Source organism: Aedes aegypti, chromosome 3 (assembly GCF_002204515.2).
Source record: "Aedes aegypti strain LVP_AGWG chromosome 3, AaegL5.0 Primary Assembly, whole genome shotgun sequence".
NCBI classification, from domain to species: Eukaryota; Metazoa; Arthropoda; class Insecta; order Diptera; family Culicidae; genus Aedes; species Aedes aegypti.
The window spans coordinates 183,674,754-183,746,842 of NC_035109.1; the positions used below are offsets into that span (position 1 = coordinate 183,674,754).

Consider the following 72,089-nt stretch of genomic DNA (forward strand, 5'->3'; position numbering starts at 1 on the left):
ATATTTTAGTTTTATTGGCCTACTATGTTCTACAAAGTTTTCATACTTATCATTCGCTACAACTTTACTGAACATACCAAAGTTGTATTTCTTACGGTTTTCATATTATTTGAGTTTTTCATCTTGAAATTAGTTATTTTGTATACCTTGTATCTCAACTATGAGCACCTCAAAAAATATGTCTTTCCACCAAATGATTTTGCAGTCTTTCGAGTACATGTGAGCAAAATTTGGAGAAGATGATATTTTTCTATCTCGTTTAAAATCGATTTTACTAATAGACGATATGAGATAAATCCATATTTATTGAATATTCATACATGTTCAACTCACAAAAGTCATGGCTACCTAAGCACATCAAACCAAAGGTAACACGTGTATTTATGTAGAAAGATAAAGTACATCATTTTTCAGTTGTTTTCGACTAACTTGGAAGCTTCTGCATGAAATTTATCGTCTTTTCCTCTACCAGTATTTAATCTATTCCTAAGCAAGATCATCCGGTTGGAAGTCAACATAAGCCGTATAAAATACATATACAAAATTTACAGTCCGATTGAATTCTGTGGCATGATTTTCCCAGAATCTACTGATGGATTTATTTCGCATTTTTTATGCTTCTTCGGCGGCTTGCCGGACAACATCACTCCATACGAAAGTAGTTTTTGCACCATTGGAGAGAGCACGTATCTATCGTGGAACTGGTGATACTAACACTACGTTTTTGACAAATACTGTTCAAAAGCCTCCTCGTTAATCTCCCGATTAAAGTTGGCTACTTTTAAAATGATTGTGATCCGAAAAATGAGGTGTTTGTCAAGTCCCATTGTTTCTGCTACTGTATTGCGCATTTTTTTCACCAGTGGACTATTGCAGAAGTTTTTACAGGTGCGAAAACGCTAACAAAAGTGCGCAATTGAATCAAATCGGGTAGGTGTCTTCGGGGGACTTATTCTTCGTAATTCGAAAAATAAGTGCTCTGAAGACACCAACAGGAGTCAATGCAATCCCGCACTTTTATTCACACTTTCGCACTTATGAGGCCGCACTTCGCAGTCCAGTAGTGAAAGAAATACACTATATCTACTTCCCGTAAAAAGCGGCGTGTCGTGTTACGATCATTTGAGTTCCTACCAGCTGGAAGAGGTTCGTTCAGTCTCAGCCCTAACCTTCTTTTGAGGGGTTTTCGTGTCGATCCTTTAGAATGCTGTTACACTTACTGATACGCCTACAACTATTGCACGCAAGTGGTGTTGTCCGGCGTGCCGCATTACCAAAGAAAAACATGAAACATGGAATCCATCAGAAGATTCTGGGAAAATCATGCCACAGAATTCAATCGGACTGTATATTTTGTATATGTATTTTATACGGCTTATGCTGACTTCCAACCGGATGATCTTGCTTAGGAATAGATTGAATACTGGTAGAGGAAAAGACAATAAACACAGAGAAACAGACGTAACACTTAGAACAAATTGCGATCAAAATCATAGTCGGAAAACATGTACGCCCAATGCTAAAAACACTGTAGTTGGCCGATGGACCAACAGGTGGCGGTAGTGTGTAAACGTCAAACACGAACAAAAACGATGCGAGCGCTGCGGGTGGTCGATTGACCACTAACCAGATATTCGAATCGATCGTTAAAAAGTTGGTCGATGGACAGCTATGAGAGTGTGACGTCTGTTTGTCTGTGCAATAAATTTCATGCAGAAGCTTCCAAGTTAGTCGAAAACAACTGAAAAACGATGTACTTTATCTTTCTACATAAATACACGTGTTACCTTTGGTTTGATGTGCTTAGTTAGCCATGACTTTTGTGAGTTGAACATGTATGAATATTCAATAAATATGGATTTATCTCATATCGTCTATTAGTAAAATCGATTTTAAACGAGATAGAAAAATATCATCTTCTCCAAGTTTTGCTCACATGTACTCGAAAGACTGCAAAATCATTTTGTGGAAAGACATATGTTTTTGAGGTGCTCAAAGTTGAGATACAAGGCATACAAAGTAACTAATTTAAAGATGAAAATTTCAAATAACATGAAAACCGTAAGAAATACAACTTTGGTATGTTCAGCAAAGTTGTAGAAAATAATAAATATGAAAACTTTGTAGAACATAGTTGGCCAATAAAACTAAAAAATAAAACACTTAAGAGCAAAAAACGATTTTTTATTAAAAATACTTAATTATCTCGGCTCTTAAGCAAAACCGAGAAAAAGTTTGTTCGGCAAAATTGTTTCTATGATCATTTGCTACAATTTTGCTGAACATACCAACTTACGATTCGTTAAAATAAAAAAAGTTGGCGTGTACGTGACTTTTGCGATCACCGTAAAACAATTTTTGATCCGTACATTTTGTAGTACTGAAAATTTTAAACATATTCTCAGAAGAAACTATGGCTCTAAAATCAATAAATCTTGACGAAAACCTCATGTCCGCCTAAATTAGCTTCCTGGACCAGTGTGCAATGAAACTTATGTTCTTGGCTAGTCGTATAGACCAATCCAGTTGCCTGCGTAGTAGTGCAATGTTGACAAACATTTCTTTGTTTGCTGTGAGAACTGTCACAACATTGCTTTTGTTTGCTGTGAGAATCCAAATATAAACAGAATTGCTGCAAAACAACCACTTCCTTGTTGGCCTGCAGTTGACCGAAAGCTCAATAACGTCAAACAAACATCGATACGTTTTCATTCTGAGGAAATCGACTTGTGTAAGATTGATTGTGCGTTGGTGTTCGTGGCAGTTTGCTTGGGGAACTCTATACAAAATATTGACTGCCGCCATCTGCCGCTTCATGAGTTATCCTGGATTTTGCAAAACACTATTTTTAGACTGTTTTTACCAAAAATATAATTAAATCTAAAAATTTCGCTAGTGGATGATGTAAATTTACTTTGTTATAGTTAAGCTTCTAATACTTGATGACAAAAAATGTTTTAATATTATTTTCATGAAAAAATGGTCAAAATCGATTTTTGGACTGTTTTTACTAAATTGTCATGTATCGTAATCCACGTCAGTGATAGAGTGTAAGTGTCTTCCGATGAAATGTCAAAAATGCCTCAATGAACAACTTTGCAGAAGAAAGTTTTTTGCTAGGACGCTCCTATCAAAAGATAAAACTGATCTAGATCAGTTTTCACTTATCTAGATCAAATCTGAATGTGTCAAAATATAGTACAAGTAATTCAAAAACACTTTGTCGAAGACACCAAACCTCTAGGGTGCATATCTAGAGTACTAGAGGTTTTGGCCGTCGAAAACAGCGATCTGCCCCAGTATGCGGCATCCCCACACTCTCTGATTAACATTTACATGGGTCTGAAATACATCAGTGGCCGCAGTAGTAACGATATACTAAGCTGCTTTCACCGCGCGTTCGAAGACATTCCAACGAAAATTATCTCGGATTAAACTTTTGTTGATTTTTTATGTATATTAACTTGTTCTTACAAGTTATAAAATAAAACTAAATGTTTTCTTCACATTGGCTAAACACTTTACTTTGTCACATTTGATTTACTTCGTAAATATCAACAATATTTAGTTTATAGACCCTTCTAGCAGTCGGTAGTTTTAGAAATGCTTCCGAAAGCATCACCTTCAAAAATCTTAAAGTGTGATACTCATATTGATAATATCAGAGATGTACCGAATATTCGGCCGGCCGAATATTCGGGTCGAATATCTCGATTATTTTGATTTTGCCGAATATTCGGTTGGCCGAATATTGAAATCCGTTATGTAATAAAACATTATTTTTCACACTAAAGGAAAGTTGCAGACGAAACTAACCGCACGGCTACGAAGGCCTCACGATCACGTTCGTTCTTCCTTTATTTTGCGAGTCAGTGGCACTTCCAGAAGTCGGATTAGAAATCAAGTATAGTATTAACCGAGTTTCCAAAAAAATGAAATGAATACAAAATACCATCATTTGTTAATTTTTATTAAAATACAACTCCCTAACTTCAGAAAAACAAATCCTCAGAACTTTCTTTCACCACTAGACTATCGCAAAAGTTTTTACAAATGCAGATACGCTAATAAAAGCGCAATGGCATCAAATCGGATAGGTGTCTTCGGGGGGCTTATTCCCGCACTTTTATTCACACTTTTCTTTCGTACTTATATATACACTACCCGCCATAAGTATGGAATCGCATCATCTAGTATTGCAACACCTCAATTGAATATTGCAGCACCCCCCAAAAAGTTTAGCATCACCCGTAAGCTATTACACTAATGACGCACTATCTTGGAAACCTTACTTTCTAGAAAGCTGCGGTCTTCAGCAAAGTTGTTCAGAAGCCTTACGGCGTTCATCAGCTGAAATTTTTAATGCGCCATTTTGCCGCTACGTGGCGCTAGTGTGCATGTAAATTGGTCATATTTTAGACGGCTCTGGCTCATGAACCTGACCACTTAGAATGTTCGTGTCTTCAGCAAAGTTGTTCAGAAGCTTAAAAGCAATGTGAAACAGCACTTATTGGTTAGCAATTTTGCCGCTACGTGGCGCTAGTGTGCATGTAAATTGGCCATATTTTAAACGGCTATAGCTCATGAACCTGACAACTTAGAATGTTCGTGCCTTCAGCAAAGTTGTTCAGAAGCTTAAAAGCAATGTGAAACAGCACTGATTGGTTAGCAATTTTGCCGCTACGTGGCGCTAGTGTGCGTGTAAATTGGTCATATTTTAGACGGCTCTAGCTCATGAACCTGACCACTTAGAATGTTCGTGTCTTCAGCAAAGTTGGTCAGAAGTTTAAAAGCAATCTAAGGCAGCACTGATTGGTTAGCAATTTTGCCGCTACGTGGCGCTAGTGTGCATGTAAATTGGTCATATTTTAGACGGCTCTGGCTCATGAACCTGACCACTTAGAATGTTCGTGTCTTCAGCAAAGTTGTTCAGAAGCTTAAAAGCAATGTGAAACAGCACTGATTGGTTAGCAATTTTGCCGCTACGTGGCGCTAGTGTGCATGTAAATTGGTCGTATTTCAGACGGCTCTAACTCATGAACCTGACCACTTAGAATGTTCGTGTCTTCAGCAAAGTTGTTCAGAAGCTTAAAAGCAATTTGAGGCAGCACTGATTGGTTAGCAATTTTGCCGCTACGTGGCGCTAGTGTGCATGTAAATTGGTCATATTTCAGACGGCTCTAACTCATGAACCTGACCACTTAGAATGTTCGTGTCTTCAGCAAAGTTGGTCAGAAGCTCAAAAGCAATCAGAGGCAGCACTGATATGTTAGCAATTTTGCCGCTACGTGGCGCTAGTGTGCATGTAAATTGGTCATATTTTAGACGGCTCGTGAATGAAATGTTAAGAATCGATCTTCTCAAGGCCCCCCCCCCCCCCTGATGAAAAAACCTGGCTACGCCAATGGTCATCGACCCCTTAGGGACCGTTCAAATATTACGTAACGCAACAGGGGAGGGAGGGTTTGTTACGGTGCAAAGAAAAATTAAAAATTTTCTATACATAAGTTGTTACGTGGAGGTGAAAGGGGGTCTAAAATTGACAAATTTTGCGTTACGCATTTTTTTAATGAACTCTTAAAAGTCCATGCAAGTTCTTGACGCGGTTCACAAGCAATCATTACCACGTAGAAATTTTTAAAAACAGGAACATAATAAAATGACCCGATTTTGTCAGGTTCCCCATTTTGTCAGCCTAAAATTCATCGAGGGGCTGACAAAATCGGGTCCTCACTGTATTATATTCCATAAGGTTTTGAATTTTGTCTAAGTAAACAGGTTCGTAAGAATGCCTTCTTCTAAATATTTGCTGGAGATACGAACATTTTAGGTGGTCAAGATCATGTGCTAGAGCCTGCGAAAATATAACCAATTCCACCTGCACATCTGAGAGAGAGGAAACAGATGGCTTAGATTGCGAGCTCCCAAAAGACAAGGGAACCTGTCATAAACTGACATTGGAAAACCACACATTTGAAGAGCAAAGCGTAAAATACCGTTAGAATTTAGGTAAAGGTAATTAAACTTTCTAGGTGTTTTTCGATGACTGCACATTTTAAAAAGTTGAATACTTAAATATAGTCGTGTGTTGGCAAACTGCTATTGATTTTTTTATTCATACCTTTTTCACGGTGAACAACAATGAGTGAATGATTTTAACCAAAATAAGATCATTAGACCGTTGTGCACAACCCAAGAACTAAAGAAAGAAGTCTAAGAGATCAAGAAAACATGCCAACTGTCAGTGAGCTGTCTCCTCTCTCAGCTGTACGCTAGCGCCACGTAGCGGCAAAATTGCTAACCAATCAGTGCTGTTTCACATTGCTTTTAAGCTTCTGAACAACTTTGCTGAAGACACGAACATTCTAAGTTGTCAGGTTCATGAGCTATAGCCGTTTAAAATATGGCCAATTTACATGCACACTAGCGCCACGTAGCGGCAAAATTGCTAACCAATAAGTGCTGTTTCACATTGCTTTTAAGCTTCTGAACAACTTTGCTGAAGACACGAACATTCTAAGTGGTCAGGTTCATGAGCCAGAGCCGTCTAAAATATGACCAATTTACATGCACACTAGCGCCACGTAGCGGCAAAATTGCTAACATATCAGTGCTGCCTCTGATTGCTTTTGAGCTTCTGACCAACTTTGCTGAAGACACGAACATTCTAAGTGGTCAGGTTCATGAGCTAGAGCCGTCTAAAAAAATGACCAATTTACATGCACACTAGCGCCACGTAGCGGCAAAATTGCTAACCAATCAGTGGTGCCTCAGATTGCTTTTAAGCTTCTGAACAACTTTGCTGAAGACACGAACATTCTAAATGGTCAGGTTCATGAGCTAGAGCCGTCTGAAATATGACCAATTTACATGCACACTTGCGCCACGTAGCGGCAAAATTGCTAACCAATCAGTGCTGTTTCACATTGCTTTTAAGCTTCTGAACAACTTTGTTGAAAACACGAGCATTCTAAGTTGTCAGGTTCATGAGCTAGAGCCTGCTAGAATATGATCAAATGACATGCACACTAGCGCCACGTAGCGGCAAAATTGCTAACCAATCAGTGCTGCCTCAGATTGCTTTTAAGCTTCTGACCAACTTTGCTGAAGACACGAACATTCTAAGTGGTCAGGTTTATGAGTTAGAGCCGTCTAAAATATGACCAATTTACATGCACACTAGCGCCACGTAGCGGCAAAATTGCTAACCAATCAGTGCTGTTTCACATTGCTTTTAAGCTTCTGAACAACTTTGCTGAAGACACGAACATTCTAAGTGGTCAGGTTCATGAGCTAGAGCCATCTAAAATATGACCAATTTACATGCACACTAGCGCAACGTAGTGGCAAAATTGCTAACCAATGAGTACTGCCTCACATTGCTTTTAAGCTTCTGACCAACTTTGCTGAAAACACGAACATTCTAAGTTGTCAGGTTCATGAGCTAGAGCCGTCTAAAATATGACCAAATTACATGCACACTAGCGCCACGTAGCGGCAAAATGGCGCATTAAAAATTTCAGCTGATGAACGCCGTAAGGCTTCTGAACAACTTTGCTGAAGACCGCAGCTTTCTAGAAAGTAAGGTTTCCAAGATATTGCGTCATTAGTGTAATAGCTTACGGGTGATGCTAAACTTTTTGGGGTGCTGCAATATTCAATTGAGGTGTTGCAATACTAGATGATGCGATTCCATACTTATGGCGGGTAGTGTAATTATTGTAATTTCTTCAAACGGTTTAAAAGCTCAATAAAACGATCATTCCGTTCAATTATTCACCTTGAAAGCTTTTCCAATTAAAAAAAGGGAAATTTGACAAATATATGGGTGTTATTCGGCCGCATTTTAAGGTTTTATTTGGCCGAAAATTGAGTCATTATTCGGCCGAATATTCGTTTGGCCGAATAATAATATTTCAACTATTCGGTATTCGGCCGAAAGCCGAGATGTTTCACCTTAAAAGGCCATTCTCATCTAAATACATAGCACAATCTTTTCAAAGAAGGGGTTTAATGTTACGTGGAACGAAAAGTGCTCCGTCAATCAAATGACTTGAAAGTCTCTCATTATAGCAGTTCGAAAACTCAATTTATGAAGCTATCAGTACACTATGGCGAACTTTATGGCTTGGGTTCATGCAGAGCCAAACAAATGTTTGGCATTGGGAAGATTTGGCCAGAGTTGAAACCGATGTTTGTATATTGATTCATGCCTAGTCAAATATTCATACTGATAGCCTAACAGAAAATCGCATATACCTACTGGTAAACCGAGTGAAGTCATAATATTTTCGTTCACAAATCGGAAGCTTTTCGCTGCAAACGTTAGGTTTTTGTTTTCGTACTTCGTCAATTTTTCACGTTTTCTAGTGTAGTTACGGATTTTTCTCATATCGAATGAAAAGAATCTAGCAACCGATCCATATCGACTAGAATGGTGTTGCACGGATTGTTAACGTTTGCATCTTCCCTGGCCATCGGAGTTGTTGCCGTAGTAGGAATATGCTACACTGTGAATTATCTCCACGGAATCATGCAAGAGGAAGAGCACAGACGACGGCCACCAACGGGAAGCTATCGCTCACACAAGCAATGGGAAGGCTATTCGGATGATTCGTAAGGCACCTTAGTTTCTCCTCTAGCAAATAAATAGTATCAGAAATTCGAATGAAACTGATCATCGTCACACGATTTTATTTCTTCCTACACCAATAACAAATGCAACCTGTAGTAAATGAGCTTTTTTTGTCATAACTATTGTCGACATTCAATGTGAAATTTTGGTGTAAAAGAATGTTCATTTCTATGAAAATAATGTAATTTGTTTTCCTCTTTCAATGCCGTATTGGCTTCTGAGGTTTTAGATAATTTCCAAACGGCTATAGAGCCAGGATTCAGTTGTGATATTTTATTTTCAAAATTTATTAATCGAGTAAAACGTTTTTTTATTTGTTTTTGCAGATCCTGCCATATAACTTTCATAGCAGGATTGCGAATGCGTTGAAATTGCTTCCTCCTCACGTTTTTAAGTCAGATCAAGAGTGTAAGGTCATCGTCCATAATCACGGATTCAAATTTTACATCACATTTTGGTTTTGCAATGCCCCTCAAATTTGTTAAAATTTCGAGAGCAATATCAAGTCTTATAAATGTTAACATCAAGATTACTATCGATGTATGGTTCATATGTATTCCAGACGACTTTTTGAAAATTGACAAACCTTTTTTAGTCCCGAAGTAGGCTATTCGAAAATGTGAAACAAAATCCTACTAAAAAGTGTCAGTTTCATATCCCTGTTTTCCTTCCTTCTTTAAGAAGTTCTCCGACTGTTTGTACACAGCTAAGATCTTAGGTACAAACATGCATTACTTTTGAAGTGTCCTCTATGCCTGGATTGGACTAAGCTCGTACAAGTGAACTAGCTGATAAAAAATCAAACCAATACCGCATAATGAAAATATAACATGTGCTTTCTATGCTCCATATCAATTGTAGTGTGGTTTATTCGTGATCAAACGTCAATATCCCACCGCAAAATCGCTAGTGTTTGGAGGTGATTTTAACCTCCAAATTGGGTCCTAAAGCCCTGTCCCAATTTTAGTGCCAAACGCTTAAGTTTAGGCCAAAAACACATGTTTACTCAATTTTCTAATGTTTTCCGTTGGTTTAAGCCCAAAAACATTTTTATTAGATTTTGTCACATCCTTTGGCTTAAACTCAAATTTTGGGTTTATTTTGTTTTCCGTGTCCCTTACGAAATGTCAGATAGGAACAACCCCAGTGGTCGAACTAAAACCCCTGTGGTGTTTTTGTCGACTAAGCGAACGTCAAACATGATCAAAAGTGTCAAGGTTCATTTATGGACCAAATTTTTAAATTAAAGTTTGAACATGATAAAGCCATTATTTGAGCGGGAAAAATTGCTTAAGTAATTACAGTAACATGCTTTTTCGTGTTATTAAATAAAAACAAGATTTCATTACAAATTTTAGGACCCAATTGCCAAATAACCTCCAAATCATCACCTCCAAGTTAGTTCTAATAACCTCCGCTATATGATATATGGTGGCGCGTCGATCGTCGCAAGTTTATCGTTAAACAGTCAATAGGGTCCAAAATCATGGTAAAAACCTCCATAAAAGTGTCTTAGCACATAGAGGACATGGCTCTAATTTCATAATCTATGGAGACAGAAACGTCATATTTTATGTAAACTAATAACTACTCAATAGGCATTGTGTTTAATTAAATTGATCTAATGTCCAGGCATAGGGGCTATCGGGCCATACAGGACTCTCCCTATAGAAAAATCGTGAAAAATGATCAATTTCATCCGGAATTACGGCACATATTTAAAAGCGCAATTTGCACTGTTTCTTTCCAGGGTCCACTGCACCATTTGTTTGAGTTCGATTCGAGAAGGCACCCCAAAAATGCTGCCTTGTGGTCATCTCTTCCACAACAATTGTATCAACGGCTGGATGCAAGAATCGAAAAAATGCCCGAACTGTAGAATGCCGTTGTAAACAGTAGACTAATGAGAACAATTTTTGTTACTATGGAACTGAATCTAGAAAATAGGAGCATATAAAAGCAATACAGTTAGATGTGTATAATTTGCTTCCTATTATTTTTTAGTTTTTTTTTCGCTAGACTTGTAATCCTTCACAATCGTGTTTAGTTATGTAATGATTCGAAAAATAAAATTTTAAAATTACGGTGAATAGTGAATTGCTGATACGATTATGAGAAAGGGTACGCACAGTAGAGTTTCCCAAAATTTCCTATAGCCACATAGTCCATTTTACGAAACGGCAACACTGATGATATTGCTGATACTTTCACACGTTACGACAACGCCTCCTGTCAAATTTTCATTCATAAAATGAGCGATCAGCTGTTCAAAAACGTCTCGTAATATGGACTATAGACTTGGGGGGGCTTACCCCCAAATAGTAGCTGATGATGTAACAGACAACACATTAGCTTTTGTATGGGAAAAGAAGGTAGTGCAGTGTCGATAACGATTAATCCGATAACATTGACAGTAGGATCCTAGAATGTTTGATGAATTCTTGTTTTTGTTCAATAACCTCTTATTCCTAAAGCATGATGAAATATGTCGATTGCCCTTAAAATTCATTGGCGCCATCAAAAAACAGCCCAAACAGATAAATAAGCACAATTCCTTTTGACCGAACCAATCATGACAGTTGCTCACAGTGCAGCGGAAACACTCTTTCACCTCAGTCCGCACTGATAAAAATCCACACGCTCGATCTGTGTGTTTAAAATTATGGATCGATTCATGAACGTCCATATCGATTTGCTAGGATTTTCTTGCAAACTTCGTGTGTGTTACACATTAAATTCCTGTGTTTTGCTTCATGGATTAATTCATCAACCGACAACAGGGATTCCATATTTTTTCCACATAAGTTCCCGAAGCTTTCTCTTCAGATTCGTATGTGTCAACCTATGGACGCATATATCATCACTCCAACACGGATTCAGTGTGTTTTGCTTATGGTTATCTTGTGTCATAATCATCATGTTCAAGTTGGTAGATTCATTGATTTGCGCAATGAGATTGTTATGATGAAATCCATGAGCTATGCTATCGATTTCCATGTTCAAAGCTTCTAAATTGTTTGTGATCAACCCTTGGGATGCATAGTGAACTGAATTGCGGTTGGACCTCGTGTCGAACGACAGTCATCATCATGCTTCCAAGGAGAAGAAGCAAATTTTGAAGCTGAAAGTGTTAGATGAAAATTTGTGAATTCGATTTTTCTTTTATTAGTGAAGTTGACCGATATACGAGAGTTCTACCTTTCTATAAGAAAACATTGATTATAATGTATAGTTCAGTAGAAAAATCGGATTCCACTAACAGATTTTCCTGGCTTTCAGTTTCGAAAAAAATGGAATATGCTTATCCCTGGCTTCCCAAATTATGGATTTGCGGCGCCCCGCTTGTTGCTGGCTCACGGGTTTGAAAAAAAAAATCAAGAGAGCTTGCGACAAGCAGAGGAGCCTCGGATCCATATTTTGGGGAGCAAAAGTTTTTCTACCAAATTTCTTCTTTCAGTCCCATGACATTTATGTTCTATCACACATGACTATCTAAAGCTACTACATTTCGAATTCAATAAGCATATCAGTTGGTTTTCATGATTTAATATTTGGAAATTCATGTTTGTTTCAAATGACAATCTAATGTTGATACACATGTTATTATACCGTGAAATCAATGATGAAATCCATATGGCTACCACACTCAAATCATGTGGTTTTCCTCATTGCGCAAATCTATAATTAAAACACACGACCTTGACGTGTAGATTTTTCTCAGTGCGGACGATGAAACCATGTGTTAGTTCTCAATAGGGTCCTAAAGCCCTGTCCCAATTTTAGTGCCTACCGCTGAAGTTTTGGTCAAAAACACATATTTACTCAATATTCTAATGTTTTCCATTGGTTTAAGTCCAAAAAACATGTTTTAAAGTTTTTTTTAGATTTTGTCACACTCCTTGACCTTAACTCAAATTTTGGGTGAATTTTGTTTTCCGTGTTCTTTCGAAATGTCAGATAGGAACAACCCCAGTGTTAAAACTAAAACTCCTGTGGTGTTTTTGTCGACTAAGCGAACGTCATGATAAACGATGTCAAGGTTCATTTATGGCCCCAATTTTTAAATTAATGTATCATGTTTATAAAGTCGTTATTTGGGCGGGAAAACTTGCCAAAGTAGTTGCAGTAACATGCTCTTTCGTGTTATTAAATAACAACAAGATTTCATTAAAAAAATTAGGACCCAATTATATGGGGTCATTAAGGGAATTTTTTAAAATTTCGTGAATTATAAAAGTATAACGTAGTGTGGTTGAAATGAAATCCTCCAGTAAAGATGTGCAAAGGTTTTCCATAATGTACCGTGTGGTACCGAAATCCGTACACCTAAGCAGTAAGCCAAATAAAAACCTCTGTTAAATATATTTGGAATTGTAAAAGGCCATTGATCACTCTTTTTCTATGACTTTCACATCTTTTAAGACATAATTAATCCCAAAATGAGCCTGAAGTTGAGTTTAAACTTAAAACAACAGGAATTAAAATCACTTGTCTTGGATCGAAATCCGTACACCTTAATAAGGTTGAATCAAAATCCGTACACTCGTGATTCGAAATCCGTACAGCTACCCAAATTTCAAAACTCAAATGCTATAGACGTCAATTTTATCTTAGTCTTTTTATTCCAAGTGAGCATCAAACGTCAAAATGATGCTTCCAGTAGCATATTCAGAACATTAGACGCACTGATCACTCTATAGTAGGTTCCAGGTGCCCTGGGGGAAGTGGCCAAATAGGAACATATTAGGAACCATATCAATATGGTGCAGGCTCGCTTTTGTAGCATTCCATTTTAAACTCCATCTAAAGCATCGCATGGTCCTTTGCTATGACATGTAGCACTCTGCAGTTACACCAACATCTTTTTGCATATGACATAAATTATAAAAAAATCATAAAATTGGAAAAAACCAGCAAGTCAAATTGTCCCATAATGAAAAGTAACCGCAGATCAGTCCTACTACAGATTTCTGCACCGTATCACACAAAAGTGAACCGAGTTTTGATCATCTTTATATTTTTCTCGGAAGGATATAGTAGTGAAAAGCAAATTGTGAAAGTTTCATTAGGATTTGAACATGTTCCAATCCTCTGGAATTTTTTGAATATTCGTATGAAAAACGAGTTTGGAAACTTCACAGTCCATTTTCTCAATGCCTACTTTTTACAGATGGGACTGACTTGCGATTCACGGCAGCATAAAACTTGTAAATTCTAATCCGGAAGATTTATCTTTGTAATAGATGGCAAACGGGTGGATTGTGCACTGTGCATTTGCCCAGTGAAAACCCTGAATGGCATCTTGTATAACAAAAGAAAAAAATCTGAAAAATCACATATTATTATGCACTTATTCAATTTTAAGTGGTTTTTCAATTTAAAAAAATATATATCAAAAACTAAAGAACATCTATCGCTGAAAATTAGAGGGAATACATTAAATTTTCTGAAGTTTCTTGAAAAAATTAGAATAGTAATACCCTCTTTGGTCCCAGAACTCGAAAGAAATTTTTATATTTTTTCATGTAATTTTTTTTTTCTGAAAAGTTGATATTTTAAGCTTTTATTCCATAAAAAAAGATTGGAAATCGGTTGAGCTGTTAAAAAGTTATGATTTCTTGAAAATAAAAATGTATGTATGTTCCGTTTTTATCAACACGATCGGAAATTTTCAGTTCACAAAAACGGAACCGTGACAAAAACGGAATAATTTTCTTAGACAAAATGTTTTACAATTTTGAAATGAAAATTGCAGTTTTGTCAGGATAATACACATTTTCATCATATAAATGTACAGTATTGATGTTTAGAAGCTTTGAGGAGCATTTAGATTATTCATTCATAAATCATTAATTGTTTTAGTTTTCTTGGCCATAATTTCAATAAATGGAATATGGAATATTGTTACGATTATGTGAATATGTGCTTTGCATCATAGGATGGGTCATATTTGTAAAAATAACTACAAGGAAGTGGGTCAAGCCAGTGAATAAATTGTCACCCAACACGCAGCAACAAAGACATTGTCACCTCCTATTCTTGTTGCAACAATTTTATTCCGCAACATGAGTTTGTCATCACCTGAACAGAATATGACAAAGATCGATCACCACGTGCGCGGCGATTTTCTGGGCTTCGCTTTGCAATTTTCGAGAACTTTCTCCGTGTAAACATTGACACATTATCAAACAGCATCCATAAAACAAATTTGGTTTTGTGTTTAAAATTACTGATTAATCGCGAGTTGAAAAGGTTGCAACAATATTGCGCTCTGTGATTGTCATGACAATTCTGCTTTAAATTGTGTCCTTATCCGCAACAGTTGTGACAAACGGTTGTAAGCGAGCTTGCTTTGTTGTTTGTTTTTCGTCTATTTTGATGATAATTTGATTCACTGGGTCAAGCTGATTATTGTTTTTTTTTTCAAGAAAGATTTCACATGAAACAACTTCATTTTCTTCTCATCGTCATCCTTCTGCTACTTCTTTTTTCTTAAGGTGAAGATGAATCGAAGCCAAACCTCAAATTTTCAAGAGCACAAATCTGGAGTAACGAACACCCGTTTGAGCTGAAAACTTAATCGAAACCACCAGCTAATGATCAATCAATTAAGTTTTCAGCTAAACCGGATTTTTGGTTCTCCAGATCCGTGCTCTTGAAAATTTGAGGTTTGGCTTCGATTTATTTTCACCTTAAGGCATTACACCCCAACTGAGAAACAGCCTTCTTCTCAGCATAGTGGTCTTGTAAACATTTCCGCTGTTATCAACTGAGATCTTTTTTGCCAAGCTACATTTTTTTGCATTTTTGACTACACCCGATTGGCGATTATATATGAGTTTTTGTTGCGCAAGTTTTGCGAACTCAAATGTACCTATTCACGGTTTCTTGTGCTTTGAATTGCCAAAACCAATCAGTAAAATTATTGTGGGGATTTTCCTTCTAAAGCTATTACTATAATCTTCGCCTGTGATTACTCGAAATGCCATTCTGGAACAGCGGCACCTTCGCTTTAAGCTTTGAGGTGCTGTGAGTTAGAGCACGAATGCTAGTTTATTGACTTAAGTTCTATTTTTTGTTAGGTAACACTAATATTAAGGCTAAGTAGCCCGTCATTCATTTTGGCAGCCATGTTGACATAGCAGCTCTCAATTTCAAAGTAAAAAATATCAGTCCTCATAAATCACTATGTGCGCTGACATGCAGAAAGTATACTGGTACATGTCCAGCTGCGTTAGTGTAATACCAACTGTTTTTCTATAATTCGAAAATTTGACATGATTTAGCAACAATATTCAACGACGCGTGCAAATTACAATGATGGCCTACTTCGCCTTAAGGCTAAGCAGCCCGTCATTCGTTTGATGCCACACAGCTTTACAGCTTGCATTTCAAAGTGATAAAACTCAGTCTTGATAGTTTATATTGACTTGAAAAAGTATCACTATACGCGCTAACGTTAGTGTTAGCGTTAGCGTAGTTGTATCACTATACGCGCTAACATGCATAAAGTATGCTGATACTTTTTCAGCTGTGTCAATGCAAAACCAACTACTTTTCTTTAATTCGAAATCGTGAGATGAATTAGCAACAATCATCAACGACGTGAACAAACTTCAATGACGGCCTACTTCGCCTTAAATATGTTCATAAAAGTGTACGCATTCAAGAACTAGCATCAATAAATTAGAACTTTTTGGTCAGAAACTCTTGTTAAGTTTCATGAACAAGCGTATGATAGTTAGTATAAGCCTCTTAATTAACCTTTTGGCCTGCATGGTCTGCATGACACGCACCCCGTGTCTGCTCAAAGATCAAAACTCCAGCAAATTTGGGATGGGAACGTGCGTGACGTGGGAACCTCCAGTATCAACAGTTTCTCGAATCGTCAGCTATTGCAATCCTCTTCTCGCTTTCTCGAACTTATTGTATGGAGGTTCCAAAATGTTCAGTAGATTACAAAGTTTTGCTGGACCTTTTCCCCTACCTCTTGGAACAGAACCTAATCAATAGCAGTTTGCAATAATCTGTACAATGCTATCGAGTTCCTATTCTTGTTTACGTTCGAATGCGCTTTGGATCGAAAACCGCTTTCCCGTTTACACCAGCAAAATCAAGTGGGCCATAGAGATGTACAAGCAAACTGACACGAACATCAATGCACGATCAGTCTTACACAAGTCAATTTCTTGGAAAGATTAGGATTCGATCGAAAGTTGGATCCGCCGTTAACAAAAATTAGGGTGATTGTCAGAAATAATGTGGGGTCAACATTCTTATAAAATATAAAATAAACTTGATCATGTCCCTTGCCGTTGCCAAAACATTCTTGAGTTAATTCCCAGGTGCATCCCTGTTACAAAGAACTTAACATATATGTCTATCACATTCATATCGAAAATTGTATGATGCCATGTGATATAAGACAAAGTAGAGTAGTCACAAATTCCAGTTGTTGCTAGGACGTGGCCAGAGCAACTCTCGACTGTAGGAGCATGCATCAGCTTTGTCCAACAGTCAATGTTAAGTTTGAAGACTCTAATTGATAAGCGGATAGGAAGGTGTCAAACCTTCTTGAATCGTATATATCTTGACACCTACCATGTATCGTTGTTGCTCAACACTAACATAATGTCGAAAATTCAATTCTGAGGCTATTGAAAAACATTTGAATTGCTTCAGCATAAATTTTAAGTTTGTATTCTAAGCATTTTTAAAAATAAAAAAAAAATCATTTTTTGTGTGTTGATAAAAACGGAATAATTTGTTGACGAAATCCGAACGTGACAAAATCGGAGCGTGACAACATCGGAACGTGATAAAAACGGAACATACCTGTATCTCGAAAACTAAAAAACATACATCGCTGAAAATTTGACGGCAAACGTAAAATTTTTTGAACTTTCAATAAAAAAATGAGAACAGCAATAGTCCCTTTGGTCGCAAGGCCAAGCGGTTCAAAAGTTATGATTATAACACGAAAAAACGAAACATTTTTTTAGCTTTCATTTTGTCCAAAAAAATTAAAAATCGGTCAAGCGGTTCAAAAGTTATGATTTTTTTTAAATATTTTTTTGCAAAGTCTCGCGTGCTTATTCTGCGCGGCGTGTGAGGTGACACGAGTCGAATGAGGTGACAATTGTCGACTCGCTCCCATTTGATTAACATTAGTCGTCTCACGTCACTCGCGGTGAGAGCGAGTCGTCTCGACTCACACGCCGCGCAGAATAAACACGTCGATTTTTCTGGTCACCCTATTTCGGAAATGGTAACCCTTATCAAAAATCCAAAACCGCGTGTATCCTTATTTCGGATAAGGAACAAATAAGCAAATTTTCACGGAATTCGGTGACCCACTAGATCGTTTTTTCATGGAATGGCTAGTGCTTGCGACGAAGTAGATCGAAACCCGAATCGCATTGCGAATGGAGGCGTCTCTTACGTCCAGCAGAGGCTATTCAGTCAGTAGCCTGACCGGTAAGTAATCACGAATCTATTCGATGACACATTCTGGTGTTAAATCCAACAGTGATCCGTATCTGTAAGATATCCATCACTGTTGCTTAACTGTACTTACCGTAAAACGGGGTGAATAGAAAAAGTGGGGCGAATAGAAACAAAGTGACCTACAGGTAGAAATGCGTCTTTTATGTAAAGATTAACTTAAAAAACCTACTGAAATATATTTTTTTCCATTAGTTCAATAGTAACAGAGTATCGACAGACTATTTTCAAATCATAAATTTTGCCACATTTTGCTAAAACAAAATAAGAAGAAAATATTGAAATCTCAACCATTTTTGATAGCTTGAAACATCCGCCATTTTTGGCAATTTGTACCATGATCAAAAATCGAAATTGTTTTTAATAATTTCAATTTTTTTCTTTACTAGGTGAATTTGTTATGATATTTCTTTAAGATGCACTCGAACAAGTGTTTATTTTTCCATTTAAATGAAAAAAGTATTGATATTTACTGAACAGGGTTTCTATTCGCCCCATTGCGGGGTGAATAGAAGCATACCACATTTTTACAAATATTTGTACGAAATAATTTTTGTTTTTAATGGCAATTGGGGTCTCAGCTAAGGAAGACGGGACCCATACTGCCCATAACTGCAAAACAGTCACATTCGACATTTTTGACAAAATGGAGTTAATACCATGGAGAGTCATCAAATGATAAATACTTTCGATCAACTTACTAAAATCTGTGAGATTGTTCTAGAAAATTCGAAAAAAAATACCAAGTTGTTTTGTCACATTGGTAATTATAACCGCATAACAGTCACATTGAGATTATAAATGGGCCTCGTAATGTGATAGCAATGAAATTTCTATCAGAATTATTTTCTGACTATTCACCTAGTATGCGATATGAGTTGTACAAAATATCAGCCTGAAATAAGCACTTTTGAATTCCTGGTAATTTTTAGAAATTTTAGTTTCCTCCCATACTGCCGTGAAATTCACACTTGGTATTCCATTTACTCAATGCCTACTTTTGTCGAATGTTACAAATATGCAGTTATGGGCAGCATATTTGAGAGTAATAAAAATGTTTTTTATCTACACGGTTTAAGTTGTACACATTCAAACATGTCGGAGAGTGTTTCTATTCGCCCCATTTTACGGTATGTAAAGTACTGCCTCTCTACGCCTACGTGTTCTATGTTCTTCTTCTTTTCTGGCGTTACGTCCCAACTGGGACAAAGCCTGCTTCTCAGATTAGTGTTCTTATGAGCACTTCCACAGTTATTAACTGAGAGCTTTCTTTGCCGATTGACCATTTTTGCATGTGTATATCGTGTGGCAGGTACGGAGATACTCTATGCCCTGGGAATCGAGAAAATTTCCTTTACGAAAATATCCTCGACAAATGGGATTCGAACTCACGACCCTCAGCATGGTCATGCTGAATAGCTGCGCGTTTACCGCTACGACTATCTGGGGTGTTCTATGTTCTATACAAACCTTTTTGATTACGAGACAGATGTGTCGAAATTTTGAGTATTAAAAATATAGAATACATCAATGTTTATTAAAAAGCCTAAAACCTTACCATTCATATAATAATTTCAATTGTCTTACTTTGTACATAAAAAGCCATAATCTCAGGTCAAACATGTTTCTCATTTGGTTCATTTGGATAAAAATAAAAGATGATTTCCCGTCTAAGTACATATGAATCGTTCCTAGTAGAAAAGTAACTGCTAGCTTGGGTTAGCCAGTACCATTCGACAGATGGGGCAAGTCCGTTTCACAATAAGCCATTGGTTGATGCATTTTTCGTGGAAGCTGTGTTGGCACTCCAAAGTTTTGCGTTTATTGTTGTATTTTATACAAGCTCTGCAAATCGCGCAAAAATTTCTGCAAAATTCAAGTTTTTTTCTGTAACTAAATTTGCATTTTTAGGGGAAAAATATCAAATGGTGCACCTATCTTCTCCTATTGGTCCATTCCAGGTGACGCGATTGTAGTTGGGTCGAAAACTTTCCGGATCTTCCTGTTGCTGCAAGTATTCGTACTCCGTGTAGTTTGCTTCACGTTGGAAAAAATGGATTACCGTCGCTAGGCTGGCCATTCCCAGTGACATTAGAGAGCTGATGGCTAATACGTTTTGCAAGGACATTTTTCCATTGTTTCATAATTTGTTACGAGCACAATTTTAAGATTATATTTTGCGAAAAGATAAATACGCAGTTGTGTTTATTTTCTATTTTCTTTGAGTTATTTTGTTTTGAACGATGTACGTCAGCTGAGTTGATACTGTCATTTAAGATTTAAAAAAACAAAACAAAAATATGGAAATGAACATTATAGCATAATTAGAACAGAGGTGCCGCAGTTCATTGTTACCGAGCACTTTTTGTACTCCCCAAGTAATATTTTTAGCTGAATAGGCCAGGAGAAGTGGATGAAATTGTCATTCATTCTTCTGACAATTTTCATACAAAATCTACACGGAGACGGAATTCAACTCAATTTTGGGTAGTTTCAACGCAATTCCGTAGTTGAGCCCAATAACTCAATTTTGGCTAAATTTCCAAGGTCCCCACTAGGTAGTTTGGCTTTAATTCCATTAGAAAAATATACTCAATTTTGGGATGATTTAACGCAAAATTGAGTTCTTTCGACCCAAACATAAGAAAAGTTGCATTTACCCAAATTTGGCTTATTGGGCCAAAGTACCCCCATTGGGTGGATGCAGCTCTCTCTATTCTTGACAACATTCGTGTGGGAGAAAGAGAAAACCGAGAGATTTTGGATTGAAACTATAATCGATATACTAAATTTTGGGTAAAGTAAACTCAAAAATTAGGTAAAAATATTTCTCCGTGTACTTTTTCTCTGCTATAAATTCACTCTGGGTGAACCACTTCCCCTGGCCTATGGACCAATGCACGAGTTCACTAATTTCGTGAACTCGTGCATAAGTCCATAGGCCAGGAGAAGTGGATGAACTTGTCATTCATTTTTCTGTCAAATCTCATACAAAATCTACTTTTTCTTTGACAGAAATTCACTCTAGGTGAACCACTTCCCCTGGCCTATAGCAGATTATTCAGCTAACTTCTTCTGTCAAAATAGTTATTTATGTATTGTTCGTTTTGTTGACGAATAGATTGTCATGCAAATTTTCAACGTGGGGAAATACACAGCGTTGGGCATATTAAATATGCCAAATAAGGTCAAATTTTGACCTGAACATCGATATAACTAAATCGATTAAAATTCGACATGTCGAATCGATTCACCGATTTAATCGATTCAATTGAATCGATGTTCTTGAATCGATTCAATTCTCAAGTAGTAAACTAAAAAAAACTAGCCCTAAAAAATGAGACCAAATGCAATTACTTTTTATTATTCAATTCCTTGAACTATAAAACGTTTGAAATTGAAATCTATACCTCTTTTTAATGTATTCGTATAGTGGATACGAGTAACTGTCACTGAAGAAGATTGCAAGTGGTAGTCGAAATACTATACATTAAACGCTTCTAGGCAGGTTTAAAACTTAGTTTATGGTAAATCAACTCATCATTCAAAACCCTCTTGAATCGAAACAAATAATCGAATGACGATAATCGCTTCACTAGATGTTTAATGATCCTAACATAGATTCAAAAAATCGATTAATCGGAACGAAAAAATCGATGTTCGAAACAATGATTCAAAATCGCCCATCGCTAATGAAACCCAAAGTGAAAAGATGATATGAAAACCAATTTTTTGCAATTTCTCATCGTAATAGGCTGTTTTTCATCACGCCAGTCTGTCATGAAATGGCCTACTTTCCTGCACTGAAGTATGCAGTGCAGGAATAGCCATTACGCAACTGAAACCAGTGCTGTAATGATTCATTACGCAACTGTTTTGAGTTGCGTAATGAATCACTACACAACAATTTTTCAGAAATTGTAAAATAATGGTGAATGCATTCCGATAAAATGTCTGATACCCTCAAGTGGTCTTCTACGAAATTGCAAAAAATGTTTTACGTAACTCTTGCAGAACTCAATTTTTACAGCACTCGTCGTAATTCTCCTACTCGACAAGCCTCGTAGGATAAATTTACGACTCGTGCTGTAAAAATCATCATTCTACAACTTGTTCCGTAAACTACTATTACAGAGGCCTACTAAAAATTATCAATAGACCATTTCCGTCAAACCTTACCCCCAGTTTTTATATGTTTCTTCTATAGAAGATTGTTTTTAATGATTATTGACACTTTTAGCACAGACAAACAGACTTCACACTCTCATAGCTGTCCATCGACCAACTTTTTAACGATCGATTCGAATATCTGGTTAGTGGTCAATCGACCACCCGCAGCGCTCGCATCGTTTTTGTTCGTGTTTGACGTTTACACACTACCGCCACCTGTTGGTCCATCGGCCAACTACAGTGTTTTTAGCATTGGGCGTACATGTTTTCCGACTATGATTTTGATCGCAATTTGTTCTAAGTGTTACGTCTGTTTCTCTGTGCTTTTAGATTTTATTTATATGCAGTCCTGGTTTTCTTACAATTTTTTAAAAACATGAAAATTCACCACATTTTGAGCTTAAAATCGTCGTGCGGCACAGTTGTTTCAACCCTATGGGCATACAGAGTGGAGGTTTTTTCACAATGTTCTATAACACCCCTGCGTTGAATGTTTGTAGATATGATGAAATGTCAAATTCCAGCACACAACAAAACAAACTCGACATTGAAAAAATGAGCAGCAATTTTCGATGTATAACCTCAAACCGTTACCGAAATCATACACGGAGAAAAATCAGTCCAGTTTGAAACAACCAATTTTTTGGTTGAATTTCAAACTAAAAATTTGGTTGTTTTTAGGTCCAAGTATGATTGTTTCAAACTGGAGAATGCATTGGAAATTAACTAATAAAATGGTTGTTCCAATCTTAGGTTTTAGTAAAAACTAACAGTGATTTTGGTAGTTTCAAACCAATTTATTCGTTTATGTCAAATAAGTTATAGTTTATTTCTTCCATTATTTAGGTTGTTTGTTTTTGTTCAGATATCTGAGAATCAAATTAAAACATTAGGTAAATTCAAACAATATTCAATATCAAACTGAATTGCTGTGCGGTGGACAACTCCATTTAACTTTTTCTTGTTGGAAGTTATAATTAAATTGGAAAATTTACAGTACTACTAGTAGTAACTATTTTGATCTGTTACTCTTTTCATGAGGTTTTGTACGGTAAGTGATGCATATTATTCATTTTTTTATTGAGTGATCCAGCTTTAGTTGATTGTATAATCTGTATTCAGATAATGGACAATGGATGCCAGCCTCCACAATGGTTTTGTGACTTCGCTTGATATATGCGACTTACGTCTAAAAAAGTAGGTTATAAATTATAATGAAATTCTTTATCAAACCAAGCTACAACAACATTGTTTTCCACACAGGTTTTGATGTTTTCCACCCATTATCTTGCATGAAATGCTATGCAAAGATCGCTGCGCATTTTGGACGGTCTGACGATAAAATGCATTGTAATTCTGGATATTTGAACAAAAATAAACATTTGAAACTTCTCCTTCCTTTGATAATTTCATTCATGAAACAAAAGAAAAATGAAAAAGCAACCCACATTATACAACTAAAAGATTGCTAGATTCAACCTGAGAGAGACTCGCGAAGAGGAAAAATATCAACGTCATATGCAGCCCAGTTTCCCCTCTCACGAAACGTCAAATGCAGCCCACCGTTTTTATGGCTGAAAAAGTGAAAAGTATTGTGTTCAAAGTAAACTGTTATTGAAAACCTCGGTCGGCGGAGCAGTTTTTTTCCAAAGTTGCTGATAAATCTAAGCAGAAGATTATTTATTTCTAATGTCTGCTACGTTTGCTGGCATGAAATTTCACTCAAACGGCTATCTATGATTCGATGTGATGCAAACTCAATATTTTTTGCTGAGAAGTTCATGTGAGGATTTGAACAGCATGCGCATAATTGATATAAACACAAAGTGGAATAAGAAAAAAAACTCAGCAATCACAGAAAAAGAAGACCGTCTTCGCGAGTCTCGTCTCAGGATTCAACCAATAAATTTGTTTGTTTCTATACGAGGATTGTTAGATCCAAACTAATGTTTCCAGTTTGAAATAACCTAACGCGTTGGTTGTTTCAAGAAACGTCAAATGAAACAACCAAAATGTTGGTTGTTGCTAACAAAAATATGTTTGAATTTAATTGAATTCTTGCAAAACCATCAACACAAGATTTTAGTTTGTTTCAATAAAGTGACATTATTAAATTAAACTAATATTTTGTTTGTGCAATATTCAATGTAGAATTTAGGTTGAAATTAACTAGATTTTGTTTGGTTTTAACAAACTTTTTTCTCCGTGTATAAGAACATCCCAAAACGGAATACGGACCGCTACCGGAATCATGAAAACACCCCAGTACCCCAGTACCCCAGTAAGCACTTTATTTGAGATTGATGCAGAGAAGTACGTAGTGGGACAGATATGCGTTGATGTTGATTCAGGTTTCATTTAGCCTAATAAGGACTGTTGATTTGACAACGCTAATTTAACAAACAACATTATTGCACTTTAATTCAGCATCATGTTTAACAACATTTTAATTATTTCAATGTGAAGCCTTTGTTCAGGCGTTGTTCAAACAAATTTGAAGAAGTTATAAAGTGTGTCGTATATTGACTTTATTCTACAACTTCAAAATCACTTTATAAGCATTCACGCAGAATAATTTCTTTATGTTGAGATTACTATCTCGTTAATTACTTTTACTTACGCACAGTTAGTTGTTTCGAAGTAAAATTAACTTACGCCAACACTAAATTAACGTCAAATCAAATACACAAACTTCATTGACTAAGCGATCCACATGTACCTATATCAATTATAACTTGGATAATTATCACTATCCGAAAACATTCACATCCCTAGACTTCAAGTCATGCTCACAAATCTACTTACTTTTGACTTGTAAGGATTAGTGTAGTTGATAAGATGACCACCTCTCACTCAGGGGACCACGTATCAAGTTTGCCGACGCGCACTTTATTTTGATTGTTGCAATGTTTTTTTTAGATCGATAAAGCAGCAGCGATTTTTTTAGATATGTTTATAAAGCAGAATAAAATGCTGAGTAAACATTGCAAAATATTATAAACTCAGTTAAATTTACTTTGAGTCAACTAAATTATAGTTGAATTTTGACGTTTGACGTATGTAAATTCAATAAAAAAAAATATAGTTGTTAACAACTATACGGTATAGTTGTTTTTAACAATATACTGTCTAATCAACTATATTTATAGTTATCTCTAGATTAACCTTAGAATATAGTTAACTTGACCGGAAAAATGATTACGAACACTATATTTTGTTCTCCGTGTTTATTTCAGCTTTTATTCAACTGCCACAAAATTAATTGAAAACAAATAAATGAACAAAAATCGCTTAACACCGTACTTCAAATGCAGTGTATATTTTTACCATGAAATTATAACCACTTCTAATAATTACCTATATACTGGCTTCAAACTCGAGACCTTCCCATCGTCAGCGGTATACCTTGCCATCTGCGCTATCCTTGAATTCATGTATCAGCCTTCCAGTGCCCAATATAAACCTCTTGTAGCTGAATATTGATAATGCTTGAGCTTATATTCAACAATGTCTAATCAACACGTGCTATGCTGATCAACAACTGAACAAGCGCATTGCTTCTGCTGATGTTCAGTACTGATGCAAGCTGAATTCAGTCGACTATTCATGGCGCACAGTGAGAAAATTTATTAAACTTAATTTTAGACCAGCATTGTCTAAAATAAAGTTTATACACAAAGTAAAAACAGTCTGAAATGATTAATCGAATTTCATAATAAGTTTTAACTTGTTAAAACTTTAATTTAATTGTTCATCTAACTATACTAAAATTCATTTATTTCATATATTATATTTTTATTAGGTTAATATTTTAATCATTTGTCGTATTTTTTCTATCTATTATGCATTATAGAAATATAAAATATATTTCAATCATTTGTGCTCTTTTTGTTTTTCAAAATAATCCTATATCAGAAGACTGATTCGAAATATTTTCTAAACAAAATTGAATAATTTTATCGAGAAAGTGTCAGTTATGATTGTATCCAATATGTTTTTATATATTAGTAAGTAAGCGACAAATTCGCGGCTAAAAGCCACTCAAATAGAGATAAATAATAATAATATTAGTAAGTTGAACATTGCAGGAATACAACGCAATTTTAAGATATTTTGTCCATTTTTCGAAAGTTTGGCTATGGTGTGACCTCCTTCGTAAGGCTTATTTGTTGCTGTACAATGAGTTTATTAATCGTTATTTTGGCCCATTTTGGATTAAGGTGAAGATGAATCGAAGCCAAAGTTCAAATTTTCAAGAGCGCGGATCTGGAGAGCCGAACAGCCGTTTAAGCTGAAAACTTAATCGATTGGTCACTATCTGGTGCCCTGGGAATCGAGAAAATTTTCTTTACAAAAAGATCCTCGACCAGCGGATGGTCATGCTGAATAGCTGCGCGTTTACCGCTACGGCTATCTGGGCCCTCAATAATAATATAGGTTAAATTAGACTATTTGGCTACAAAAACTCAAATATGATGAAAAGTAACATGGGACAATTATGCGTATAACGGCAGACCCTCCCCTAGGACGTGTAATCTTGCCGCGATGGGTGGGCTTACCCCATTAGCACTTATATGGGAACCAAAGACATGTCCAGTCGTGGTGGTATCACATCAGAAAATATTTGTTTAATGCCGCGTCATCAACCATCTGGCATAGATGCATCAATCTTACGGATGTGATCCAACGGTTATCCTGTTACCAGGCATCGGGGTAACAGGAGCCGTAGCCACGCTTTGATGCAGATAGGTTAGATTTTGTTAAATGGTTGTAATATTGACTAATGAGGAAAATGACTAAGGATCCATCGAGTAGAATGTGACACAAATGTTAATTTGTTATGCTTCTCTCATTAGAATCATAATTAAAAACCACATTTATTATGTTGGTATCATAAAACTACAACAACTTCATTCTCGCAAAATTATAATAAATTGATAGGGCTTAGGCGCGATGAAGCTTTATTTTGTCACCGAAAAGTGGATCCGGACAATAAAAAATGACTTTCTATTTCTTTATTATTTCTAGCATAGTTTCCAACACATAGAAATGTATTTACGACGATTCTAAATGAAAACAGACGAGACCAGATTTGAATATGAATAGATGTATAAAACAAACTGATCAAAATCATTATTGACCAACAAAAAGTAGTAAACTTAAAGTATTCAACTTGTCCAAGTACTAAAAATCATATTAAAAAGGACTTTTAGCAATACTGACCAACGGGACTGAGGAAAAACTAGATCAACAGTTAACACATAAAGTTTCCGATGTCGTTGACTATAATCAGCGATGTAGTCAAACGTAATTTAATGAAAACTCACTAAATCCTGTTTATTCCTAATACTAATAGCTTTCTTTCTTTCTTTCTTTTCATGTATAACAACTAAAAACAACACCATCACGAGGGAGCAAGTGGTCTGTCGTATGTATCAAACGTCGTGTTAGGAGCCGAAGCACATAGCACATATGCGTTGGTGGGTATACTAAGATAGGGGCAAGTATCATTTTTAATTTTTAGCGAACGCATATTGTATACCATTTCAGCCCCCCCAATATATCGATAATACCGTACCAATAACTTTGTCTATCCAACCTGTAAACTAACTAGAGACATTATTCGATTGAATTCTCATTTTGAGAAGACTTCAGAACAATAACAATAAGACGAGCATAAAGCACATCGATGACCAAACCAAACACATTTACAGTACATTTAGATTTGATACTTCTCATATTAATTATCTACAACTTTGATTCGGTACTACAAGATGGCAACATAGACAGTCATCTCTCCTAGAAAAGTATTGTATTGATTAGCATTCCAGTACGACCTTCGGAAGATAAGACTATTTAAAACCAAACACTTGATTCATATTTTGAAATTTATTCATATAGTATAACACATCACGTTTCAGACTAGTAGCATAAACGACTAAAATACTAGAGAATACATGACGTACAATGACGAGGTACTTCAGATAGTTCTTGTTCGCGTATAGATGGAAGCACATTTCATGTTTTTCACTTCAATAACCTTCATTCGGGAAAAAGGATCTTCCTATCGCTATCGTTTGATATACGACCGCATTCTGTATAATTAACATTAGCTGTGTTCAACGAGCTGCTCGAACTTGGTTGCAACCACTTGCGAGTCAGCTTTTGGTGTTCATTGAGCCACTCCAACCTACTTCGAGTCGCTCGGGTTTGTGTTCATTGAGCCGAGTCCAACCAACTCCGAGTCGCTCGAAACAGGTTGGAAGCTAGAGTCCGAGCTAGTTCAACCAGCTCGCAGTAGCTCGTGTTTTTGACGTTTAAAAACGTAAACATTGAGAAAAAAAGCAAAATTCCGAAGCGATACGGATTGTTAGGTGCGCGAATTTTTTTTCACGTGGAATTCCGGTAAATTAGTAAAAAGAGTAAAAAGAGCGTTCATTGAGAAAGCAGCTTGGAGATGCTCGAAGTAGCTTTGACAGTTATTTGTTGACAAAAAATACGAGCTAGTACAACCAACCCCGAGCAAGTTCGATCAAAGTCATTGAACACAGCTATTTTCTGTCTATCATTGTCAAAAGATGCTTGGAGATGACATCTGTGCTACAATTTGTCAACATAGACTACTACAACAAAGCTCTGTATGTTATTTCCAAGAAATGCATTAATTATTAACATATATTTTCATGTCGCTTCTCCATGCGTAAACAAGAATCCGATTGCTCAGAAATAAATGATGACTATACAAACATGACTACGGGAGGGAAACTGAAGCAAAAACAATCTAATAAAACTACTTCTGCACAAGCGGGCAACATAGCCTATTCCGTCTAAATATTGGCAAAAGTAGAGGTAAAAATTTGCACTACGGGGTCCAGCACAGACAACGAAGCTGTCATGAAGCTCCAGCTGAGTACACCATAAAAAAAATTAGACTATTTGGCTACAAAAACTCAAATATGACGAAAAGTAACATGGGACAATTATGCGTATAACGGCAGTTGAGTATTAGACAGTCGTTAACATACCATCAGATAATATATTGCAAATATCAAATGCGGGAACACCAAACGCGGTAAGATTATTCACAAGAAATGCGATGTCAAAGATATATTTTTCTTGCTAGGGCGGCGGTGATTTATGTAATCGTTGCTAGGTGTCCTTTGATTATTTTGTGTACCCAGGGGGGTCTGTAGCGCTTTCGCTTCATAAGCGGAAGGTCATGAGTTCAATTCCCAGCCCCTCCACAAAAAACCCGTCCAGCCACCAGAAGACGCCTCACGGTGGATCGTGCTTTGGGGAGCTCATCCATCCTCCGTCAGTTTCAGATGGTGACTGAGACAACCTGATCCTCTTCGCAGGCAGCTAGCCTCACTAATAGCAGAGCTCTCTCCAGTGTTGCCACATTTATATCTGTACCGTAGGCTCAAAAATCTTTTTTATCTGTACCAGAGATTCTTAAAATCTGTACTCAAAATCTGTACCACACACAACATTAATTGTTGAAAGAAACTTTAATCTTAATTTATTTGGAAGTATAACACAGTTTTTTTTTTTAATAATTTCACTCTTTAAATATTAAATTCTATGGAAATAGTTTTTTTCAATAATAGTTTCGTAGAAATTAGTTTAGAATTTCAAGCATCTTTTGGATTTTATTTTACAAAAATCGCCAATTCCAAAAATCTGTACCAATCTGTACTTTTCGGTGAAAATCTGTAATCTGTACCATACAGAATCTTTTTTTTTTTTTTTTTTTTTTGTCGGTAGCGATAGGGGTAGTACTGGCACTCTTAATCTGCCCTAAGCTCCTTCCCAGCATTTGCTTTTATAAGCCTCTATTGCGTTCATCACACAGACGTTCCTAAGCAATGTTGCTCAAATGGTCACTGTGTACCCTAGCAGCAATCAGCCCTTACCGTAGTTTTGCAGTCTAGTACTTTAGACTACTATCAAACTATGATAAGGCCTGAAATGCTACTAGAGTGGTTAAAGTGAAGAACGAAATAGTTTTATTAAAAGGTCCTCATTCCCCATTTCATTTCATCACTCACTATCGTCACTTTTATTTTCGACACTATCACGTATTTCACCGATTATCACTCATCAACTTTCGTAATACACTTCAGATATACTTTCCATTATATCACTTTTCACATCACACCATTTTCATATAAATTCATTGTTATTAGCATTTACCATCTGTTAGCATTACTAAGTAATTAAAAGATATTCAATTTAAATGTTTCATCATTTTTGTTGCTGTAGAGTCATTACTATTCAAACTACAATTTAGCACTATCAACAAAGTTACAGTAAAACAAAATCACTTCGATCCATTTTTCTGCACTCGCTGTCATTATTAACACTTTTATCATGCATGTTTGAAGAACTAGGCAATAATGTTTATATTCAGAGAAATGATTGCAAAATGTATTATGGCCTTTATTAAATTAGTGGAGTTCACATCATTATACATCATCATTATTATATTTCTAACAAAACTATCAGAATCACTTCCAATTTCATTTTCAAATTTTCATCACCATAGATTTTATTATAAACACACCATTAGCACCAACACAATCACTAAATTTAATAACAACAAGTGTTACGCGCAGTTCCACCAAACACCCATTCTTATGTTGCATTATAAAACGATTGATCACACGTTAGCTTCGAAACTTAACAACCATTACTGATTAGTACAAAGGATGCTACAGCTCGTGGTAAACGAACTGAACCATCAACAACCAGCACTGGTTTATAAGTAACTAATGAGCCCTGGCGGTCCCTCCGTTCGAAGAGGACCTGATAATATGCCGAAACATATTAACAGATCCTCCGCCTGAATGCAGCCGTTCCATGATAAATCATGAACCGTTAGAGGTGTGCCAAAGTATTGGGAAGGTGATATGTTTCACAGACGGGTATTATTATGGTGCACCTTCTACTTTGGCACCGTCAAACCCTGTGATCGTGGCCAGGGCTGTACCATACAGAATCTGTACCAAAAACTATTCGAAAATCTGTACCTTTCCAGATAAATCTGTACTTGTGGAGACACTGGCTCTCTCCTACCTGCTCGGTGTGAGAGTAAAAGAGTAGGAGAGAGTGAAACTAGATGTAAATATAGATAAGTTGAAAATAGATCTGTATCGATAAAGAAGCTACAGATCAACTGAGTCTGGCACAGTAGTGGCCACAAGCACGAAGTGCCTATAAAAAAAAAATTGTGTACCGCATTTGGAGGTCGTTTACTCAACATTTTTGCATCTCAAATGCAAACAGCAATACACACCAAATTTGAAGTTTATTGTAGGTAAAATGCGTTAGTTATTCAATAAACAATTCGTACATATCCTTTATTTTGATCCATTCTCTCTCCCAACGACGGTACTGGTGAACCAAGGTTTTCAACAAAACCATATGTGCACACTAGCCTGGGACACGGTTATATGAAAAATTTAGATTCTCGCTCCAGTCCACTTTTTGGATTGCATTTTGGTCCCATACCAACTGTGAAAAATTTCAGCTCGATCGGTGAAACTATATTTTAGCGCCAGCCCTTCAAAGTTTGTATGGGATTTACTGTGGGAAAACTTACCTTTGTAAACAAAAATCACCAGAGGTCGCCCATTGTCCTCTATAAAAATTCTGAACACGTCCCTTGATAGATATTTTTACGATGAACAACATTGTCGAAGACCGCAAAGCAATCCGACGCTTGTAAAAAAAGTTATAAAGCAAAGACTATTCAGAAATTTTGCACATTTTTGTTATTATTGTTATTCCTTTACGTGTTAATCATCGTCGCCTTGTCAATAGGTTTTCATTGAATAACTTTTTTCACAAGTGTTGGATTGTTTCGCGGTCTTCGGCAATATTCTTCATTGTAAAAATACCTATCGAGGCCTGTGGTCAGAATTTTTATAGAGGTCAATGGGCGACCTCTGGCGATTTTTCTTTGCAAAAGTAAGTTTTCCCATAGTAAATCCCATACAAACTTTGAAGGGCTGGCGCTAAAATATAGTTTCACCGATCGAGCTGAAACTTTGCACAGTTAATATGGGACCTAAATGCAATCCAAAAAGTGGACTGGAGCGAGAATCTAAATTTTGTCCCACACTAGTGCACACTTTATCAGAGATGATAAAACCGAAACACCATTGTATTACTTCGTCCTTTTGGCATTACATCCCAACTAAAACAGAACCTGTTGTTCCGCTTAGGGACCGTTCAAATATTACGTAACACAACAGGGGGAGGGAGGGGGTCTTACATAGTGTTACGGTCCATACAAAAATTTAAAATTTTCCATACAAAAGCTGTTACGTGGGGGTGGGAGGGGGTCTAAAATTGATAAATTTTGCGTTACGTAATATTTGAATGAGCCCTTAGTGTGTTATGAGCACTTCAACTTCCTATTATTATCTGGTCCAATCTGTTGAATCGTTAAATATTTTAAATTTAACTACAGAAGTAGTACTAGTAGGCATGATTAAGCTCTAAAACATAAACAAATGTTCAAAGCACATATTCGCAAAAATGAATAAGGTACCGCGGGGCAAGTGGGAACGAAAAAAACGATAGTTCAAACAAATTGTTCAATAAAATTTTCAAATGTCAATATTTTTCAAATCCAACAACACAATCACGTTTTGGCAACATATTTGCTGGTGTGTGCATGAAACTAATCGAATAATTTCGAAATTGTGAAAACCTTGGAAGAAAGTTTTAGAATGAGCCAATGTACGCAGTTACCTCTCTAAGCGGGGCAAGTGGGACACATCCAGTTACATGCGTCAATCAACATCAGTAAGTCAACCATTACAATAATAGGATTGATAAGTCATAGATTTTTAATTTTAAGTAGATATTTGATGTACATAAGGGATCAACCATAAAATACGTTACGTTTTAGGAAGAAACCCTTTATTTAATAGTATGTCACTTCACATTTCATATTAACTGAAAATTCCTCAATAAAAACGTAAAGAGGAATTAAAAATGTTTAAAATATATCATTTATAAGTTGTTAATTAAAATGTAGCACATAAACAATCAATAATTGACGAAATTATAAATATGTTTTGTTATTATTTATATGCATGGCAGAAAACCACCTTATGGGATGGAATTGTTTTCCACCACTACTTAATTTGGTAGAAATAACAAATAAAGTTCAAATAACATAGAAAAGCAATCGTTCTCATGATGCATTTCATATTTCAGCTGTGTGTTTGTTCAATTTTGAAGTCGTATTTCAAAAATAAAAAAATAATTAAAAAATAAAGAATAATAACACTTTTCTTCTCCCTCTTATGCAATTACGTAATTTGAGGTTGATCTTTTTTGATAAAAATCATTTGTTTGAATGTTTTAGTGCTACTCTCTAGCAAAATGTATGAAACGTGTACGAAAAGTTTTGATTCTGGTTTTTGTTTTGATAGGTCCCACTTACCCCAGGTACAAATATATTTTGGGGTAAGATAGACCATCGAAAATTCCATATGAAAGGAAAACAAAATACTGGTTTATCGTTAGCAGCTTGTAATAATACTAAAAGTTATAGCTTACTGATGGAAATTCGATTTAAAACACATTTATTTTTTTGCGAGTCAATGCAAGACGTAAAACGTGTCACAATTTGTCATGCAAGTTGAAAATGGCGCTGAACTGACAACTGTTACATGAACCACATGGTTATAAAAATAACAATATGTTTAGTACTAAATACATTCCTTGTCATTGTATCTTCAACTTTCTAGAAGAATACCCCCATGAAAAACTTTTCCTTGTTGAGCTATGACGAAATGCCCCACTTACCCCGGATTCTCACTTGCCCCTGTAATGTTCGGGTAAATAGACAGAACCCTTTGAGAGAGTCGTTACGAGAACGATAATCTATTTTTATGAGAGAGGAAACTTACCCTAATAAACTTACTCGAGATTCGGTCTCTTGTACTTTGAATTCCAAACGAAGCAGACGTGATTTTTTATTATCTAAAAGTTAAGAATTTCCCTGGTGTGAACATATCAAGTGGCGACGAGGATGGGATGCATTTTAAGTTGAACTTAGCGAATTAGTCAAGGAAAGAAAGTGCAGCGGCTAGTGGTAGCGTGCATTAAGGCCGTGCAGCGTGGATTTTTTTTTCTTTAGTGAACTTATCAGAGCATCACAGTAGTTTGTGGTCAGTGGGCTGTAAGAAGAGAAAGTGAGGCATCTGACTAGAACAAAATAGAATACTAAATCTAACAAACGAAATAGTAACGAAGTGGTCATAAATTCCAGAAATTGTATGGTATTCTTGGTGAGTTTGTTCACATAGTTTGTAAAAAGTAAGGTAGCCATTGTAATTTTTCTGAAGCCGCTTGGTCCGCCATTTTATTGGTGTAGAAGTGAAACTGTTGAATATTGAAGAGAATTTCGAGCTGGTGAGCAAAAGAGAATTCCTATTGTGACATTGTGAAAAGAAGTAAGAAAAGCTGTTGGATCGGTGTAATTAGCTGAGCCGATTTGGTGGTGAAGATTTTAAAGAGAGAACGAGAAGTACTGAAAGAGAAAATCAATAGCAATAGTTGTTTGTAGAGAGTGAATCTAGTACTGCTTGGAGACTCATCGGTGAGAGTGAGCATTGTATGATAAGAAGCGTCAATGAGACAAAGTTGACAAGGCCAACATAAGTGAGATTGAACGTCGGTGAGACGAACATTGGTGAGAAAAACGTTAGCGAGTCGAGTTTTTGTGAGGTGATTGCTGCTGAGGTGAATTTTGACGAACCGCCGATCACGGATCAATTGGAGTAACGCCTGGAGAGTAAGAAATAGCACAGCACGTAAGTCTATTCACTCTAATTGTGTGTCATTTGAGGGTTAATTTTGTTACATCCAATCATCAGCATGTCTACTATTATCGGAAGTGTTGACCATTATGTACGTGGGTCCAGCTTCGCCAGCTATTTAAAGCGAATGAATATTTTGTTTCAGCTAAATAATATACCGGAGAACAACAAGAAAAATCTGTTCATAGCACTCAGTGGTTCCGTTATATTTGATGAAATAGAGCTAATATACCCTGGAAAAGATATTGCGGAGATTGAGTATAATGATATGATTACTAAGTTGAAGGAAAGATTAGACAAAGTGCAGCCCAACATGATGCACAGGCATAAATTTCACGCGCGGTTACAGGGTATTGATGAGCCTGCAGAAAACTATGTTTTGGCTTTAAAATTATTAGCAAGCCACTGTGGTTTTGGAGCACATAAGGATGAAGCAATTAAAGATAAAATAATTTTCGGTTTGCGAGATCAGGACTTGAAACATAAATTGCTGATGAGGGACGATATGACGTTAGAGGAAGTTGAACAAATGGTGATTAGGACTGAGTTAGCAAAGTATCGTGCGAAAGAGTTAGCAGAACGAAATGAGGATCCAAGAGAAATAAATTCGGTTAAATATCGTTTAGGAAATCAAGATCCGTGGAATAATACGAATAGATACGGTAGACAATATTCGAGAGGTTATACTAGACGATATCGTAGTAGAAGCAGAAGTTTAAGTGGAGAACGTGAGCGAGCACATTACAATAATAATTGATATGATAACCATAGACGGGATCGTAACCATTATGATAGCCAACAGAGTACTAGTTATGCAGATCGTCGTGGATACGGAGAAAGCAATCCTCATCAAAATGTGATTTGTAACTTTTGTAAACTGAGAGGTCACGTAAAACGCAACTGTTATAAATTAAAAAATCGTAAAAATGTAAATTTTGTGGAGGATGCACCGATTGAAATTAACAGCTACGATTTCAAGAGGATGCAAATAAGGGATTCCATAGATGAGGATGATGACTATCCCTGCATGATGATAGCTAGTAAACAATTCAGTAAGCCATGCATTGTGGAGGTCTTCGTTGAAGGTATTATGCTGAGTATGGAAATAGATTGCGGTGCGGCGGTTACGGTTATAAGTTTGGAAAGCTATAGAACATACTTTAATCATATCGAGGTTTCTAAATGTACTAGTCGGTTGGTTGTCGTTGATGGTCAACAATTGTCTATATTTGGTCAAATATTGGTGAAAGTTGTGGCAAATCATGTTGAGCAACGAGTGCCACTAATCATTCTTGACTGTTCAAGACGGTTTGTGCCGTTATTTGGTAGAAATTGGCTGGACATTTTCTATTCAAACTGGAGAAATACGTTTGGAAATTCGTTAGGGATCAACGCAGTAAACGGAGATGTTGTTAGCAGACTAGGCTCTAATATTGACATGGGTAATATTGAATCAACAATTAAATCTCGTTTTCCTAAGGTATTTGATAGTGATTTCTCATATCCAATAACAGGGTTTGAAGCTGACCTCGTTCTTCGAGAGGACAAACCGATATTTAAAAAAGCCTACGACGTGCCGTTTAAATTGAGAGAGAAGGTTGTAGAGCATCTCGATTCGCTTGAGAAACAGAATGTTATTTCCCCAATACAGGTTAGTGAATGGGCCTCCCCAGTAGTCATAGTGCCAAAGAAAGATAACGATATAAGAATGGTAATAGATTGTAAAGCATCGATTAACAAGCAAATTATTCCCAATACATATCCACTACCTCTAGCGCAAGATATTTTTGCGTCACTAGCAGGTTGTAAATGGTTTTGTTGTCTTGATTTAGCGGGGGCTTACACTCAACTAAAACTATCGAAGCGATCAAGGAAAATTGTTGTTATAAACACAATTAAGGGGCTCTATACTTATAATCGACTTCCTCAGGGTGCGTCGTCTAGTGCCGCTATATTTCAAAAGGTTATGGACCAGATTTTAATAGGTTTAAAACACGTTTGTTGTTATTTAGACGATGTATTGATCGCTGGAGAAACTAAGGAAGAGTGCTTATCTAATTTATATTTAGTTCTTGGAAGATTACAAGAAGCAAACCTGAAAGTAAATTATAAAAAATGCAAATTTTTTGTCAATTCACTAATTTATCTCGGACACCTAGTCACAGAGAAAGGACTTCTTCCATCTCCAGAAAAATTACTAACAATCGAAAAAGCCAAGGTCCCCTCCAATACTACTGAACTCAAGGCATTTTTAGGGTTAATTAATTTTTATGGAAAATTTGTTCCTCATTTATCAGCAAAACTTAGCTGTTTATATGCTTTGTTGCGTAAAGACACAAAATTTGTTTGGAGTGAGCAATGCCAGAACACATTCGAAGAAAGTAAACAAGCCTTGTTAGATGCAGATTTTCTAGAATTTTACGATCCTGCGAAACCGATTATAGTTGTATCGGACGCTTGCAACTATGGGCTGGGAGGAGTCATAGCCCATATGGTCGATGGAAGGGAAAAACCTATTAGTTTTGCATCTTTCTCATTAAATGCCGCACAAAAAACCTACCCTATCCTACATTTGGAGGCATTAGCACTAGTGTGCACTGTGAAAAAATTTCATAAATTTCTTTTTGGCCAGAAATTTACAATTTTCACTGACCATAAACCACTTTTGGGAATTTTTGGCAAAGACGGTAAGCATCAGCTATGTGTGACAAGATTACAAAGGTATGTCATGGAAATGTCTATATACGAATTTGAAATTCAATATAGGCCATCATCTAGGATGGGAAACGCAGATTTCTGCTCAAGATTTCCTCTTGATCAAGGTGTTCCCGAAAAGCTTGATAGTGGGTGTATTAAGAGTATAAATTTTACTGCCGATTTTCCATTGGACTATGCATTGATTGCTAAAGAAAGTAAAACTGATCTTTTCTTAGCAAAAGTTACAGATTTCATAATTAATGGTTGGCCTGCTAAAGTGGAAAATTCTTGGCGTCAAGTATTTTCATTACGTTTTGATTTAGAAGTTGTGAAAGGATGTATTTTATTTCAGGATCGCGTTTTTATCCCTGTTTCTCTTAGACATAATATTTTAAAACTGCTCCACACGAACCACAACGGTATTGTTAAGATGAAGCAAACGGCCCGCCGATCATTATTTTGGTTTGATTTGAACAAGGATATAGAGCAATTTGTTAAAAACTGCGAGCCATGTATAAAAATGTCAGTGGTTCCCAAGCAGGATTGCCATACGTCATGGATTCCAACTAATCGTCCTTTCAGTCGCATTCACGCCGATTTTTTCTTCCTAGAGTCAAAGACTTATTTACTTGTTGTAGATAGTTACACTAAATGGCTGGAAGTAGAAATTATGAAATATGGGACGGACGCCAATAAGGTTATAAGGAAATTCACAGCCATTTTTGCAAGATTTGGACTTCCTGACGTTCTTGTAACGGATGGCGGTCCACCGTTTAACTCTGGATATTTTGTTGCTTTTATGGAACGTCAGGGAATAAAAGTAATGAAAAGTCCTCCTTATAACCCTAGCAGTAACGGTCAAGCTGAGAGGATGGTTAGGCTAGTAAAAGACGTATTAAAGAAATTTCTTTTGGACCCCTTGACAAGATCACTCGATGAAGAGGATCGAATTACTTATTTCTTAGCAAATTATAGAAATACATGTTCCGCGTCTGACGACAGTTTTCCATCTGAGAAGTTATTAAGTTTCAAACCAAAGAGTCTAGTAGACCTTATACATCCTAGACGAGGTTACAAGAATTTTTTAATACAAGATGGATTTTCTTCCTCAAGTATGCCTGTAGAGCAAACAACAAAAATTCAAGCGGATAACACATCATCCCAAGATCCATTTCTCAATCTAACACTAGGGGATCGTATATGGTATAAAAATAATGATAAATATGCAATTGAGAAATGGGTGGAGGCGAAATATGTCAAAAGAGTATCGACTAATGTTTTTGAAATCTCTTTTGGCAGGCATAATTGCAACGCTCACAGGAGTCAACTGAAGATTGCAGGTCCTCGACAATCCAACTCAAAGACTCAAGTGTCTATACAACGAGAGAAGCGACGAAGAGACTCCTTAGACTCTGAAGAAGAACTGCTCGGATTTCCGTACGAGGCCACCGAAACTGAGCAGAACATCGAGAAGAAACGAGTTAAATGTACAAGAACTAGCCCGATAGCAACGCGAAGTTATTCGCGATCGAAAAGAGATGGTTATCAAGAAAATCGTTTTCAAAAAAACTCCCAGTAGCAATGTTAAGAACGATGAATCGCCATTGAGTCCTGGGGGAAACAAAAAAAAAAAAAAAAAGAAAAATGTAAAGTTTAAAATTCTAATAATTTCGAAGAATTCAATTATAGAAGTAAGAAGCAAATGAATACTAAACGAAACTATTGAGAATTTGATTATTGTAAGACATGTTTGAATAAGTATAATGCATATGTGATTGTTAGATAGAAAACGTTCTATTATCATAATTCAAGTGAATAATGAGTTCGAAGATTACACCGATGTTAAAAGCAATAAAAAAAATATTATAATGTCAGATCTAAAGGAGGAAGAATTGTAATGTTCGGGTAAATAGACAGAACCCTTTGAGAGAGTCGTTACGAGAACGATAATCTATTTTTATGAGAGAGGAAACTTACCCTAATAAACTTACTCGAGATTCGGTCTCTTGTACTTTGAATTCCAAACGAAGCAGACGTGATTTTTTATTATCTAAAAGTTAAGAATTTCCCTGGTGTGAACATATCAGCCCCGAGGTACCTTATGTTGTATGAAAGTTAACTCATTTACAAAGCGTTCATTTCGTACACGTTCGAGTGAAGTCATCATAAATGGGAATTTTATGGCGAACTTCAGTCAGTGGCGAACCGTGGATGAAGAAATACGAAACATTCCGCAGTTGCGTTATATCTGTTGTCGTCTAAGGTCATAGAGAGCTATGACATTGTTTTAGCTAACGTGATATTTGGTTGAATATCACTCCCAGTTTCCTCTTAAAATTTACAAGTGTTAGAAACGTTAATTGTGATATCTAGGATCTCATCAGCACGCAGTGTGCTGTCCTATCTATTGAAAAGGCTATTGAAGAATTATTCCGAGCATTTAAATTTATTTACTCGCACGAAAGACAATAATCACACACGGACAAACCGGACACCGAAATATAAAAAAAAAATGGCCTGGACAAAATATCAAACGATACTGGCGCTTACCCTCGTGATAACCGGATCAATCAACACCCTCAGCACCAAGTGCGTAATATACCCGCATTAGTAATGCTAACAATGACTTTGAAATAACTGCATATTGTTTCTATAATTCTTCTCCAGATGGGCAGATAACATCCAATCGGAGAGTTCCGACGGTCAAGTTCGACCATTCGAGCATCCATTTGTGCAAGCCTGTGCCATGTTCATGGGCGAGTTCCTTTGTCTGTTGACGTTCAAGGCTCTTTATTATCACTTTCGCAGGAAAAACGTAAGTAGAAAAAAAAGTAGAATGAATCCCAATTTTCCTTTTACGTTCTGGCAGTTTTGTTTTTATTTTTCTTGACCCGCATAACGATGCAAATGTAATGGTATTGAGTGGAATACATACATCCATACGACTTAAACTCCTACTCGTTTTGTGTGCCTTACAGGATGCGTCATTAAAAAGTAAAATATTAATTATAGCAAATAGTGACACATTGGATTGAATTTGTCCTACCCGCACCCATGAAGACCTAAAAATTATCACTCAGCCACGAAGAACGATGTATTAACAAAATACTGAAGCTGTATAATTTTAATTTTAAAAACATTTTACGGGAAATGTTTTGCAGTCAAGAAAAAAAGTGCCCAGTTACGGATTCGATAGCTGTTGAGTTACTCTTTCAAATGTAAGCTAAAAATGTTTTCGAATTTTGCCACTATGTTAGAGGAATTACAAATAGTTGATTTTTCAGCACAAAATATCATATAACACATTGTAGTCTTTGAATCAAATACGTATTTTATCGATTCAAACAATTTTATAGAGCATAAGAAAATCGAAACAAGATATAATCAAAAAACTAGTTTTAAGGGGTCGTTTACAAAAAAACGACCCGTATCTCTTAAAATACGATAGATAGAGCGAAAGTGTGTTTAGCAAATTTTTATGTAGTGAAATAATCTACATCTTTGCCGAGGACATTATTTGTGTATCTTAACATTTGAAAAAAAAAGTGATATTCTATCTCACTGCTAGGATTGATCACATAAATAATACTTTCTTAAGAAGGGCCTTTTCATCCCGAACAACTTCTCTGAAGAAACCTTACCTCTGTCTTAAACCAACTTTTCGGGTGCAAAACAATTTCGATCACGAATATAGGCTCCAGGAAGCAATATGCAGTGGTAATATTTTCTTGGTAAATTAATTTTTGAATTGAATACTAGAATTAGGTAAAGGTTTGAAGAGTATTTCCAAACAACCTACAATCACATTCCTTAGCCGATTGGTTAGAGTTTGCGGCTACAAAGCAAAGCCATGCTGAAGGTGTCTGGGTTCGATTCCCGGTCGGTCCAGGATCTTTTCGTAATGGAAATTTCCTTGACTTCCCTTGGCATAGAGTATCATCGTACCTGCCACACGATATACAATTGCGAAAATGGCAACTTTGGCAAAGAAAGCTCTCAGTTAATAATTGTGGAAGTGCTCATAAGAACACTAAGCTGAGAAGCCGGCTCTGTCCCAGTGGGGCGTTAATGCCAAGAAGAAGAAGAACAATAATTAAATTTCGCAATCTTTTAATGGCGCATCATGTAAATAGTTCGTAGTCTCTATATACGGTGGGGCTGTTTTGTTTGGGTTGATCGAACGCTGTTATCTACGAAACATGCATCCAACACTCTTAGCTATCGCATTTAGGTGCTGGCCCGAGAAGGCAGAACTAGGAGCAGCCCTGACACCATCAACTGCTAACATCGGCGTTTTTTTCCGCTCTTCTCCTTTCAGAATGGTGCCGAGGATCGTCACGATCTTGTGAAAGGCAACCGAGAGTTTAGTCCGTTTATCTTGTTTGTGCCGGCCATGTGCGATATGATTGCCACTTCGATCATGTATGTTGGTTTGAATCTCACGTATGCTTCCAGTTTTCAAATGCTGCGCGGTAAGTGTGACTAATAGCGGTTTGACGATTTGTTGTGGAATTCTATTCTATTCACCGAGTTGCGATGTTATATTGTTATGTTATGGGTACCAACATGAATAATTAGATTAGGTTTGCATTATAGTAACGAGGGCGATTCTCGAGAACTGATTGGGCAATGTTTCGTTGTCGTCATTCTGGTGTCATATGAAAAACGAGGTACCGTAGTCCGGGGGAAAATTGATCACTGCACAGTGGTTCCAGCTACATAAGAGGGCGGTCATAAAAACGAAAATCGATAAATTGGTCGTGATACCCCGTTTACGGTACCTTTGAAAATGGGAAAACGTCAGAAATTACTGTCCGTTAGGCAGCGTCCATAAATGACGTAGCATTTTTGGACAATTTTTGACACCCTCCTCCCCCATCGTAGCCTATGAGCCTATGCATGCCATAAAACGTTTGACTTTTACTGTGCGCCCTGTTTTCAAGTTGCCGTGAGAGAGAGCGAGACAGCACCAACACAGCGCACAGTAAAAGTCATTAGAACAAAAGAATTTATGGCACGTACAGAGGTTCATTTTCCCATGCCTAAAACATTCTTCGTCACGAAACCGTTGACTCCCCCCTCCACTCTAAAATGCTAAGTCATTTATGGACGGTCCCTTAGCAAAAATGCAAAGGGAGTACCCCATCGGCTTGCGGCCGGTTTCTTCACCTTCGCTTAAGCCGTAAACCACTTTTACCCATATGATTGAAATATGTTTATAACCTAAGCGGGGGTGAAAAAATCAACCCTAAGTCATTTTAAGCAAAATAAAAAGAAAACATTTCAGATTTTTAGTACGTAGGCACTGGTTCATTTATCGAGCAATTATGATTGGAAAAGTGTAACTTAATGTTTCTTCATATTCTTTTTTTCTTATTCATCTCTTTCCCATGGTACAACTTTTTGATAAATCGATTCTAGAATTGAATTAAGTCAATTACAGAATAACCAACATTAAACGCATAAAGCTAGATAATTTTCTTTGAAAGAGGAAACCTGGCCCGGAAGGAACAACATTTTTTTCTGGAAATTATTTTTAACGAATCTTTTTTCAGAAAAAAAAAATCTGACATGTAGGCAACAGTTTATTTGAATGGTGCCTTTATATGGCGTTGACGAATGTCGATTGTTTGCGTTATCATAAGCATGAAACGAACTCACCAGCTGACAATTCATCCTCGAATGAACAGTCACAACTTTGTCATAAACAAGGCAGAAACACAAAACCGATCCCGGGCCTTCGCAATACACTCAGTGTTTTTTTTTTCTGTGGTCCGAAATTATGATAAAAACTTATATTCAAGTGTCTGGTCCATAGGCATGTCTCTAATTTCATAATATAAAGAAGACTGAACTGTCATGTTTTGTGTAAACTCATAACTGCCCAATAGTTATATGTTTTTCCATTGTACATTCCACAGGCTCTGTAATCATTTTCGTTGGAATTCTAAGCGTCGCCTTTCTGAACCGAAACCTCGTCAGCCGAGAATGGATTGGTATACTGTTCATAATAGTGGGACTGGCTGTAGTGGGTTTGTCGGATTTTATGTCGAACGGCGGAGATAACTCTTCCTACAGCAGGAACAATGTCATCACCGGGGATCTACTAATTATCCTGGCCCAGATCATCACCGCTGTTCAGATGGTGTACGAAGAACGTTACGTAGCTGGGCTGGATATTCCCGCTTTGCAGGCCGTTGGATGGGAAGGTGAAATATACACGTTCGCATGATGAAAGCACATATCCCTTAACCTTTGTCTACTTTTAGGATTCTTCGGATTCAGCGTTCTTGGAACCCTCCTGATTCCCATGTATTTCATCACCGTTGGGCCTCCGTTCAACAATAATCCCCGAGGAGTGTTGGAAGACGTCTTTGATGCTCTGGTGCAAATGAAGAATAACTATCAACTCGTTTTGGCCATTATGGGAACTATTGTGTCGATTGCCTTTTTCAATTTTGCTGGCATAAGCGTAACCAAGGAAATATCCGCTACCACACGAATGGTATTGGACTCTGTACGCACCTTGGTCATCTGGATGGTATCTCTGATGCTATCCTGGCAAAAGTTCCATTATTTGCAAATCTTTGGCTTCGGTGGACTTTTGTTCGGTATGTGCTTGTACAACAACATCCTCATTCTACAAACGTATGATCGCATCCGCAACCTCTACGCGCGACGACGGGAAAATGACGGCCAAAGCGACCCTATTGTGAATAGACGTGCAGATGAGCCGGATTGTTAGACTGAACATAGGTACTAGAGTGCTTGTAGATACATGTTTGCATTGTAGAAAATAAGAAAAAAAAATCAGAGAGGATCAAGTCTTATTTAGAATCCAGAATTTGAAAAGTTGTATTTGTTAATAAGTCCGATATGCACTTAATTTGGTAAATATTATGATCTACAATAAATATTAAAAATGCGAAACAATATTGTGCCCAACAACTGTATTTTCTGTTGTTATTGTGAAAGAACCATATTTGACCCGAGTTGCATTTTATAAATATTTAACCATAAATTGATTGCAGGGCCCTGCACTAAAGTCTAAATTTATCTTTCACTTTTACATAACATTTGTAAACAAGACCAGTAAAAGCCATTATCTCAGCAGCGTACAGCTCAAGTAATTTCGGTAATGGAATCATTCATTGACCGTTTCTTGTCCTATCATTTTGTACAGTACGGTAAGGTGTACAGTCATTAAGTTGAAAGTTGATTGAGTACACTAAGCCAGAAAATGTGTACGATTTTCATAAAAGAACGCTTGTGAATTGATTTCTTGACTGGTTTTCTCTCTTTAAAATGATTCTTATGAAACACGAAACGTCCGATATTCACAAGAAATTCTTGTCGTTATCATTAGAGATCTTACGAATATCTTTATTTTCCTAAATTCAAAGAGCGATTCTTTAAATACATAATGGTCCTAAAGAATTCCTTAATTGATATCTATGATGCTTCATAAGAGCACAGTGTGAGAAGAGTATCTTATGATACTCGTTCATTTTTATTATGAACGTAATCTGCCCATAAAAGCATAACTATCGCATATTGATTACCTTGAACATTTTTGTTTTGGCTGGCCGCATTTATTTTTATGTACATTTATATGTACGCACATAAAATTGAACAGTTTGTTCGGAAACATTGCGAAAAATTTTCAAACTAGTACTGTCCCATATTGAAAAATAAAGGCATAACAGTCTCTATATAGAACAAGCAAATAGCATGATTTTAATGTAGGGAAAATTTCATGCGAGCACATTCTTCGTCATGAAATTAACGTCCACACTGGAACAGAGCCTGCTTCTCAGCTTAATGTGCTTATGAGCACTTCCACAATTATTAACTGAGGGCTTTCTTTGCCAAAGTTGCCATTTTGCATTCGTATATCGTGTGGCGATAATACTCTATGCCCAGAGAAGTCAAGGAAATTTCCATAACGAAAAGATCCTGGACCGACCGGGATTCGAATCCAGACATCTTCAGCATGGCTTTGCTTTGTAGCCGCGGACTCTAACCACTCGGATAAGGAAGGCCCCCTACCGCGAGCACATATTGATTGAAATTCGACATCTGCAAATTCATTCCATTTTATAATGTAGAAATTGTTAGAAAATTAATTTCGCCGAAAATACCCTACTTCAAAAAACAGCGCATTCGAGCACATCCAGATGCGAGTCGAATGCACCACATCCGAAGTTAGGTATCTCGCATATGTTCTAAGAAAAATCCAAATTCGGCGAGGAACCTTTTCTATTTTTTTTAACTCGCCGACAATACTTAATAAAGTAACATGGCTCAAAATTGCACTCTTTAAGTAAATCATAACCGCTTTTGTGGTAAGCTTGTCTTGTATTGAATATGTGAATAATTCTTTATGGAAGGTTCAAGAAAATTTGTTAATAATTCTTATTTATATTTGTGATGTTTAATCAGTTCCAAATAATATGAATGTTCGTAGCATAAACAATGGAGTTAAAAAAGTTGTAGCGAAAAAAGCACACTCTTAAGCCAGGCCATGGTGAGGCTGGTTAGAACGAATATAAGTCTGGTTGATGATCCCTGGAGTTAGATATTTGTTTGCCGTTGCCGGGCATGTGCCACTCTATATAAAAAAGTGGAAATATTCGATTGGCAAAGAACACTTTTAGATATAGGAACCTGTAGAAGTGTTCAATGAACACTAAAACTAGAAACAAACCCTTTCCTACTTTCAAGTGTTACAAGAGAGAAAAAGAAGAAGAAAAATAATAGAAGAAGAGAAAAAAAGAAGACGGAACATTAACAATTGAGTAGGACTTGTTTTGGATTACCAAAAACAGATCTAACAGTAAATCTAACACGAAATTAGCTCTTCCTAGTTATGTCGACTAACTTTTTAAATAAATTATAGAAACTTTAAATTACAAAAACTAGCTTATATTTTACAATGTTAGGATTTATTATGTAGACATGCTGCATACGGAAGTGAGTTTCGAGCGAAAAACCATTTAAACAAATGTTTGATTTAGTGGATTGTTTATTTACTTGAAGGAAATTAATATTAATTCATTTATAGGAGAAGGTATCGAACGTGATTGTTTTATTTTATTTTGTTTTCTGGCTATAGCGGTCATGCGACTCAAAGCTAAAGGGAGTCTATAGAAACGAATGATGGAAACGAATAGGTGCATAAGCGTCGCAAGGGAGCAACAAGATTGATTTTTTTTTAATTAGGTGGTGAAAATTGAGCAAGCCATTTTTAAAGTCAGTAAGCATCGAAGCGTCCTGTATTTTGCCTAGCACCTATTCGTTTCCATCATTTGTTTCTATAGACTCCCTTTAGCCCTATGCTTCAATTTTTTTCGACGGTTTTTGGATCCCTTATGATCGTATGGGCATTTTATCTCGTAGAGGAAGTTTATCTCTACATTTTGCCATGTTTTTTTGACTTGGTTACGCTGTGCAAATAATTAATTGGGACAAAAATCTGAAATCATTCCTTGCTGTGCGCTTGAACAAGACAGTTCAGTCTTTGGCAGTCGGTAGTTTTTTTTTTTTTGGTTTTTTCTCCCACCGCCCGAGTGGGTTTTTACCAGTGCAGTTTACTTCTGTAGTGCTATAGACCGCGCACCGTGAAGGAAGCGAACCAGATTGGCAAAGGTCAACTGGTATCGTGCCACCATTTGATTAATATTATCACCATCATCCCCCGGTGATTGGTTCCCCGCATACATCAGTGTAGCAGACCAGCAGCGGTCATCGAACGGGAACGGATAAGTATCAATTTGTATACCTACTCCACATCTATTGAATTGCTTTCGCATCTCCGAACAAACAGTGTTGAGTTCAAGGTTGTTTGTTGTTTCTCCTCTGTCTCTCTCCCGGTGCAATTTCGGCCGTATAGGGGAGTTGGGTACAAAATAGCCCACTGATTGGTTAAGTTTTTTTCTCGATTTTTTTTTTTTTTTTTTGTTAATTTATTTTGCCTATTTAGGGGAGGTGTGTACAAAATAGTCCACTGATAGGTTATTTTTTTTTCTGCATTTTTTTTTTGTTTTTTTTATTATTATTTATTTTTGTTTTATTTTTATTATTATTTTTTTTTATTATTTGGTTGCGGTTGAATTCTTTTCCGCATGGACGAATCGGATGGAGGCGATACGCCTCCTAAAGATCTCGTTGCTCGAACGCGGTTTTATCAACCGTCTTCGGCTGGGCCTTGGGTTGTCTATTTCCGGCGCAAAAATAAGATTTTGAATGTGCTCTCGATCTCTAGAGAGCTGACGCGTAAATATCCTGGGACCGTTATTCACCAAGTGAAGCAATCCAAGCTGCGTGTAACTGCACCTAGTTACAAAGCAGCGAATGAGATTGCTCAGCATGAGGCTTTTACTGTGGAGTACTTTATCTACATACCCGCCAGAGAGGTCGAGGTGGAAGGGAAAATTATCGACGCGAGTCTGACATGTGAAGACATTAAGACTGGCAAAGGCATTTTTGAGAACCGGTCCATTCCTGATGTGGCTATACTGGATTGTAAACAATTGCAATCAGTTTCCATGGAAGGAAATAAGAAAGTGTTTTCGCCGTCAGCCTCGTTTCGTGTAACTTTTCCTGGTTCCGTTCTCCCGAAATTTGTTTGCATCGATAGTGTTTTTTACCCAGTGCGCCTATACGTGCCGAAGGTATTTAATTGTACCAACTGCAAACAGCTTGGTCATAGTGCTAGCTTTTGCGACAACAAGCCCCGTTGTGGCAAATGCAACCAAGCTCACTTGGAAGATGCTTGCACACAGGAAGCTGTAAAATGCAGCTACTGTCGTGAGGATCTTCATGACTTGCAGAAGTGCCCGGCATACAAAAGGCGCATTCGAAATGAGAGTCGCTCCATTGTGAAGCGCTCCAAGAAGACATATGCGGAAATGGTAAAATCTTTAAAAAAATCCGCAGAAGAGTCTTCATCAGCCATCCCAGTTGGTAACTCTTTTCAAGAGTTGTCTTCCGATGAAGCGAACGACGACGAAACCGATGGGGGAGATTCTTCGGAGGTACACGCACCCGGTAAAAGAAAGTCTCCATCTTCTCCGGGACTGCGCCGTAAGGTATTGAAATCTTCCCTCAGAAGTTTGCCTAATCCCAAAGGAGGTGGGGCAAATTTAAAAATCCCGAAGAAACAGGTCTTTGATGCTTCCGTTCCGTGTTGCAGCAAAGATCTGCCGCCCCCGCCTCCACCGACTAAATACACTTCGAAAAGAAGCTCTAGACAAGATAGCAAGAAAAAAGCTACTGAAGTCCCTCGCTCTTCCTCGAAAACCCCCCGGGCTAAGCGAGGACTGTTAACTTTTACGGCCCTTGTGGATCGCATATGTAATGCTCTCGGAGTTTCAGACTCATTCAGAGGCATACTCGACCTTTTTCTCCCCGCAATAGAAGAGTATCTCAGGGAATTAACTATTTCGTGGCCCCTCCTTGCTTCGATCATATCTTTCGATGGCTAATTCATCAAGTGAGGTACAAGATATGATAACTGTGCTACAGTGGAACTGTCATAGTCTAAAACCTAAATTAGACACATTTAAGTTTTTGCTTCACAATTCCGATTGTGATATATTTGCACTCTGTGAAACATGGCTTTCTTCTGAAGATGATTTTAACTTCTACGATTTTAACATTATACGCCAGGATCGAGATGATAATTACGGGGGTGTGCTTTTAGGGATCAAAAAGTGCCATTCATTCTACAGAATCCCCATCCCGACTCATCCAGGCATAGAAATCGTTGCTTGCCAAATAAACGTAAAGGGTAAAGATCTTTGCGTAGCTTCTGTTTACATTCCTCCAAGAGTTTCAATAAACCGCCGTCTTCTTTGGAATGCAGTCTCCATGCTCTCATCTCCAGTTTTAATACTGGGTGATATGAACTCACATGGTACTGGATGGGGCGAATCTTATGACGATTATAGAGCGGCTATTTTCTATGACTTATGCGACGATTTCAACTTGAACATTTTGAACACAGGTGAAGCGACACGTATTTCATCCGACGGCAAAGAAAGCCGCATTGACCTATCTTTGGGTTCAAGTTCACTATCATTCGATTGCATGTGGAAGGTGATTGATGACCCCCATGGTAGTGATCACTTGCCCATAATAACCTCTATCAGAAATAATCTTGAAAGGTCAGAACAGTCAATTCAGGTTCCTTTTGACCTCACTAGGAATATCGATTGGCAAAAATTTGCATCAGCGGTAACTTTCGGTATCGAATCATTCAACACTCTCCCACCGTTGGATGAGTATCGATTCCTAACAGAATTGATTTATAAAAGTGCATTAGAATCCCAAAAACAACGAGTTCCAAGTGCATCCTTCAAAAGACGACCAGGCACGCCTGGTTGGGATGATGAATGCACTCAGTTGTATCGAGAAAAATCTAATGCCTTCAAAGCTTTTCGTAGATATGGTACCTCAGAACTTTATTTAGAGTACTCGAAGCTCGAAAAAAGACTGAAGAATCTTATTAAAGCGAAGAAGCGTAGCTATTGGCGACGTTTTATCGATGGCCTCTCACGAGAAACTTCAATGACGACGCTTTGGAGAGTGGCTCGCAACATGCGAAACCGCTCATCCTCAAATGAGAGTGACGAATACTCCAACCGATGGATATTCAACTTCGCAAAAAAGGTCTGTCCTGACTCAGTTCCAGCTCATCCGCCTTTTTGGGAAACTCCAAGAGACGATTCTTTGGACAGACCATTCACTATGCTGGAATTTTCTATGGCTCTTCTTTCATCAAACAACTCCTCTCCGGGACGCGATATGATTAAGTTCAATCTTCTTAAAAATCTCCCCGATATCGCTAAAAGACGGTTACTTGACCTGTTCAACTCATTCATGGAGCACAACATTGTTCCACCGGAATGGAGACAGGTCAAAGTAATAGCAATTCAAAAGCCTGGGAAACCAGCGTCTGATCATAATTCATACCGCCCGATCGCTATGTTATCATGTTTAAGGAAATTGTTCGAAAAAATGATCCTATCGCGACTCGACCACTGGGTCGAATCAAACAACATGCTTTCCAGTACACAATTTGGCTTTCGCAAGGGCAAAGGAACAAACGATTGTCTAGCGTTGCTTTCATCAGATATTCAACTAGCCTTTGCGGACAAGGAGCAATTGGCTTCGGTTTTCTTGGATATTAAGGGCGCTTTTGATTCAGTTTCCATAGAAATATTGTCAGAAAATTTGCACAATAGTGGACTACCTGGAATATTGAATAATTTCTTGTACAATCTGTTGTCAGAAAAACACATGAGCTTCACTCTCGGTCAACTGACAACTTCCAGAATTAGCTATATGGGCCTTCCCCAAGGCTCATGTCTGAGTCCCTTGCTTTATAATTTTTATGTTAAAGATATTGACAACTGTTTGGAAGAACCATGCACGCTAAGACAACTTGCAGATGATGCTGTGGTTTCTATGAAGGGCCCACGAGCGGAAATCTTGCAAAGACCATTGCAAAATTCCCTTGATAATCTATCCACTTGGGCTAGAAATTTAGGGATCGAGTTTGCTCCGCAAAAAACTCAACTGGTCGTATTTTCAAGGAAGCGGAACCCTGCCCAACTAAAGCTTAAGCTTTTGGGAACAGACATCGACCAGTCTTTGACTTCAAAATACCTTGGGGTCTGGTTTGATTCAAAAGGCACTTGGCGAACTCATATTAGGTATTTAACGGAAAAATGTCAACAAAGGATCAATTTTCTACGAACAATTACCGGAACATGGTGGGGTGCTCACCCGGAAGACCTCATAAAACTCTATAAAACAACCATTCTCTCTGTTCTAGAGTATGGCTCTTTCTGTTTTCTCTCAGCAGCAAACTGCCACTTGATTAAATTGGAACGAATTCAATATCGTTGTTTGCGTATCGCCTTAGGGTGTATGCACTCAACACATAATGCGAGCCTAGAGGTTCTGGCAGGGGTTTTACCGCTACAGAACCGATTCTGGGAGCTCTCGCTAAGAATACTTATTAAGTGTGGAGTGAGCAACACACTCGTCATCGAAAACTTCGAAGAATTGCTCAAACTGAACACTCAGTCAAAATTCATGAGAGTTTATCTCTACTACATGTCATCTGACATTAGCCTTCCATGTTATAACCCTCCACGTGTACGCTTCGCCAATGACAGTTCCTCTGTTGAATATGATCTGTCCATGAAACAAGCTATTCATGGAATTCCAGATCAACTTCGATGTATAACTATTCCACGTATTTTCAACGCAAAGTTCCAGCATGTTGATTCCTACAGGAGATATTTCACTGACGGGTCTCGTATAAATGGATCCACTGGTTTCGGTATCTTCAATGAAAATTCTTCCGCCTTCCGAAAACTTCAGGAACCTTGCACGGTTTATGTTGCTGAGCTGGCAGCAATCAACTTCGCTTTGGGGATGATCTCAAACATGCCCGCAGACCACTTCTTCATCTTTTCGGATAGTCTCAGTTCAATCGAGGCACTCCGATCGATGAAACCCGTAAAGCATGCATCTTACTTTCTTACAAAAATAAGAGAGCAGATGTGTGCACTGGTCGAAAGATCATACAAGATTACCTTTGTATGGGTCCCCTCACATTGCCTAATTTATGGCAATGAGAAGGCGGACTCTCTCGCAAAGGTGGGCGCTGAGGAAGGTGAGATTTATGATAGACGAATTTCACACGATGAATTTTTTCATTTAGTACGTCAAAGTTCTCTTCGCGGTTGGCAAAGCGATTGGCTAAATGGCCAACTGGGACGGTGGTTACATTCCATAATTCCTAGAGTTTCCTTGCGAGCCTGGTGGAAAGGTTTGGACATAAGTCGAGATTTCATTCGCGTGATGTCAAGACTTATGTCCAACCATTACTCGCTAGATGCACATCTCCACAGGATTAACCTCGCGCTGAGCAATATTTGTAATAGGTGTGGTTCCGGTTATGATGACATCGATCACGTAGTTTGGCAGTGCCCGGATATGGACGCCTCCAGAGCGCAACTTTTGGATACCCTTGCGGCCCGAGGTAGACAACCCTATGTTCCAGTTAGAGATGTGTTGGGCACCCGCGATCTTATTTATATGGTCGCAATTTACGATTTTCTTCGCTCGTCTTGTATAAAAGTTTAATTCTCTTGTGTTCTCTTCCCCAGTTTTTTTTTTTTGTGTTTTGTCCACTTTGTGTTGGATTGAGGATCCTGGCCATCCGGCAGTCGAATACCGGCAAGAAATCGCTACCAACGCCATGAAACGAGAATCAAGATGCCACGTTATACCTCCCGGATGAGCTGCTGAGAACCCTGATTCCAATCCCTACCAAGTCCTTCCTTCAAAAATTGTGACCACTAACCTCGAGCTGCCACGAGTACCCTGGCTCCATCCCATATTAATGTTGAAAAAGCCAATTAATTGTATGTAATAAAAATACAAAAAATGAATTTCGGCTCTGTAAAGCGTTAAACGCATTTGAGCCTCAAATAAACGAACTAGATAAAAAAAAAAAAAAAAAAAATCTGAAATCACTTCCTTAGGGGGTCCAAAATACGACCGTTACCCTAGTTCATCTCGGGACCTTCCGAAGGAAGTCGTCACTATAACTCTTACGTTATAAATGACTATGTCGGGGATGGGATTCGATCCCAGGTTCTCGGCGTGAGAGGCGTCTGTTCTAACCCCTACACCAGGTCCTTCCCGTCGCAAGTAACTGAATAAAACGGTTTATGATTTTGTCATAAAATTCTTGTGCGAAATAATAGGAACTCCATAGTTTTTGAACGCGAGCTCATTGTATTGCTCAGTTTTAGAAGACGGGTTGTGATTCTTCTGAATTAATTTTCTCAAAGCCGTATGGAAGTTACGTAGATTTGAAAAAGTAATCGAGATATGATATGATTTTTATCATCAAGAATGAATGTAGCACTTCGTACTAACATCAAACTTGAAAACTAGCCGACGGTATATTTAAAACATTGCCATTTTATAGTATTAAAACGAATATTTGCTAAACGTGTCCATTATGCCCCTAATTCCCATTCGTAAGGATATGCGCTCCAATCGCGTCACGTTTCGAAGAATCTCTTGGATATTTCCCACGACTAGATTCAATGTATCTCCATCTACGAGGCGGTAGAGCATGTTGCTGTGAAGTGTTATATAAATAGGTATAAGAACAAAAAGAAAAATAAATATGAATAGGTAGTCCTTACCCGCTATGCTTGGTGTAACCTAAGGTGTTCAAATAAAAATTGCGGCAGATTTTTTCACGAATTACGAGAGTGGTTCGAAGGTAATATTCATATGCGTTCTTCTTACGCGGACCACTCTCGCCATGCTTCTGAATTGCTCGCTGTTTTGTATACCTGCATTTAACCGTTTCACGGATATATCCAACTTGAGCATTAGCACCCAGGTTCCAATAAAAATTGTTCGCATCCTTTCTGTCGTCTTCAGAGACTGTTTTTGAGCATCCTCTTGCACATCTACAGTTATCAAAAATGACTGGAGGCAGAAGTCCACGTTTCTTTGCTGCCATCCTTTGTGTTTGTTTTTTTACACGGTTGTTTGCGAATACCCTTTAATGGGTGAAAAAATACTCTTTGTCGAATAGCGACCGGATCTGTCAGAAAACGGGTAAATTCATATATGAAAAACGGGTAAATAAATACCCATTTTCAAGAAGCAATGGCTGTTAAAAAACGGGTGATTTTAAACCCATTTATGGGTGAAAAAGTAGTTGGCTGACATCACCTGCAGCTGTGCGCAGTTTCGGAGTTTTTAAATAATTCAACTCGTATTGATGTTACTTTTTGCATGCAACGTATTTCCCGATGGAACATTTAAATAAGTGGTAAGTTGTGACCTCAAATACTAAGCGTTATTTAGAAAAACTGATTATAATCAACACTAATAATTTTCAGATGGTTCCGTTGCTCCTGCCGCACGCATCTGTCCTCCAAGGGAATACATAACTGATTAGTGTAATAACACTATGTGTGTATGTATTTATTAATAAAGTTTATATAACAATGATTTTTACAAATAAAACTGCATTTTCCGATAATTTCTTTCAAGAGTCGTAATAATTGATGAAATTATAAATGTCCTTATCTACCATTCACAAAAAGGGTAAATTTTTACCCTTTTTACGTCGCGAGCACGATTTACAAAGCGGGTAAAAAAATACCCATCCTTTGACATAAACTGCCTTTACCCGTTAATGAGTAAACAGGGTTTACCCATTAAATGGGTAGAGGCACTTTTAACGGAAATGGGTATTTTTTCACCCATTAAAGGGTAATCGCAAACAACCGTGTAGTTCGCTTCCGTTTTTTCTCAGCACTTGGATTGGTGAAATTTCCACCTGAGTCGACTAAGAGATCCTCGTCCTCGGAGCCATCTGAAGCTGCATGCCGCTCTTCGAGTGAACTGCATCGAAGTTGGGCGATGGATCCGCATTGGCTAGCCTTTTAGACGATTCATCAAGGTGTCCATCCTGAAGAGTAGGTTCTGCCTGATGTGGAATCTTGTGGGAATCTCCATTTGATTCAGGCACCAGGATTTCGTCTTCGTGGTCACTATCACTTAAATAACACTTCAACAATTCTAGCAACATTGCGTCTCGTTCAATTGGAAATTATTTTCGGAATGACAGGTTCCCGTTATATACTGAGTCAACGCTCTGAGCAGGCGGTGAGTCTTATATGGCTTTATTTCTGTTGCATTGCAGGGTTGGGAAAAGCTCTGAAATTCACACTACAGTATACACTGATAAAAATCCACACGCTCGATCTGTGTGTTTAAAATTATGGATCGATTCATGAACGTCCATATCGATTTGCTAGGATTTTCTTGCAAACTTCGTGTGTGTTACACATTAAATTCCTGTGTTTTGCTTCATGGATTAATTCATCAACCGACAACAGGGATTCCATATTTTTTCCACATAAGTTCCCGAAGCTTTCTCTTCAGATTCGTATGTGTCAACCTATGGACGCATAGATCATCACTCCAACACGGATTCAGTATGTTTTGCTTATGGTTATTTTGTGTCATAATCATCATGTTCAAGTTGGTCGATTCATTGATTTGCGCAATGAGATTGTTATGATGAAATCCATGAGCTATGCTATCGATTTCCATGTTCAAAGCTTCTAAATTGTTTGTGATCAACCCTTGGGATGCATAGTGAACTGAATTGCGGTTGGACCTCGTGTCGAACGACAGTCATCATCATGCTTCCAAAGAGAAGAAGCAAATTTTGAAGCTGAAAGTGTTAGATGGAAATTTGTGAATTCGATTTTTCTTTTATTAGTGAAGTTGACCGATATACGAGAGTTCTACCTTTCTATAAGAAAACATTGATTATAATGTATAGTTCAGTAGAAAAATCGGATTCCACTAACAGATTTTCCTGGCTTTCAGTTTCGAAAAAAATGGAATATGCTTATCCCTGGCTTCCCAAATTATGGATTTGCGGCGCCCCGCTTGTTGCTGGCTCACGGGTTTGAAAAAAAAAATCAAGAGAGCTTGCGACAAGCAGAGGAGCCTCGGATCCATATTTTGGGGAGCAAAAGTTTTTCTACCAAATTTCTTCTTTCAGTCCCATGACATTTATGTTCTATCACACATGACTATCTAAAGCTACTACATTTCGAATTCAATAAGCATATCAGTTGGTTTTCATGATTTAATATTTGGAAATTCATGTTTGTTTCAAATGACAACCTAATGTTGATACACATGTTATTATACCGTGAAATCAATGATGAAATCCATATGGCTACCACACTCAAATCATGTGGTTTTCCTCATTGCGCAAATCTATAATTAAAACACACGACCTTGACGTGTAGATTTTTCTCAGTGTAGGCAAGCGCAGCAAATCACAGTCAGCGGAGCCAGTGAAACTCACGCGTATCGTTGCTGTAGGCAAAATGCCTTGAAAATAGCAAAACACCCGTTGCTAAGGGCAACCCAAAACTACTGTAGAAAAATATTCTATTTCCCGCATTTACAGCCTTCAATGACAATACTGATTTAGAAAATGCATGTACCCAACATAGGTTACTTGATGAGATTCAAAATTTTAAAAATAGAAAATGTGATATCTGGATAAATCACCAGAACAAAACTTGTAAAGTTTTACTCCAAAAAAAAAGAATAGAACTGAGAAAAATATGTATTGTGATGGATCACCTATGATCCATTGGGAAGATAACTGCAACTAGGGTAAAAAAGAGGCATCAATATTTTTTCCATTTCATTGTTTTTACTCATACATTCTATTTGAACAGTGTGTTCTGCACACCTCTTGTCAATTCTGGAGGAAAATGAAAAGCTGGGAAGAAGTTTTTGTCTTTTTTGAGACAAGCAAACATCACACTTAGTGCAATTAAATGATCTTAATGGTCATTGATATATGCACTGAACGGTATTCAACGGGCCAATGTTGTACTCCGTCATACCGAGCTTATAGCTATTGCTGAATATGTTGGTTTGTTGATCGTCCTCAGCGTCTTACAATTTTCTTTCCAACTTAAAATCATTTCTCGCGTAACTTTTCAAAACGGCCTATCTAACAATTCACACATTTCGAGTAAATCGAGCTTGAAGGTTGTGAAAATATATTTTGAAACTGTATCAAAATGAAACAATTTTTCCTTACTGTGTTGCTTGTAGAGGGAAGCAGTGTAATAAAGTTCAACGTAAGAAATGAAATTTTGTCAATTTATTTGGAAATTACACTGAAATCTATAAAAACATCAGATAGGACGTTTTGACCAAAAATATGTACATGGGATAAATCACATAGGTCGTTCTGTTTCAACAATTGTTACATTGGACATTCACTTCAGTCATTTTGTTTTAGTTATAGTAGCATCGGACATTTTGATTTGAGCACACAGCAAGCATGTTTTATTTCATTTTGTATCCACGTGCGTTGAACTGCTTCAACATTCAAGTTGAACTGCTCATTTTGTTGCAGTGTGATAATCGCAGGCACCAGCTGTGCTTTGTTTTGATTCATTTGAAGAAGGGACGAATGACCTTCGGGTTAAAGTCCCTCACAAACAACAACAATTTGATTCATTCAATGCCACGCCGTCACTTTTTTCTCTCCGTCTATTGTCGTTTTCGTTTTTAAACCTGGGTTAGTGTTAACCTGACTCCAGAATAAAAAAACGTTTTCAGGTTAATCTGTCAAACCGTGTGTTGGTGTGTGTGCCATCACGCGGAGCTTTCTTGTCAAACGTTGCTTCGCTATAATATTCTTGTTCAACCTGTGTTTGCCGTTTTTACCAAGCTAACACAAAAATACAATAAATATTATAAATATTATATTATTATGCAGTGCGGGAATAGTTATTACCCAACTGAAACCAGTGCTGTAAAGATTCATTACGCAACGCTTTCTCATTACGCAACTGTTTTAAGTTGCGTGAAGAATCATTAAAAAAAAATCAGAAATTGTAAAATTATGGTTTATGCATTCCGATACAATTTTTGATACCGTCAAGTGATCTTCTACGAAATTGTAAAAAATGTTGTACGTAACTCATTGCAGAACTCGATTTTTACAGCACTCAGCAAGCCTCGTAGGATAAATTTACGGTGCGTGCTGTAAAAATCATCATTCTGCAACTTGTTCCGTAAACTACTATTTCGTATCCGTTTCCAAAACTGCGCAAATCTCATGACAATAATTTCAGCTGTTGCTTTTTACAGGCGGAAATTTCGTCGAAACTAGAATAAAATAATTCTGTACTCAAATTGTATACAAATGCATATACCGTAATCCGGGAGCATATTGATCACATCGCAAGGCACGTTTCACAACTTTTTGTTATGCCATCCTTTGGAATCTCCATAACTCGATATCCAAGAGACCATCGACTTAAAGAATTATTGAGTTGTAGATACGGACACAATCCCAAAATCAAAGGAACAAATTTCTGTATTTCCAATACATTAATGATCACATCCTTAAGAAGGCAATATTATTTTGGTAAAAGTATTTTAAAAACTATTATTTGAAAACTTTTTTTTTTGTAAAATCACGTTACCTTACTGACAATCAATAATTTTATTTGTTAATGTTTTGAACTTTTATTACAACTTACAAGGATTTATTCCTCCAAACCTTCAACCTCCAAACAAGAACTAGTATTTTGAAATAAATATCGAGTTATGAAGACATTTACCTCTAACGTGACAGCGACTAGTGGAGATATCGAGTTACGGGAATATCGACCTAAGGAGAGCACGATGTAAAGAAATTCGAAGTTACCGATAAATCCATCTATTTATAGCATATATCGAGTTGTGGAGAGTCGACTGTAGTTCAAAATCATCATTAGATGTTTATAAAGTAGAAAATATGACATGTCTGTGATGTTAACGAAACATTAAACAACTAATCTGTAGACGAATTCCGGCGCGTATTTTCTTCGAAAAAAAAAAAAAATTCTTGCTGGTGAGTAATGGAAGAAAATTACTGCTCTTCGAAGAAATTGTTCGCCGGAATTTACCTACTCATTCCAGTGATCAATTTGACCCCGGATTACGGTACATACTACCTTTTTATCCATACCATGTAGTTCTCCACCACGTCGTTCATAAAATTGCCCACACGCTTTTGTTTAATTATATTTTTTTTCGAAATGACTGATAAAACCAAATCTGCACCTCACTGGCAGGAGTTTCGAGTTAAAATTTGATTCAGATTCTGATTCAAATAATTTGACCTCGGAAACAGCGAGCGTAACCGCAAGCACACAATTTTGCATTTTGGATGTTTTTTTGTTGGTTTGTACTGAAGAACAGTTCTTGTTGTTACAATCTTGACAATTCGTATGAAGTTGTATTGGTGAACCCAGTCAAGAAACCGTGATTTATCACAGTGCGAACCTATCGGTTTTGGGGTTGGAACTAGTGCGAAACTAGGTCCAACCTGAGCGAATAAAAAAACGTTTTGACAGCAGTTAGGTTGGAACTAGTGCCAACCTAGGTTGGAACTGAACAAAAACGAATTCGACATATGTGTCCTATGTAACAACAGAAGGAGGGGAAACGTTGAGCTGTACATGGGACTTTTTGCTTTCTCGCTGTTTCTCTCTCAATCTTCCCCCTCGTTTTAATGCTGGTTTCGCCCACACTTGTTCGTGTGTGAGTAGGGCGATGACATATTGCAGGAGTAGAGAAGGGATAAAAGGAGAGAAGAGAAAAGAGTCAAAGCTCTCTCAATGCAAACTATATGGAAAACGCGCTTACCTGGTATACTGAAGGCGAAGCAAAGAGGTTCAAAGAGATCTGTGGAAATCATTTGCTGCTTCGACGCGCAAGAACGCTAGTGAACGCTAGAAAAATATGATATGACTGCGCTCGTTTTTGGCGTAAATGGAGCACGGATCAGAACGTTTGCTAGTAAATTAAATCCACAAATAGGGAATTTTATAATTAAATGAATTAAGTTTTGTAACTTATCATAATTACAACTGATTTATTGATAAACTGTTAGCGTGATAAATCAAAATCCGGACAGGACCAATATCCAGACACTCTGGTGAAATTCAATCATTTCAATGTTAAATATCCTTCCTAGTGTGAGAATATTATTCCTACTATTAATGTTAACTATGTCAACAATAGTTAACATGAATTGTAACATGAATTGACATCAAGTTAGCCTTGTAAAACATTATTAAAGACAAAAACAAAAGTCGGTTCCGCTAGGACGCGTTTGCTTTCAAAATTAACGATAACCAAAGAAATTCTACTCAATGCGCCATCGCGTTTCGGCGATTCATCACGCGTTTGTTACGTGCTTATCATATGTGATTCATGTTCTGTAGTGATTTGTTTGTATTTTGTTCTCGGTAAAGTCAATAGTTTCGAAGAAATTAATGAAATGCATGTAATTCTGTGCCAGAAGAAGACTGTCCGGATACTTATATGTGTGGTTTCGAATCCTGACACAGTGTGTTAGGATACAATTTTTCAAAGTTCAAAAAGAAATACAACATCATAATTGTTCGAAAACCTGGAAAACTCATTGAATGTTGAACCGTTGTGATTTTAAATAGTATTAACTGAAAATGTTTGTAAGTTATGTGTAATTATTGGGGGAACGATGCACATATCACAAGTATCTTTTGAAGACTACAAAACCTACGTTTTATGATGTTTCTGTATAATCCAACAGAGGAACAACATTATTTTTACAAATCCATGAATCTTTGTATCGTGATATCAAGGTATGTTTAATGGTTTTTATTTTTTTAAAGAACAACTGCGATTTTTTGAATGTCCGGAATTTGATGCATCGTTGTCCGGATTTTGATTCATGTGTCCGGATTTATGGACACGACATGATGCAGAATTAACTCAATTTTCATTAAATTCATTGTAAATTTGGTGAAAATTATCAAGTTCTAACTTAAAAGCTATCATCTCAAAGTAATACATAATAAAATAACGATTAACCAATCGTATGCAAGCATTTGAAAATGAAAAACTGTTTTCGATCGAAATGGCATTTGAATATAAACAAGAACAGGGGTGAATAATATTTTGCTTGTTCAGCACTAATCTCTCTTTTAAATATCTAGATTTTTCAACAATTTTATTACAATCATGAATAATTATAATTCGTCAATCATCTATTCCTTATTTCTATTTGTCTTGTTTCCTGTATACATTTTCCTCATAAATCGAGATAAAAAGATGTCGAAGAATATGATCAGTTGATCATGTAAGCTCAGGCTTTGATTTAAAATTTCATCAGTTTGAACATTCACTCTTGTGTAATTTTCAGAGTACTCTTGGATTTATGTGACTCAATTTGCTGATTTGAAGAGCAGATTGTTCGCAGTTAGATGAGTTGACAGCAAATAAACAGAAATACAGAATGATAATACTGACATCTAAATTTAAAAAAAAAAAAAAAAATTCAGATGGACTTTCCATTGAAAATTGAAATTCAAGGTAAAAGCAATATTCTCCGTCCCAACCTCACCTCCCAAATAATCTATCCAGCCCAATGTGAAACAAAACAACGCCATTATGGATTCCGGGCAATTCGATCGGATAAACCTTAAGTAACTGTTTGTAAAACGCCTCAAAAAACAGGAAATCTTCCTAGAGTTCTTGATTACGATTGATATAAAGCACCAGTTCAATAAAATTTTGTGAAATACAGTGACACCTCCATGAGTCGATGTTCCATGACTCGATATCGACTCATGGAACCATACTAAAAACATAATTTCATGGTTACTATGATGGTCCCTAGAAGCAGCTTTCCAAAGAATTACTGTTCCATGACTCGATATTTCCATGAGTCGATGGTCCCTTCAATATCGACTCATGGAGATTTCACTGTATCTAGATATTTTGTGCAACACTATGGCTTACGTAAAACAAACTTGCTCCTTGTGGATCACTTGTCAATGCGGTATATAAAAAATCGACAAGGCATGTTTGATAAAATCTCAAACTATATTACTTAGTACAGACAGAAAGCGAGGATGTGAAAGAGGAGCGTACGCGTTGAAGGTCTCTCCATGCATGTTGTATGAAAATCGCGCTTACCTGGCATACTGAAGCGATGCGAAGAGGGATGGAAAGTGTGATCAAGCGTGAAAGCAGTTCGTATGGTGCTTCGACGCGCGAAAACGCTTGAAGATAATTTGAACTATTATTGGCAGCACTAATATTGCGCGTGAATTTCGAACTGATGAAAACAGTTGGGAGTAAACTAAATTAACAAACACAAAAGAAAAGTTCTTTTTTATATTTGAAAAAAAAAAAAAATGTGTGCTTTGTACCACTGAACTGATCCTATACAATAAAATTCCCCAACTCAAAATTATCACTCGGCCATTCCGTAGAAAAAAAAGAAAACCACAATGTTCCATGACTTATAAATAAGAGAGTCGATTTTTTATCAATCATTAAAACCATAGCTTTTACTTTAATAAAACGGGAAATTGCTCTCAAATTTGATCGATTATTACTCGTTCGGAAAATCAATATTTACTTAAAAATTAACTGCAATTGGAACCATTCGTGATCTTGTTTATAATATCGATGATTCAAGCTTAGAAAAGATTCCCATAAAACATTTACAGTACTCGTAGAAAAGGTATGCAATTAACATACTTTTTCATTCCATAGATACAAACATGATATTATATCTATAACTAGTGTATTGTTTAATCTTCCAGTCGTCGCGCGGTTCACCAGAAGTTTAATAATTTAATTTTGTGTGGAAAAAGGCATTCAATTTCAAAATTCTCGAAAATTATAACCTTTTTTGAAAAAATATTCGGTAGGCTTGATAGATATCATTTTTTAAATTTCTTTATAAGTATCATTTCAAATATTACATATATTTCTTCTGTGTGTTCTGTGTTGAATTCTCTGTGTTTTATTTTGAATTCTCTGAAGAGCTTTCTTCCTGGTTACAATTACAACAGCTAGTCCATATTGGTACAGCATACAACATGGTTGGCCTGAAAATTTGTTTGCATATCAAAAGCTTGTTCTTAAGACAAAGTTTTGATTTTCTATTAATAATGGGATAGAGACATTTTACATATTTGTTACATTTGACTTGAATGACCTCAATGTGATTTTTGAAAGTTAAATTCTTATCTAGCATGAGCCCTAGATACTTACCTTCATCTGACCAATTTATTGGAACCCCTCTCATCGTGACAACATGTCTACTTGAAGGTTTCAAATAAAGAGCTTTTGGTTTATGTGAGAATATTATTAGTTGAGTTTTGGAAGCATTAAGAGAAATCTTCCATTTTTGCAAGTATGAAGAAAAAATATCCAAACTTTCTTGCAATCGACTACAGATGACACGCAGGCTTCGTCTTTTGGCTGAGAGGCCTGTGTCATCCGCAAGATTTTTGACATCCCTGAGTTAACTCAGGTAAGTCAGATGTGAAAATATTGTATAATATTGGTCCCAAAATGCTGCCTTGGGGACACCAGCTCTTACAGGAAGTCTTTCAGACCTGGAGTTCTGATAATTAAGCATAAGTGTACGGTTTGACAGATAACTTTGAATTATTCTAACAATGTATGTTGGAAAATTAAAGTTTTTTAATTTTACGATCAAGCCTTCAGTACTAAACACTGTCGAATGCATTTTTTATATCTAGATAAGCAAGACCAGTAGAATAGCCTTCAGATTTGTTGGAACGAATCAAATTTGTTACACGTAAAAGTTGCTGAGAGGTCGAATGTCCATGGCGGAATCCAAACTGTTCATTGGCAAAAAATGAATGTTCGTTGATGTGGGCCATCATTCTGTTCAAAATGACTTTTTCAAAATGTTTACTGATGAAGGAAAGCAAACTGATTGGACGATAGCTGGAAGCTTCTGCAGGATTTGTGTCTTGTTTTTAAATTGGTACAACCCTAGCATTTTTTCATTTGTCAGGAAAATATGCTAATTGAAAACATTTGTTAAAAATATCAACTAAGAATGATAAGCTACTTTCGGGAATTTTCTTGATGAGGATGTAAAAAATTCCATCATCGCCAGGAGCTTTCATATTTTTGAATTTTTAAATAATAGTACTCATTTCTTCCAAATCAGTATCCCAGGAATTTTCGAAAACGTTCTCTTGAATGAGAATATTTTCGAAGTCCATTTTGAAGAACTTGATTTTCTATTGGACTAGTAAGTCCTTAATTAAAATTGTGCGCGCTTTCAAACTGCATAGCAAGTTTTTGAGTTTTTTCGCAATTAGTTAGTAGTAATTTGTTTTTTTTTTTTCCAATGCCGGTATTGGCTTCTGAGGTTTTTTTTTTCAAAATTTTAGATAATTTCCAAAAGAGCCAAGGTACAATTGAGAAATTTTATTTTCAAATGGTTTTGTTTCTTAATTGAGAAAAACGTTTCTTGATTTCTTCCTGCAAATCCGGCCATATAATTTTCATAGCAGTATCGCGAGTGCGTTGAAATTGCCTTCTCCTCACGTTTTTTTAAGACGGTTTATCATCATAGTCTATAATCACGTATTCAAATTTTACTTCACATTTCGGAACTGCAATGCTCCTGGCTTCAACAATGGAATTCGTTAAAGTTTCAAGAGCATTGTTTATATCAAGTTTTGTTTGAAAGAAATGTAAACAGATTAGAGTCAATTTATGTTTCATATATATACCAGTCGGCTTGATAGCTATCATCATTATACACAACCATTACCATATATGTTTTGATTTATTTTTGTTCTCTTGAATTAATTAATTTAACTTTTTAGTAGTTGTTTTGATAATATGTGATAGTGATTCATATTTAAAAACTATGTCACAAAAATCTATTCATTGGTTATTTAATTAATGTAGTCAATCGTGTATTCAATCAGATTAACAACAACTTATTTATTCTGTTATATTTTTTCCAATTTTTATGTTGTACCATGCCCACACAGTTACGGATCACCCACAGTGACGGATCACTTTGGCGTTCAACATCGAATAACTTGCCTAAAACATAAACGTTGACGTAAAACATATTTTTCCCATGTTATACTATTTGTCTTCTACCATTTTTAATGTCAAGCACAACATTCAACCGCTAAATAACGGTGTATTTGACAAATGTTTAGTTGGTACCACACAGCTATCATTGTATGGTCGTTTTCTGTAAGAAGTGCCGTCAGCATTCATAAGCTCCCACAGGTGGTAAAATTCAAATGTTATAGCATAAAGCATGCTTGTTCGCTTCGATTCAGTATGAATTCATCATTGGAAAACATTTTTCTTGATTGTTGATTCTAAATACCAAATATTAGCACTACTAACTAGTGATGATTGTTTACCATGGTTATGGATCACATCCAAAGAATGTAGATTTCTGCCATTTCAAGCATTGGATTCGACATTTTTAGACAAAAGCACTAAGGATAAAACTAATAAAACATCTAGGTTTGTCAATTTCGTTTTTTAGCAGACAAAAATGGGTGGAAAACTTGGTATGGAGCGAAAACAGTTCATGTCTCAGTTACTACAATGCAGTATCACAAAAAAGGGCATTTTACCGTTGTTTCCAGCACTAATACTGCTATTTTTTTGCAGTAATATGTGACACATTGTTAACTTTCGTCAAATCAAGCAAAACAGATGCATTGAGTTGAAAATCTCTTGATTTTGCGCACTGATCCGTAATGTGTCACAATTTGATCCATAATATGAAAATTGATCCATAATATGGTTTTCAGAAACCGATACAATTTTTAATTTTTATGCAATCCTATGTAAATATTACATTCAAAACAGTTTACTATATGAAGATCCAATTTGAAACGATACAATTCGTGCTTTAAATTACGTTTACTATGTAGTTTTATTGAATTTTATAGGTTGGACTCCACACTATTTGATCCATAACTGTGGGGTCATGGTATATACTCTGAATGATAGCCTATGATTGCTATTTCTGCTTGTTTCATCCAAGTTGTAGGTTGGCCCTACATTGTAATTTCTAGCGGACTTGAGTGCGGATGATGACGAAAAATAAACATGCTTAGTGATTTAAATGGTTTTCTTCGCACGCCATCGAGAAGCAGTCTTCCTGCTTGATGAGAAATGATTTTAACAAACTTGCTACATTCTACAGAGTCGCCTTTACAGGCCTCTGTTGATGCGAATGGGACATGGGAAAGGAGAAGAAACCGAATAAAGCAGCCGTGCGCGCTCTCTCTCTGGTCGCAGGCAGCATGCTGTTGCCGAAGCACAAAATCAATGAAAACACGGAGCGCATTGAAACTCTTTCGAAACCTCTCCCAGTATGCCATACCATTTTTACCTCTTCTCTTCTCTTTTCGCCAACACTTCACTTCACTTCTCTTCTCTTTCGGTATGCCATCGGCCTTACCCACTGCACGACGGGTGGTGACGACTGTGTTGCATTCGGCACCAGCCGTCGGCGCAAACAAGAAATAGCGGTGGGAAATGATGACGATGACGGCGCCGTCGATTGTGTTGTAGGAAACCAATGCCAAACAAATCTCGCGTAACTTTTCAAAACGTCCTAAGTAACAAATCTAAACAAATCGAGATTATCATTGTAAATCATTTGCGTTGCACCACTTAGCAGCACACTAGAACATTCGTTCTGATATATTAACAATAAATTAATCTATTAAAAGCTTAACAAAATGACCAATGTTCAAAACTGCATCGCTTTTAATCAATAGGGTCCTAAAGCCCTGTCCCGATTTTAGTGCCAAACGCTTAAATTTAGGCCAAAAACACATGTTTACTCGATTTTCTAATGTTTTCCGTTGGTTTAAGCCCAAAAAACATTTTTTTAGATTTTGTCACATCCTTTGGCTTAAACTCAAATTTTGGGCGTATTTTGTTTTCCGTGTCCCTTACGAAATGTCAGATAGGAACAACCTCAGTGGTCGATCCAAAACCCCTGTGGTGTTTTTGTCGACTAAGCGAACGTCAAACATGATCAAAAGTGTCAAGGTTCATTTATGGACCAAATTTTTAAATTAAAGTTTAAACATGATATAGCCATTATTTGAGCGGGAAAAATTGCTAAAGTAGTTACAGTAACATGCTTTTTCGTGTTATTAAATAAAAACAAGATTTCATTAAAAATTTTAGGACCCAATTGTTACATTGGACCTTTGATCAGAGAACCAACCACATGTCCTATGTAACATTTATGAATAAACACGATTCTAATGTTACATTGGACATTCCTGAATAAAGCTTTGGAATGGAGTTTATAAGGTAGAATGATTTGTAGAAGCGTGTCTGAGACACTACTTAGATGTATAGAATGCCATAATAAATGCTTCACAATCATTTCAGTCGATATTTTCAGAGTCGAACTGCCTCGCAAAATTGAAAACGCTCAAGTGACAAAAACAGAATGAGTTACACAAAACTGTATTTTGGTCTTCTTGCCAAACCATGTTTTACCGTTTCGCTGGATTGGATCAGCTGCAACTTCTCTTTTCATATTATTAGCGCATTGCGTGCATATAGGGGAATGATATTGAGCACAAGATTGAGCATCATGATGTCATTGTATCAATCTGATTCAGATGCATGATCGATCAAGCATATGAATATGCTTCCCGGCAGCAACACGAGCAACGTACATGCGCGACTTGCTCACACATATTTTCAGAGCGATCAATCCCCGAAGGGAGGAGAAGCTGTATGTATTTGTTAGGCGTGGGCTCCTTTCTCAAGTTCCTACAACAAGATGGACGGCGTCGTCATCGTCATCATTTCCCACCGCAATTTCTTGTTTCAACCGACGGCTGGTGCTGATTGCAACACAGCCGTCACCACCACCACGTCATGCAGTGGGAAACTCACACATGATCATGTGGGCGAAACCGTTATAAAAACGGGGGGAAAATTGAGGGAGAATCAGTGAGAGAGCAAAATGTCCTACATACAGCTCAACATTTCCCCTCCTTCTGTTGTTACATAGGACACATAGACGGAGGGAAGAAGTGATGTCGTGGGATTGAATGAATCAAAACAAAGCACAGCTGGTGTCTCCGATTAGCACACCGCAACAAAATGTCGATATTTTCAGAGTCGCTCTGCCTCGCAATATTGAATACGTTCAAATAAATAACAAAAAGAGAACGAGGTACACAAAACTGTATTTTGGCACGGCAGCAACACGAGCAACGTACATGCGCGACTTGCGCACATATATTTGCAGAGCAATCATTCACCGAAGAGCGGAGAAGCTGTATGTATTTGTTTGGCATTGGTTTCCTACAACACAATCGACGGTGCCGTCATCGTCATCATTTCCCACCGCTATTTCTTGTTTGCGCCGACGGCTGGTGCCGAATGCAACACAGTCGTCACCACCCGTCGTGCAGTGGGTAACTCACACACGAACAAGTGTGGGCGAAACCAGCATTGAAACGGGGGGAAGATTGTGAGAGAAACAGCGAGAAAGCAAAAAGTCCCATGTACAGCTCAACGTTTCCCCTCCTCCTGTTGTTACATAGGACACATAGACGGAGGCGAAAAAGTGACGGCGATTGTTGTTGTTTGTGAGGGACTTTAACCCGAAGGTCATTCGTCCCTTCTTCAAATGAATCAAAACAAAGCACAGCTGGTGCCTACGATTATCACACTGCAACAAAATGAGCAGTTCAACTTGAATGTTGAAGCAGTTCAACGCACGTGGATACAAAAAGAAATAAAACATGCTTGCTGTGTGCTCAAATCAAAATGTCCGATGTTACTATAACTGAAACAAAATGACCGAAGTGCATGTCCAATGTAACAATTGTTGAAACAGAACGAACTATGTGATTTATCCTATGTACATATTTTTGGTCAAAACGTCATATCTGATGTTTTTATAGATTTCAGTGTAATTTCCAAATAAATTGACAAAATTTCATTTCTTACGTTGAACTCTATTACACTGCTTCCCTCTACAAGCAACACAGTGGGGAAAAATTGTTTCATTTTGATACAGTTTCAAAATATATTTTCACAACCTTCAAGCTCGAATTACTCGAAATGTGTGAATTGTTAGATAGGCCGTTTTGAAAAGTTACGCGAGAAATATATACAGCTTTTCCGCTCTTCGGTGAATGATTGCTCTGCAAATCTATGTGCGCAAGTCGCGCATGCACGTTGCTCGTGTTGCTGCCATGCCAAAATACAGTTCTGTGTACCTTGTTCTCTTTTTGTTATTTATTTGAGCTTATTCAATATTGCGAGGCAGAGCGACTCTGAAAATATGGACATTTTGTTGCGGTGTGCTAATCGGAGACACCAGCTGTGCTTTGTTTTGATTCATTCAATCCCACGACGTTTCTTCTTCCCTCCGTCTATGTGTCCTATGTAACAACAGAAGGAGGGGAAACGTTGAGCTGTATGTAGGACATTTTGCTCACTGGTTCTCCCTCAATTTCCCCCCCGTTTTTATGACGGTTTCGCCCACATGATCATGCGTGAGTTTCCCACTGCATGACGTGGTGATGGTGACGGCTGTGTTGCAATCAGCACCAGCCGTCGGTTGAAACAAGAAATTGCGGTGGGGAATGATGACGATGCCGACGTCGTCCATCTTGTTGTAGGAACTTGAGAAAGGAGCCCACGCCTAACAAATACATACAGCTTCTCCTCCCTTCGGTGATTGATCGCTCTGAAAATATGTGTGAGCAAGTCGCGCATGTACGTTGCTGCCGGGAAGCATATTTATATGCTTGATCGATCATGCATCTGAATCAGATTGATACAATGACATCATGATGCTCAATCTTTTGCTCAATATCATTCCCCTATATGCACGCAATGCGCTAATAATATGAAAAGAGAAGTTGCAGCAGATCCAATCCAGCGAAACGGTAAAACATGGTTTGGCAAAAAGACCAAAATACAGTTTTGTGTAACTCATTCTCTTTTTGTCACTTGAGCGTTTTCAATTTTGCGAGGCAGTGCGACTCTGAAAATATCGACTGAAATGATTGTGAAGCATTTATTATGGCATTCTATACATCTAAGTAGCGTCTCAGACACGCTTCTACAAATCATTCTACCTTTTAAACTCCAATCCAAAGCTTTATTCAGGAATGTCCAATGTAACATTAGAATCGTGTTTATTCATAAATGTTACTTAGGACACGTGGTTGGTTCTCTGATCAAAGGTCCAATGTAACAATTGAATAAAAGTGATGCAGTTTTGAACATTGATCATTTTGTTAAGCTTTTAATAGATTAATTTATTGTTAATATATCAGAACGAGTGTTCTAGTGTGCTGCTAAGTGGTGCAACGCAAATGATTTGCAATGATAATCTCGATTTGTTTACATTTGTTACTTAGGACGTTTTGAAAAGTTACGCGAGATTTCCAAGACATAATGATAGTTTTGTTTTCGAAAAGAGAGGTTAAAACAGAATTGACAATAATGTCGTTTTATTCCCAATGGATCACCAGTGATCCACCTAACTTTCCGCAAAATCAATAGTTTTGTGTAAAGAATATTTTAAAAACTCTACTGAATCTTGGAAAAATAATTCAATTGAGCTTGTTTTTATTTTTGTTTGGTGAAAATCATGTTTATATTTCTAAACATAGAAGTTTGAAAATCCACTTTATTTAAATTAGAAAAAAATGCTGACTTTACTTCGGTTATTGTGCTTTAACTAAAAATCGAAGTGATTATTTTTGATGAAACTTTGTACATTATTTCATGAAACATATGTGAACATGTGGTGAAAAAATGTATATGATCTAACTTGTACAGTTTGTATACGACATACGCAAAGTGGTGGATCACCTGTGCTACCATGGGAAGGAAAGGGTAAACTACGAAAAACCTCGTGGGAAAGAAAGGGTTAAACTACTGTATTAGAAGAGCACGTGATTTTCGCAAAAACTCAAGCCTACTACTATTTCCATTCCCAACTCTATGCAAAAGAAAACTTTCTTCGTTATATTATATTTTCGTGAGAAACTATTCAAAATACCTGTAGACTCATAGTATAAAACACGATATTGGTCCGCTGGTTATTTATACTGTCATTTTTTACGCTAAATTGGCGATTCTTTAACGATCATTTATTCATCGACGAATTTTTCGAACGATAGCAATTCCATATGCAACAGTTATGCTTTTATGGCCAATATGAGCCTGCATAAGCTCATTAAATGATTTTATTGTCGGCGTTTGAAGTTCCTCACCAAACAACTACAGTGAAACCTCCATGAGTCGATATTGAAGGGACCATCGACTCATGGAAATATCGACCAATAGAACAGCAATTCTTTGGAAAGCTGCTTCTAGGGACCATCATAGTAACCATGAAATTTTGTTTTTAGTATGGTTCCATTCTCAGGGTTCCATGAGTCGATATCGAGTCATGGAACATCGACTAATGGAGGTATCACTGTATTTCAATTTCATGGCATGCTTGTCTGTCTGATCAAAACAAGCTAGCCAGTAGACCTGTTCATATTTAAAAAAATGTCTGGAAATCTACCGGTCAAGCAGTATTCGGAATTCTCATGCTAAGAACAATGTCTGGTCAAATTTTCAGCTCATATGATAAAGATTTCATTATGCTTCAAGTTGAAAATGTGTTTTTGGGCTTATTTCAAGGCTACTAGCCAGGTGTCATACGTTTTCAATGTCATAGGTCAGTATAGGTACTTAGCTAAGAAGCTGGCTCTATCCCAGTT

At 37.1% G+C, this 72,089-nt stretch overlaps 1 protein-coding gene and 4 long non-coding RNA genes across 5 annotated transcripts; 3 read left to right on the forward strand and 2 right to left on the reverse strand.

The window, feature by feature from the left end:
- The first annotated feature begins 8,248 nt into the window (after positions 1-8,248).
- Positions 8,249-10,727, forward strand: LOC5577329. The gene is made up of 2 exons (XR_002502073.1): positions 8,249-8,616; positions 10,386-10,727. It is a non-coding gene; the product is annotated as an uncharacterized LOC5577329 (long non-coding RNA).
- Positions 10,728-19,648: 8,921 nt separating this feature from the next.
- LOC5577330 lies at positions 19,649-20,484 on the reverse strand. Its single transcript, XR_002502074.1, has 2 exons — positions 20,074-20,484; positions 19,649-20,005 (listed from the first exon to the last, which is right to left on the reverse strand). It is a non-coding gene; the product is annotated as an uncharacterized LOC5577330 (long non-coding RNA).
- Positions 20,485-23,150: 2,666 nt separating this feature from the next.
- LOC110678955 lies at positions 23,151-23,610 on the forward strand. The gene is made up of 3 exons (XR_002502081.1): positions 23,151-23,360; positions 23,432-23,506; positions 23,573-23,610. It is a non-coding gene; the product is annotated as an uncharacterized LOC110678955 (long non-coding RNA).
- Positions 23,611-40,019: 16,409 nt separating this feature from the next.
- LOC110678950 (solute carrier family 35 member F6-like) lies at positions 40,020-44,796 on the forward strand. The gene is made up of 5 exons (XM_021852672.1): positions 40,020-40,437; positions 40,516-40,663; positions 42,167-42,320; positions 43,770-44,057; positions 44,118-44,796. The coding sequence occupies exons 1-5, from the start codon at positions 40,361-40,363 to the stop codon at positions 44,591-44,593; spliced, it is 1,143 nt and encodes a 380-aa protein (XP_021708364.1). The 5' UTR covers positions 40,020-40,360; the 3' UTR covers positions 44,594-44,796.
- Positions 44,797-53,818: 9,022 nt separating this feature from the next.
- On the reverse strand, positions 53,819-55,600 carry LOC5577332. Its single transcript, XR_002502075.1, has 2 exons — positions 54,087-55,600; positions 53,819-54,019 (listed from the first exon to the last, which is right to left on the reverse strand). It is a non-coding gene; the product is annotated as an uncharacterized LOC5577332 (long non-coding RNA).
- Positions 55,601-72,089: the final 16,489 nt, after the last annotated feature.

Excerpts from the sequence above, each read along its gene's own strand:
- LOC110678950 (XM_021852672.1), top strand. The coding sequence starts at position 40,361 with ATGGCCTGGACAAAATATCAAACGATACTGGCGCTTACCCTCGTGATA. Across the intron at positions 40,664-42,166 it reads ATCACTTTCGCAGGAAAAAC|AATGGTGCCGAGGATCGTCA; the intron begins GTAAGTAGAAAA and ends TTCTCCTTTCAG. Across the intron at positions 44,058-44,117 it reads GCAGGCCGTTGGATGGGAAG|GATTCTTCGGATTCAGCGTT; the intron begins GTGAAATATACA and ends GTCTACTTTTAG.